Genomic DNA, 72,089 nt, shown 5'->3' with positions numbered 1-72,089 from the left:
ACACTCAATTTTTTTGGGATGAGATAGCTCAGAAATCTTTTGATGCACTCAAACACGTGTTGACCCGTGCACCGTTGTTGCATCCTCCTAACTACAACCAGGATTACTTCTTATATCTCGCCGCCTCCCATTCCACCATTGGAATGGTCTTAGTTCAGGAAGATGAATTCGGAACGGAACATGTGATATATTACCTTAGTCGAACGTTAAATCCAACTGAGCTAAAATACTCACATGTGGAGAAATTGGCATTGGCAGCCATTCAAGCTGTCCAACGTTTTCATCACTACATTTTACTAAGTAAAACTACGGTAATTTCAGATTGCAACCCTATGATCTACATTTTGACCAAACAATTGCTAGGGGGAAAGTACTCTAAATGGACCGTTATCCTGCAGGAGTTTGACTTGGAGTTTGAGAAATCTAAGTCTAAGAAATCTTTAGTTTTTGCAGAATTAATGTGTGACTTCCCGCGTGCTGACACGGAAACTGTGGCAGAGGAGCCCATTGCGGACGAATATTTGTTTCTAATAAGCACTTTAGATCCGTGGTATGGGGATATCATCACCTATCTCCAGACCCAATCCTTTCGGCCAGAAATTTCAAGGTCGGAACGTCGAAAAATTCGATTCCAGTCCCAACAATTCAAAATTATTGGAGATACTCTTTATCGCCGTGGGGTAGACTCTATTTTTCGACGTTTCTTAACTCATGAAGAGGCTGAGACGGTTCTAAATGACTGTCACTCTGGAGCATGTGGCGGTCATATGTCTGGGTATACCACAGCCCAAAAGATATTGCGCGCTGGCTATTTCTGGCCATCCTTGTTTAAAGATTGTATTACGGCGGTCCAAAACTGCCACAACTGCCATATTTTTGATCGTATGATGCGTGCTCCACCTGCTCCTCTCCACCCTATAATTGTCGTTGGTCCTTTTGCCAAATGGGGTATCGATTTTATTACATGTAACCCTCACTCGGCCGGGGGGCATGCGCATATCATCCTTGCAGTAGATTATTTTACTAAGTGGGCCGAGGCGATGCCTACATTCGAGGCAGACGGCAAGACAGCTGCAATTTTCATGTTCAATCATATAATTGCTAGGTTTGGTGTCCCACAAGCGATAATCACTGATCATGGGCGTCATTTTCGAAACGTTATGATGACCGAACTTAATGGCCAGCTTGGTTTACATCACGATAGTTCAACTCCTTATTATCCACAAGCAAATGGTCTGGTTGAATCCATCAACAAAGTTTTAGTTATCATGATCCGACGAATCATTGGGATTCATCGGTTGAATTGGCACAACATGCTATTTTCATCACTTTGGGCGTACCGAACTTCAGTAAAAACATCAACAAGGTTCACTCCTTTCCACCTAGTCTATGGTTTGGAAGCTGTGTTACCCATTGAGTGCGAAATCCCGTCACTGCAAATGGCCATCGAGTTACTTCCAGCTACTTCCGAAGAGGAAAAGCGTTTGTTATACTTAGCTCAATTAGATGAGAATCGACGTGATGCTGCATTGGTGATCGAGACTCACGCAAAACGTGTGAAAGCTCAGTATGATCGGAATGTGACCCCTCGAAAGTTTTCGAAAGGAGACCTAGCGTTATTGTATGATCAAGCTAATGATAAATTAGGTGCTGGGGAATTCGTTCCTATGTGGCATGGTCCCTATATTGTTAAGTGAAAGCTAGCAAAAGGGGCCTATGAATTGGTGGACTTTGATGGGGACTCTTTGGGTAAACCCAGAAATGGCCTTTACTTAAAGAGGTACTATGCTTGAAAGAATGAGGTATGGAGATTTTTAGTTAGGATAGTTTTTCTTTCTAGCTGGTGTGTTTTAGTTTAAAAACAAAAGTGTGCTTAGCTTAGAGAGTGTTTTTCCGTCATTTTTCCTGCTTATCTTGGTTTTACTCTTGATATTGCAGATGTCGATGCCTCTCCAAACATACATTGGGTTTGCTAATGGTGCTTGTCGTAATACACATAACATCTCTTCCGCAGCTTGGGTTATCTATCCGCCCTCTGACGAGTTAGTTTCTATGCATGGGGTAAGCCTCGGTCAAACAACAAACAACATTGCAGAGTACAGTGCAGTGATTGAGTTATTGTCTGAATCTATTTCATTTGGGATTCGGAGTTTGATAGTGAGGTTATATTCTGAACTCGTTGTGTTACAGCTTAATAGAGTGTATGCCATTAGAAATCCAGGGTTATTAAGATTATCTTTGAGAGTGTGTCTCTTGGAACGTGAGTTTGATTATATTGAATATCAGCATATTCCATGGTCTTTAAATACATTAGCAGATGCAATTGCTTCTCGAATGTTAAATAGACATTTGCAATAATCATACATGTAAATTTAAAACCATTCCATAATATGATTTACAAGATAAGCCGGTAATAGTGATATATATATATATAGGAGTGTGTCAAAAAAAACATCGTCTTCGATCATAGGTTGAAAAACAGCTTATGATCGGCAAAAATGATAAGTACAAAAACAAAAATGTCACATGTGCCCACAAAAGGCGATCATCCTATCACTGGTGATGATCTCTATAAGAAACCACTTCCCGGGCCACCTTGCAAAGGAACCTCCTAAAAGGTCCCAGGACTCCAATCACATAGCGCTGAAGTCGACGAGGAATGTCGTCTATAGTGGTCTTAGGAATATCCCCTGTCAAGCGCTCAAGATGACTCTCCAACTTGGCCAAAACCTTTGCTGATTCGTCTTGTGGGGCTGGCGTGGGTGTAACTGGTTGCCTCCTCTCGAAAGGCCGGAGAGTGGCTGGTCGCTGTGGACCCACATCTGCATTTGAAATTTTTACTATCAGTTTTGAGACGATGGAAAAAAAAAAAAAATTTAAATAGGAAAAGTTGAAACGGATTTTACCTGACTCGTCCCACTACTCTCCTGGTGGAAGAGCCATGTTTGGGTCACCACGGAAATCCATCCCAACGTAAGGGAAGTCCTGAATGGAAAAAACCTGACTTTCCAACCATTGGAAATACTCAGGTTTGAACCGAGCAACTTCTGTCCTCTCATCCGGGTGACGGGCCATGACTGCGACCCATCGCATCAGTTTGGGCTCTCGAGGAAGCCCAGCTCCAATAGTAATGTGCTGTGGGATCATCATAGGAACCCTTCCCAGGCCAAAACTCACGACCAAAGCCCCATAACCAAAGGTCTTTAGACGTCTGCTCTTGGCCCTGGTCAGTTGGCCTTTCACATTGCCCAACACAGCATTGCACCAGTTGAAGATGGTGCCTCGAAAGCAATCAACTGCCATACGCATCTGAGATCCAGTGGCAATATGTAATGCGACAGCTCTGCAAAGTCTGGTGACAGTAAACGCAATCACCATGAGCTCAGGACGGGATATGGTCTTTATGTCTATCCCTTTGTCTTTAGCATGGCTATTGCAGTACTCTAGCCGGAGGCTATCGACAGACTGGCCACTCGGCCTAGTCCCGAATAGAGTCAAGTCTTCGCCTCTCTTAGGCAAACCAGTCAAGAAATAAATTTCCTCTGGCTCGATTTCAAGCCGGTGCCCGCCAATGAAAAAACACTAGTCCTGTATGCTCCATCTGTCAACCAGCCACTGTAAGAAATCTACCTGAGCCCTCACGCCACGAATGGTCCAGAATTTGTACAGTTTACATGCTCTCAAAGCATCAAGTGAAGGATGATGATTCCATGTGGTAGTATCCACGTCCTCATGCTCTCGTTCACGCCAATCTAGCATGATATACTCTCTGCATCAAGTATAAAGATTAATTAGATTGCTAGAAAACATTTTGATTGGTCCATTTTTGAGAAATTTTGGGTTCAAAACCCTTGCGGCTGGGGTACGCACCCTCCGCGTTAGACACAGTGCGTGGGTTCATACCTTGTCAACATGGAAGGAGCGGACCCCGAGCTTTTTCCCAATGGAGAAAAGTCGGGGTCCGCGGGTCTGCAATGGTAAACCTGTGGACCCCCGCGCGCGGGGTTTGCGCCTAAAAACCCTCCCAAAAAATGAAATGAGGGACTAAATCAAAAAACTAAATAGTTGAAAATGAAGAGTAGGATGATGTGGATTACCTAGAGAAGACGGCGCTCAATTCCGACGGCTGGATTTTCCACAATCTTCACGGGAAGTTTTCTAAGCAAAAGCACTATTTTCTCACCCAAACTCGAACGGTAAAAATGAATTGACAAAGGCCCTTTTATAAGTTTTTTGAGTAAATAAATCGCAAATTTTTTTATGTTTCACTTTGAAAAGGTATTTTGCAACGCTTTTATCCATTTCAAATAGGTATGAGTAATGTTTCTGTTTTTGTGCAGAATAAAGGATTATTCAGGCGAAATCTATCATTTTCAACGAAAAAACAAGTAGAGTCATCTTTAAACCCTTTTCTGACTCCTAAAACATGAAAAGATTGCCGAGCGTTTCTTTTACACTCATTAAAACAGAATTAAAAGACGGTCCACTTACAGCTCTTTTCCGACCGTAAAAACATGAAAAGATTGTCGGATTTTTGTCGTTTCAAATTCGATATTGGTTATAAAACGACGTGTCATTGATCGCTTTTTTACTTTTTCGGATCGGTGACACTAATAACGAAAAGTACTCCTTGGTCATAAAATATCAAGCGGTTCTCTCAAGTATTATTTTATACTTTTTCGGGCTTGGGAGACACACATTTACGAAAAAGGTCAACCCTGGAGTCTTCTTAAGTTTTTTCAGACTCTCTAAAATTGAAAAACGGTGAGTTTCTCCTATACTGGACTCGTTAAAATTCCACAGTAAAGGACTTGTTCAATTACAAACAGGAATGAACCACTCCTTCTTAGGGTTCGAATTTAAACTAAGTTGGACTCATCCGAACGATGAGCTTATAATCAAGCAAATGTTATCCTCCTCAAGCTTGTCAAAAATAAAGAGGTACTTGCCAGAAATGGTGGGGGAAAAGAGAGGAAAATGAGCCTGTTTGTCATACTTTGTAACCACTCTTGAACACGACACTTTTATTCACCTGGGTTGGGAAATCCTTTGCCTAACAGTTGATCAAACCACATTGAAAGTCTTCAGCCAGGTTCTGGGTATTAACTTTGGGTCAATTGTCACCAAGCCATCTGTCGTGTCATTATGTGTTCAAGAGGTCACTGCCAGTAAGCCATTCATATGTAAAAATATATGTCATCCATCCTGACCATCCCTGAGTCAGTCCTTGCAACTAAATTTCTTCAACTTGATCTATGATTTCATGTGGTGGGCTTGCCTACGATGGATCCCTTTCTATCGACATCAGCTCATTATCTAGAAAGATGATCTAGAAATCGTCAGTACCTTGAGATCTGCATGCCTCAATGGCAGGTTTCTCGCCTTTGATGACAGTTTACATCATTGACTTTCGATCGAAGGATTCCGTGATATGTTTGAAATCAACGCATTTACTCACATCTCATGGATTGTACTGGGTACTTTGAGAGCCATTGACATCACTGGTGGTTCTCTCACACTTGTTAACAGTTTACATCATTGACTGGTAATCAAGTGGTTTCTACCATGTTCAACATCAACACATTTATTCGCATGGATAGAATCGTACTTTTTCGGGAAGTAGAAATGAAGACCCTGGATCTAGTTCTTACCATCCAGGCTGGGGGGAATTTTGTATTCATTGTATTGTGGACTATTTATAAACAGATGGCTGCATCCATACTGTGTTCACATAAGTCCATACTTGTGATGTTTTACAAGATCATTCCTATATCAGAGCAGTAGATAGTTTTCTAGTTAGTTTTGATCTAAGTATGGGAATGCCTACCTCAGCGATGATATGATGTCATATATATATCTTGCATTGAATGTTTTTACAGGTTCCGACCAAGCTCTCCACAAGATGATCCTCGAAATGATAAAGTACTTCACTCTTCCTATATGATAAATGAAATCCTCATCTACTACAGACTTCGCACTTCAGGGGGAAATCTGTTACACTAAAATATCGTCACCATGATTATTTGCAGTCAGTATGGGTCTATCATCACTTGTATTTTCCTCCTAAGCAAGTCTAAGACCTCAGCTCTTCAAATCAAGCTTTGGAAGTGGGAGAAATACATTAAAAATCAATGTAACTCTGGTTCTGCACTTTCTCTCATGGTCACCTGCGGTCCCGCACCTTCTGTGTACAAAAGCTGTGTACCTACTCACTCTGTCCCTAAAGGTGTAGGTGCGAACCCCTGTGAAAGTCAAAAGGCGCAAGTTTTATCTTAAAAAACTCACTTTGGATTAGTTATAGAGTTTTCTAGAAGGCATTTTGATGTGGATTGTTCGCTCTGAGGTGGTTCATGCATCCCAAAAGAAAAGGACCTAATCCCTTGACTAAAGGAGCTATCCCTTTGAAGGAGGGTCAGTATGGGTCTATCATCACTTGTACTATCCTCCTAAGCAAGTCTAAGACCTCAACTCTTCAAATCAAGCTTTGGAAGTGGGAGAAAGACATTAAAAATCAATGTAACTCTGGTTCCGCACTTTCTCTCATGGTCACCTACGGTCCCGCACCTTCTGTGTACAAAAGCTGCGTACCTACCCGCTCTGTCCCTAATGGTGTAGGTGCGGACCCCTGTGAAAGTCAAAAGGCGCAAGTTTTATCTTAAAAAACTCACTTTGGATTAATTCTAGAGTTTTCTAGAAGGAATTTTGACGTGGATTGTTCGCTCTGAGGTGGTTCATGCAGCCCAAAACAAAAGGACCTAATCCCTTGACTAAAGGAGCTATGCATTTGAAGGAGGGCTTTATCCCTTTGAAGGAGGACCTAGTAACTTTCCTCCATTGCACTATAAATACAGGCATTGGGGTGAGGACTGAGGTTAGAAGCTGAACATTTTTTGGGGTAAATGCTGGTGAAATTAAGACTCTTTGGTTGAGCTTGAGAGGAGAGATCACATACCTCTTGGTTCCATTGGAGAGTGAGTGAAACTTGTCAAAGTAGAGGAGACATCTTGTTGGACCCTGGGAGGAGCTTGTACAGAGTCAAGGCAAAGGTTGTAAAGTTCTTCTTCTTTTGAATTAATACAATCAAACTCATTTTTCTCAACAAGTATCTTATGTTATTTGTTTCATGGACTCCTTGACTTTCATGTTAAATATGTTTTATGCAATTGGTTTTTCAGGTGCTATTTAATTTGTTTGCCTTGTTTGTGTTTGCAGATTTGCGAGGAGGATCTCATTTGGATCAAAAGAGCGAGGGCATCCAGAAGCTTGTGTTGGACCAAAGGTAGGCCCTGAAAACACTTGTTTGCTATTTTTTGTTGAAGCATATTTAGAGAAGATAGTGTCTGGTTGGTTTGCTTGTCGTTAGGTCTTCTTTAGATTCTAGGAAGGTTTATCTTGTCCGCAAGATCGACTCATCTAATGCGACAGGATCCCTTGTGGCTAAGTGTTTTGTATCAAGACTATGGAAAATATTGGTACCTTGGGAGATGTACAATGAAAAGTCTTATGTTGAAAGGAAATGAAAATAAATTAAAAGATAGATGTTGATAAATTCAATGGGAAATGCTTCAAGCTATGTGATCTAAAATTGGAACACATTTTGGTGTAAAATGATCAGTGAATCACCATTGATGTAGGTACTGCACCATATAGGATTTCAACAAAAGATTGGATGGAGTTGGATTGGAAGGAAAAGTGTGTAATAATAATATGTATTTCAAATTCGATATTAGTGAGAGTTTTCGGTGAAGCTACAATGAAGGAGTTACAAAATGTGATAGGGGATTTGTATTAGTATAATTCGCTAGTGAATGAATTGTTCCTTTGGATGATTCTATATTATCTAAGGATGAAGGAAAGAGTCTTGGTAATAGAGAGTATAAATGACTTCAATATTTTTGTCATTCAACTATTATCTATTGATGTTAATAAATTTAGATGAAGATAACTATATTATTATTTTGTGTTCTCTACTAAAGTCATGTAGTTTTTTAGTTGTTGACATAGGTAGTATTACAAATACTTTATGTTTTGATGAAATAGTCTCAAAATTGTTATCGAAGGAGATGATATGGAAAATAAAAAATGTCAGAATTCATATTCTTGAAGTATAAGAGGATCACCCCCTTGCCCCAATGATAGAAGTGAGAATAATTCGTCAAGTTAGATATCTAAATCAAGAAGAAGATATCAATCTCAAAAATAATTCATAAAGGTATGATATGGATGTAGAGAAGAAGGGCATTACATGAAACATGATGGATCCATAACTATTGAGAAAGGACAACAATTTGATAATGATCCTAATATAGAAACAAAACCTCCTCTGATGAAGGAGGATATGTTTACATGGATTCTTCAAGAACACATCCAAAAGATGAGGCAGAAATGGTTGACTTAGGTGCATATTTTCATATTAACCCTCAAGGTAAGTCATTTTGCATGTGTGAAATATATGATGGTGGTGATGTTTTCATAGGTTATGAACCAATATATAGAATCATAGGATGAGGACAATTCAAATAAAAATTCACTTCGAGAAGGATTAAACTACCAGTTGTTGTTCTACACATTCCATGCTTGGCCAAAAAATTGATTTTTGTAAGAAAGATGACTAATGTAGGTGTAAAAGTAGTGTTTGAAAAGGAAACCCATAAGATATTCTGAAGATAAATGGTATTTCTAATGGGGAGTTTTTACGAGAACTCCAAATAACCTATTAAGAAGCACTATTAGCAATGGGTCCAATATTTCCACAGTTGTTAAGGGTAGTTCCAAAGATGGAAAAAACCCTATAGTCTCTAGAGATAATCCTATGATGTGACATGAAGGGTTGAAATATATCAGAGAGAAGGGCCATCAAGTAATGAATGATAAAGGCTTGGCTGTAGGCATGTCTAATTTATTTATGTATTATGTTTTCTATGAAAGCCACTTATATGGGAAGTACAATAAGGGGAGATTCTCCCTTGTTGACACGAGGGTAGAGGGAATATCATAGCTAGTGAAAAATAATATGTTTTAACTATTGACCAATGTGTTGTCATTAATGAAAAATCATGTCATTGGTTTCAAAGGAATTTGTGTGTTGTGTTGGTTGACTATTGATCTATATTCTAGTTTCCTATCATTGAAGACATTTGGTCTGCAAGAAACTTGTACAAAAGCACATGAAAAGTGCTTTGTTGGATAGTCCTCTTAGAGAGATTTACGGTTACATATATAACTTATCCTAACTTCTCTAGAGTCAAGAAAAATCGAAGGTTGAAGTGATGTAGTCTAGGCATGGTTTTGAAAAATCATGGTTCCAAATGGCCACTAGATATCTAACCATCGAGGGGCTCGAGCTAGGCATATTCCAGTTGATAGGCTAGATGGGTAAATAAATAGATTTATCCATGCCTCAAAGTCGTCTAAACATTTTGTTCCTTTGTGGGTGCCATCACTATTCATGTATTTGGAACAGGTGGATGGCAGATTAGTTGAATTCATCCAAACTTTGAGGATGCGAGAAAAGTGGTGAAATGGGGTGGAATCCAAGTGGTAGATGATGACATGGAAATATCAGGATATGACAAGTGGAATCTAGGTGCTAGTATGTGTACATGATGTGGATTAGTTGATTATATGGCAACATGAGAAGGGGACTCACAGTAGGTGAATTTTTCCTTTTGAGGTGCCCAAGTGGTCATTTTAAGAGTCACGTGTGGTAGCAATGTGGCACTGATGTTGCGTGACCAAGGATAAAGAGGTCATGTGGTAGGGCTTAGTTGGTTGGCATAGTTGACATGATACTTGAGTTCAATTATCTCATTATAAGAAACTTCCTAGGTCAAATTTCATGCTTCCCCATCATTAAAGCTTAGATAGGCAAGAGGTGTTTGTCAAGTGACAATAACTACCAATAGGAGCACAACCTAAGAAAAGGAAAATGAAGAATGGACAATATAACCTATTTTCATAGAATTACATTCAAATCAATATAAATAAGGGATTAATATTCCCATTATGTGGGTGCTACCAAACCTTGGGGATAAGTGTCTAAAGAAATTCATTGAATAAATTATCCATGGTTAATTTTCACCTTAGAAATCCTCATCGTGAGTTTTGGTAAAATTATAAAAGCATTCGTGTTAAAATTTTGATAATGAATACCACTACTAATGATATATCCTACATAAATCCATTATAATTTGTGCATGAAATGGGAGAGTTTTTTCGTTGTGGATTTTATTACTAGAGCCAAAGTATGTTGTCAGAATATGGTTGGATAGATTTAGGAGCAACCTCATGGGGCTGAAAGCAATTTCATTCTTAAACCAATGAGTGAGAATTAGGTTCACCCTTTGGGAGAGGGATGACAATAATGAAAGAGTGTGATTTCATAACAATAGTAATGAGAGTTGATTTTCTTGCCCTAGTTGTTAGGATCTTATGATTACTATAATAGCAAATAATGTCTAAAATTCAAATTAAAAAAAATAGAAGAAAATTACTTAAACTTATTGTTTTAGTTTTGTTAATCACTCCTTCACAATACATGCGGTGTTAGCTTAACCTTAGATGGATTTGCATGTGGGGTTGTGTAGCCTCCTACAAAAGGTAGTAGAAAAAACGAATATACAGAAAACCATCAAAGTAAACTGCAAGCTTGATGCAAAATGTTAATGCAAATTAGATTACCTCAATTGAGTTTGAAATAATATCCAAGCTAGATGAAAATTGTACTGATGATTTGCAGTAGGGCAAGATCCTATTTGAATTTAAATATTTGAGAGGGAAGCCATAGTTAAGAAGAAAGTATACTTGTAACTTCACTTATTTAAAGTTGGATAAATTGTATCAATTGTTAGGATCAGTAGTCGTTTTGTTACAGACATGTATATAGTGTTTTTAATCATTCATTTCCACATATGAAAATTAATTAATGCACTACACAAAAAGGGTAAATATTTGTATACAAGATCTATTCCCTGAAGAGAAAGTTGTAAAGGTGCTCACCAGAGGACCAACATAAGATGATTTGAGAGCCATAGAGCGAGACATAGATTCAGATCTTTGAGAACCAGAGGCGTAGCGTAGGATGGTTCAAGTGCCAAATTTGGCGCAGTGTAGGAGGGTTTGAGAGACAGAGGTGGTATAGGAGGGAATGAAATAATACTTGTTCAGGTTCATAATTAGTATGACATAAGAGGGTTAGAGAGCCAGAGTTGGAATAGAATAGGAGGGTTTGAGAGGCAGAGGCACAACGTAGGAGTGTTTGAGAGACAGAAGAATGACACATGAGGGTTCGACTAATATAACATGAGTCGGCGTGGCATAGGAGGGCTGGAAAGTCATAGTTGGAATGACATAAGAGGTTTTGAAAGCCAGAAGTGTGACGCTAGGGAGGTTGAATAATAGAGCAACAGTTGGTGTGATGTAGGAGGGTTTGGGAGCCGTAGGGAATGAAATATAATTTCAATAATATGTTTCATTTTCAATTTGTATTTAGTTTTTATTTTTTATTTTTTTTTACTTTTTATTTTTGTTTTTAATTATTATAATAATTAAATTTTGATAATAACTAAAATAATTATAATAATTATTTATATTAAATTTTTGTTAATTTCTATGTTTAATTTAGCGAATATGTAGTGTAATGAAGGGAGAAACTTGCCCAAAAAGTTTGGTTTTGTCGGCATGATTAGAATACTAACTAATGAGACTATTACAGTTATAGAATAGGTCCAATTTCCTCCCAATATAATGTTGTAATCCGAATGTGAATCCACATCCTATACTTCTACATTGATAGATTTGCCCCTCGAGTCAAATCGAAACAATGATATGACGCCCTTTGGTTGAAATGAATGGTTATCAAATTCTTACAACATGGTGCATGAGGAAACCAAAGAGGAAGAATAGAAATATTTCTAATAAGATGAACACATGACACAAATTGAGGCTCCTTCATTATCCACACAACACTAAATGCTTATTATATGTAGCTTAACTTGAATTTGAAACGACACTTGATGTGGAATCCTAGGTATTTCTTGGTCCAAGTCGAATGAAATGTATTGGAGATGTCAATTCCACTAATTGCATTAAACAATTCATTCTTTTATAAAAAGAAATTTTGGAGGACTTCTTCAAATACATGTAGGACACATGGAATAAGGTCAACATATGGCTTCTATAAGTGGAGAGGGAACTACTTTGTAAATTCAATTGATTATTTGTAATAGGAATATTTCCTCATTCAACATAATTGTAAGCTTGAGTTTACAATTTAGTGTATTTGTCACATAAATAAACAAATTCACTTGAGCTATAACTCCCATTTCCAGAGATTTCCACATTTCCCCCTTGTGGGGGTGGGGGATTAGCCACCACCAGTTCCTACTAGAATGGAGGAAACAAATTTGTTAGAATAGTAGGTTAATGCAATGTGAAACCTTGTTGAGCTAAGTACTTGTGCATTTCATCAATGGGTGGAAAGTGGTGGGTGATACAATCACCTTCATGTATTTTACCAATAAATTGGATCATCTTCTTATGAATAGTATCTGTAGTAACATTATCTTCCTTCTCGAACTCGAGGATGGCTTCTTGTGACATTTTCTTAACCTTCTTTCCTCCCATATTTAAAGATTGAATGTGAAGAAGAAAAACCTAGATCTACTGCATAAACCCTAGCCTTCCTTTGCACGTGTTAGAGAGAAATAGACCCAAAACAAGTCTCGTTTGTCCCTTTGATTCTTTGTTTCCTTCTTCATGTTCCTCCTTCACTTGTATGAGTGAGAGATGAATTTTCTTCAAGGATGTTGAATTTCCTCCTTTATATAGGCTTCTCAAGGTGGACGTGGCTCTTCAAATTAGGCCAAATTGCTAGCTACCAAGATAATTTGGTCTTGAAGGGTATTTTAACACTTTTAATGATAAAAACAATTTTCTTTACAAGTTACAATGTGCCCAATGGGGTCTCCAACTTATGACAATGACTCCTTTAACTTCTTGACCTAGGACCAACCCTAAAATAATTCAATGGGTGCTTGACCTATAAAATAAAAGATCTTGAGCATGAAATATGTTATGTCATAGAGGAAACACTGCTACAGGAAAACCTGTACAGTAGCCTCGAAACCCTTTGAGGTTGAAAGTTGGCCCTTAAACCTAGAGAGGGATCTCTCCCTAAATTGAAATACTCAAGGTCATTGTAGTATAATATTTGCAATTGAGTCCTATGACCAAATGTATTGAAAAATTATCAAAATTTAGTTGGGCTATGCGAAAATACTGCCATTGGGCATGGAGTTTAGCCCAATTAGGTTTTATACAGACACAATTTTGATGAGAAAAACAAAAAAGTAGGGTGGAAATAATTCCTTTGACACTTAAAGTGATTTAGAGGAGGATGAAGGAAATTAGTGTAAGGGTTAAGTGAACAACAATTATTATTTCCTAAGAAATAAAGAAACAAGAGCTAAAAATATGAATCTGAATATCATACACTCAGTTTTTCATACACGAGGAATTATAAAACAAAGGAAAATATAGGCAGGGAAATACAATGCAAGAATTTTTGGAAATGCTCATGAAGATTGTTTTCATTAATGGTCTACTCAAAAATAAATAAGGATGCTATATTTCAAATAAACACCAACCCTTTTTCCTTCTACGATTTTTGCTTATATAAGCATTACAATAACTGAAACATGTTTATAACTCAATTAATTACAATAATTGAAAAATAGAAGTAATAAATGAATTAGGTACATGCATATGAAAATATCTTTTTAAACATATCAAAAATCAAAATAACTTGTTGAAAACGGGGTTGAGAAAATGTATTATAGTTGTGTTTCTGTCATTGCAGATCAGCCTTGTCATCCTCTAAAAATCGAGATTTTGTTTTTCTATGTTCTTCTCAGTCATCCATGTTGTAATACACTAATAGCATCATTGCCATTCCTTTATCTTCCTAAACAGATATTTTTGCTGACATGTCGACTGTCAGCATCCTTTCCAAACTGCTTCTTTTAGAATGCGCTGACAATGGAAATTTGATCGCTTTCTCTGCCAAATTCGCTAACAATGGGAATTCCAGGTCTCATCTATGTTGTTCTATATTTAAACACTAATAGGTGCATGATCAATGATAGATCAACAAAATTATCTTTATCAGTGAATAACCAAAAACCCAAAATTGATTATCATCTTCCTAGCAAAGGGTATTGGGCACCTCGAAAAGAAGATCTACATTGTCCATTCTCTGTCTCTTGCTCTTTTTGGCTTGCATAGGGATTTTATTTTTAGTTTCCTTGGCCTTTTACCTTTTAAAACCTTTAGTTTTTCCTTTGTTTATTATCAGGTTCTTTAATGAGACATTTTCCACATCTATAACTTCCCTGGTGAGGTTAAGATTTTATTTTAATTTTATGTTTAGCTTCAATTTGTTTAAGGGCCTTACATGAGGTTGTTTACCCCCTTCGAACATTTTTGTTAGAGAATTATATATTACAAAGCAATTGAACATAAAATATTGCAGAAATATAAACATAGAAAATGCATAAAACAAGAAAGACATAGATATATGTGGTTCACCCAGTTTGGGCTACATCAATGGAGAAACAACCAGTCCTTCTTTTTATATTATCCAGGAAACTGAAGAGATACAACCTACAACAGATATGCTGTAACTCCCTATTCACTATCAATCTCCTCTCTCTTCCTCACTCACAATACAGATATACATAGACGCAATACAATTCCCTCATATATATCAAGGGGTTGCATTCTAGGGAAAAAAAAAAAACCCTAAATTAAACATAACTTCTACCATCAGATCTCCTCCTAATGAATGGCCCAGATTGACTATGAAATTACAACATTTTACAAGGAAATTTTAGATATGTTCTTAGCTTCGGGGGCGCTGCCCCCGATCCCCCGCCAGGGAGGCACTCTCAAAGGTCACAGCCACCCCCCTTGAACCCCCCTTGCAGTGAATATTTTATGGGAGGCATTGCCACCCCATTACAAAATGGGGTCCAATGCAGTGATACCTTTGAATACAAAAGATAATAAGGCTACACACCCAACAATCTCCCACTTGGAGATTGCTTATAGCAACTCCACCGCTGCTCCATTTGCTGGAAAATGACTCCACTTTCGACCTCACTATTTCTCATCTTCTTCACCATACTTGAAGACCAATTGAAACTGTGTAGATTCTCAGTTTCTCTCTGGTTACAACTTTTGTTAACATATCTACAGGATTTGGCTAGTGTGTATCTTTTCCAGCTTCAACTGTCCATCTTCCAATGCTAACCGTATGAAATGGTACTTGAGCTGTAGATGTTTAGTCTTGGAACGAAATGCAGTGTTCTTTGCAAGAGGTATGGCACTATGGTTGTCACTGTATAACTTGCCCAATTCTTTCTTCTTACCCAATTCATCGATAAACCTTTGTAACTAAATCATTTCTTTACTAGTCTCTGTAGCAACAACATACTCTACTTCTATTGTTGAGAGTGCAACAACACTTTCCAGTTTTGAGACCCAACTGATAGGCTTTCCACCTATAGTAAACACATATCCTGTTGTGCTTCTCCTGTTATCTCTGTCACCCACCATATCTGCATCAACATATCCCTGTAGAGCAATGTTTGAACTAGCAAAGCATAATGCTTGATTTGTGGTACCTCTCAAATACCTGAGAATCAACTTCACCGCCATCCAATGTTCTTTTCCTAGATTGTTCATGTACCTAATTACAACTCCCATTGCATGTGCAATATGAGGCCTTGTGCAGACCATTGCATACATTAAGCTTCCAACTGCTGATGCATATGGAAATTTAGACATATGAGCCATTTCTTCCTGAGTCTTGGGACACTCCTCCTTACTTAATTTGAAATAGCTAGCCAAAGGTATACTAACTAGTTTTGCATTCTACATATTAAACATTTTCAACACCTTTTCTATGTACTTACTTTGAGACAATGTTAATTTGCATTTATTCTTGTCTCTAGCTATTCTCATACCAAGGATTTGTTTTGCAACACCCAAATCATTCATTTCAAATGAGTTTGCTAATTTTCTTTTGAGCACATTTTTTTCCTGCATGTTAGAACCTGCAACAAGCATGTAATCTACATACAATAACAATATAATATAGCTGCCATCATTTTGCCTTTTGAGATAAATGCAATGATCAAAGTGACATCTAGTATAACCTTGTCCAGTCATAAACCTGTCAAATTTTAGATACCACTGCCTTGGAGCCTGTTTTAAGCCATACAAGCTCTTCTTCAACCTACACAGTAGTTTGTCCTTCCCTTTTACCTAATATCCTTGTGGCTATTACATATATATCTCTTCCTCCATATCCCTATGAAGAAAGGTTGTCTTTACATTTAACTACTTAAGATGCAAATCTTCAGCTGCTACTAGACTTGAAATAATTATGGTTGAAGTCATTTTAACAATAGGAAAAAATATCTCATCAAAGTATATACCCTTTTTATGTGCAAACCCTTTCACCACAAGTCTAGCTTTATAATTTTTTATACCTCCACCTTCTTCCTTCAACTTGTAAACCCACATATTATCCAATGTTGTTTTACCTGCAGGAAACCTGACCAAGTCCCAAGTGTGGTTATGTGCTAAGGAGTCCATCTCTTCTTTCATGGCTTGCTCCCACTTCTTCCTGGTTTCTACCTGCACTGCTTCTTCAGAACATTTTGGTTCACCAGAATCAATCAACAATACATAATATAATGAAGGAGAGTATCGTTCATGGGGTCTACTTATCTTGGTAGATCTTCTAACACCACTTTCAAGTGTTTGAGGTGCTTGTTTTTGTTGTGGTTCTTGTTCTGGCTGTTGATCATTATGATTTTCAGGCACCATCACTTTCCTGATGATCTCTTCAAGCACTATGTGTTATCTAGTTTCCTTTCCTATTTCTTTTCATGCAGCCGATCCTTATACAAAAAAATTTCATTGAATATGACATATTTTCTCCTAATAATTTTGTTTTTTTCATAATCATAAAAGTGATAACCAAAATCATTAACAACGTATCCAATAAAGGTACATTTATTTGATTTTTCCTCAAGCTTTGTTCTATTTTCTTTATTAATGTGGACAAAGGATTCACAACCAAAAGTCTTTAAAAAAGAGTAGTTTACCTTTTTACCTGTCCATGCCTCCTCTAGAATACCACCATCCAAGGAACTTGAAGGCCCTTTGTTTATTATATAAACAATAGTATCTACAACGTCTACCCAAAATTGCAAAGGCAAACCTGCATGCAATCTCATGCACCTTGCACGCTCCATGATTGTCCTGTTCATCCTTTCTGACACACCATTTTCTTGTGGTGTTCCTGGAAGTGTCTTCTCTCAGTGAATTCCATTCTCTGAACAGTACCTATGAAACTCTTTGCTGCAATATTCACCTCCATTGTTTGATCTGAGACACTTCAACTTTTTTCCTATCTCATTTTCAACCAAAGCTTTCCATTTCTTCAAAATATCAAATACATCAGATTTATTTCGAATACAATAAATCCAGGTTTTTCTGGTTGCATCATCAATAAAAGTAACATAATAACGAGATCCACCAAGAGATGATACCTGAGCAGGTCCCCATACATCTGTATGCACAAGCTCTAATTTTTCGCTCTTCTTTTCTTTCCCAAATCTAAGGAATCTGACTCTCTTCTGTCTAAACACAATTCTCACAGAATTTTAAATCAACATGCTTCAAGCCTGGCAACAAATTTCTTAAGTAAAGAATCTGCATCCCCTTCTCACTCATGTGCCTAAGAATATGATGCCACATTGCCGTATCCTCTCCTGTAGAGGCTAAAGCATTAACATAATTAGAAATACCATTGCATAAATACATTGTACCAACCTTTCCTCCTTTAGAAATTACCAGGGATCCTTTAGTGACCTTCCAAGTTTTATCTATGAAAGTAGTTACGCAACATTCACCTCCCAACTGCCCTGTTCAAATCATATTTTTCTTCAGATCTGGAACATGCCATACCTCCTTCAATAGCCACTGATTTCCATTTTGTTGTTTTATGGAAACTGTACCCATTCCAATGATTTTACAGGGTTTATCATTACCCAATCGAACTTGTCCAAAATCTCATTGAACATAATCATAAAAATGTTTCCTATTAGGTGTGGCATGGAATGAGGCCCCTGAATCTACCACCTAGGCATCAATAATATTTTCTAATGCAAGAATCAATGCATCTTGCAACACATCACTTGTTACATTCGCTTCATGATTAGTTTCTTGCTGCGCGTCTCCTTCTTTTCCCTTTCGAGACTTGCAGTCTTTCTTCATGTGTCCTTTATTTCTACATTTCCAACACACTATCCCTGATCTGGACTTGGATCTATCTTTTCTTAACTTACTGCGATATCCAGGGCTCTTTCCTCTTTCCATTTTTCTTCCCCTAGTCTTTGCAGTCAAAGCATTACCTTATGTCTCACCGGATCTTTTCCGTTCCATTTCCTTGCTAAGGATTGCGCTGAGAACATCATCAAACTTTAAAGTACTAGATCCAAAGATAGAGTGACTAATGGCCATAACTAAACCATTCCAAATTTCTGGCAATGAGCACAAAAATAACAGAGCCCTAACTTCACCATCAAAAGTTACCTCTACAGAACTTAACTGATTGGTAACTGTATTAAACTCATTTAAATGATCAGCAACAGATCCACCTTCTGACATATTCATATTAAATAGACACTTCATAAGAAATACCTTATTTGAGGCCGAGGGTTTTTCATATAGTTTGGCCAATGTCAACATTAAACCCTCTATTCTCGTTTCCTTTAAAATATTAAATGCTACCAACGTCGCTAGGTACAGTCGTATTGTTCCAAGTGCTTTTCTCTCAAGAATATCCCATTCTGTGTGTGTCATACTCATCATCTTCTTTGTCTTTCCGCTCAATGGCTGGTATAGATCTCTCTGGTACAAATAATCTTCCATCTAAATCTTCCACAACTGGTAGTTTGGCCGTCAAAATTTTTCGACCCTAAACCTACCATCTTCTGCCATTTCTCCCACTTGAACCAGGAACCCTTCTCGACTGTGAGTTTATCATCCAAAAAAAAATTTGGCTCTGATACCAGTTGTTAGAGAAATAGATATTACAGAGCAATGGAACACATAAAATATTACAGAAATATGAACACAGAAACTGCATAAAACAAAAGAGACATAGGTATATGTGGTTCACCCAGTTTGGGCTACATCCACGGAGAAATATCCAGTCCTTTTTTTATATTGTAAAGAAAACTGAAGAGATAAAACCTATAGCAGATCCTCTTTAACTCCCTCTTCGCTCTCAATCTCCTCTCTCTTCATCACTTAGAATATCAATATACATAGACACAATACAATTCCCTCATATATAGCGAGGGGTTGCCTTCTAGGGAAGAAAACCCTAAATTAAACAGAGCTTCTACCGTCAGATCTCCGCCTAATGAATGGCCCAGATTGACTATGTGTTGGCATTATGACACAGTTTTGGTGCTATGACACAGGTGTTTTCCTCGATGGCAACTCACTCAAATGACAAATCACTGTTCAAGCTCTCAAAATGAAAGAAAAAGAGATATACACAGTTTCCTCTTAACCAAGTCACGTATACACATGGGTTCGATGATCAAAAAGTGCGTATACATATGCACACACTTTCATGCAAAGAAAAGCGCTTACAAGTGGGAAAACTTATTTTTGGTCCATGGTATTTAGTCCTTGGTATTTGGACCTATGGTTTTGAACCATGGTATCTCGTCCGAAGTGTTGAACCCAGGTATTGGGTCCATGGTATTGATTCTCTATGGTTTTGGACCTTGGTATTAAGTAAGGCCTAAGGATATAAAGGGGAAGGATATCATTAGGCGAAGGAAAATTCACTCAAGCTTTGAATATCTTATGAAAAGCGAGATCTAGAGTACTGGTCATTGGGTAATGGTGCATAGCTAGATTTGAATCAAGGAGGAACCTGAGTGCTAGAAGGAGAAGTTCTATTGATGGGTCAAGATCTTAAGGCTTGAATTGTAGTATCTTTGTGTGATTTTGATCTGTTGTATTTGGCGCATGACTTGATCTATAAATTTGATAATCTGCATATAACTAATGTCTGAATAAGTGAAAAGGGTAAATTATCTTTTATAGATGTGTACGTAGGTTCAACACAGAAGAGGCACATATACACGTTGGTACATTAATTCAAAACAACATATACGTAGGTTGGCCTTAATACATTAGCGTATGCACATAGGTAATGCATATTGAAATATGTTTTAGCTACTTCTATTTATTGTTGCAGTGTTTTGGGTTGAGGATTGGTTCTGGTTACTGTCACTGTATTCTAGTTACAACTTTCTAAGAAGTGATTGGTTGATTCAGTATTGGTTTGTACAAAGGAGATTGGTTGATGCAGATATACCTGATGTTTGATTGATGGTATTCATGGATCCAGTCTGAAAATTCATGAAACGTGGTCCCTGGAAGAAAAGAGAAGGTTGTAGCCTTCTCTAGGTCAGCACCTATGTACTAGTACCTCAACTAGTAAAAGAACTAAGGGGGTTGTAGCTCCCTTCCAGGAGAAGCTGGAGAACGAGAGAAGGTTGTAGCCTTCTATAGGTAGCAGCCTACGTACTGGTATAGGACTGCACCAGTACAGAAACATTGTAAAAAGAGGTTTCTAATTAAAAGAAGATAAAGACAAATTGCAGCAGGTGGTTTTCAACCACATTGGGTTTCCACCTTATATCTTGTGTTCTTATGTGTGACTGCTTATTCTGTTTCACTGTTCCTGGTTATTGTTTATATGGTTTTATGTATATATTAATGATCAACATTTGAAGAATAATTTAAATTACAAGTCTGCTGGTTATACATTGGTTTCCTTAACTACAGTTGCGTACATATGTGGTTTTTACTAACTAAAGTAGCGTATACAAATTTGATTGTGAAATGAAAAATAATTGACTTGATAATACTGATTCACCCCCCTCTCAGTATTATTTCCAACAATTGGTATCAAAGCAGGTCCATCAGAAGAAGCTTGATCGCTTGAAGGAAGATCTATCATCATGAGCAACTATGAAAAGGAGGCATCTATCAGGCCACCAATATTTGATGCAAGCAACTTCATTTATTGGAAGGTAAGAATCACAACCTATCTTCGGTCTCTTGGTACAAAATTTGGGATATCGTGGAAACAGGATACACATTTCCATCAACAAATCCTACGGATACGACTGGTAAGAAGCAGTATGAAACAAATGCAAAGGCTATCAATACTCTATTAGTGAGTTTATCTCAATTAGAATTCATCAAGGTTATGCAGCTCAAAACCGCAAAAGAATTATGGGAAAAGATTGTTCTGAGCTATGAAGGAGACGATCAGGTAAAACGTGCAAAACTACAAACTCTTAGAATTCAATATGAAAATCTTAGAATGCACAATGATGAAAGTGTGGTTAATTATTTCTTATGTATAGATGAGATTGTTAATCAAATGAAAAACTTGGGTGAAGAAATAAAAGAAGTTACTTTGGTTGAAAAGGTTCTAAGATCTTTGTTTTCTAAGTTTGAATCAAAGGTTTCTACCATAGAAGAAAATCAGAATCTATAGAGAATTACCATGTCACAACTACACATAATCATAACTGCTTTTGAAATGAGAAAAGGGGGACCATCAGACATGAGAGAATCTACATTCAAAGCCTCAGGAAAATGAGAATACAATGTGTCAGGATATATGTCAGAAGGAGAGGAAGAATCAAACTTTGTCAAGAACCTTCAACGGGGTTTGTTGGTATCATCACAAGACCCTTTTTCCTTCCCAAAAACATGTCATTTATCCATACATTTTCATCATATGTCCCTCAAAATCCTTGAATATTGATTATTAATCGTTTTATAGTTATTAAATTGCATAGAAATTAATTTAGGGGTTTTATGTTCAAGAATTGGAAGTTTTTGATGACTTGGTTACAGGAAGTACCCACATCCTGTAATGAGCTTATTGTTTGACATGTGGCGCAGCAAATGAGCTAGAACGAAAGGCATGGGCGAAAAGCAGAATGTCCAAGCATGGACAAACACCTATCTCCCAGCCAAATCGAGCCTCCTATGTATGCGGTCAACTCAAGTCAAAGTAGGGCACTCTGACAGACAAAAGCAGAAACAGCATCATTCCATTTCCATTTTAGTCTTTTTGTTCTTTTTGAAACACTTGGCATGGAAACATTTTAAAAAGGCTTATGTGATAAAAGCGGCAACAGCCGAATGTACATTCATTGTATTGATGACATGGCTGTGCGTACGCATATGTAAATACAGTCAGGGTTATGTTTAGAGTTTAGTTGTTGAATTGTTGAATCGTATTTCTCAGAACAGAGTTTTAAGTTAATACACAGACCTATTCACAGTCACGACGTGTGCATACTTCTTGCGTTGATTTGATAGCTGATCAGTTATAACCAGTATACCCTTAGGCGCGGACGGGCCCTGCGTTCTTCGATTGGTATACTGTTCACTTGTTTTGTTACATTTCAGTTATCACATGTTCGCACAAGTACTTATATTGGATTTGATTTATATCGCATATGGTTTGCATCACAGTATGATTACATAGCCTTCGATTTATACAGTTCATGGTTTGCATAGCAGTTATATAGTTTTTGATTTCAATAGCCTTCGATTTTCATTGCATGTCTATGGTGTGCGCTTATGAATGGTTTATGGTTATGTTGAATGGTCAGCACTAGGATCTGGAAGGGAGTCTTGTAAGGGATTCGATCCCTGTGTGACTCATAGAGACATTATATCATAAACTCTGTTTTGCTTCACAGTTCATTTATGCTTTCTTTATATAGTTTGATAGTGTAAATATCTTTGCATGCTGTGTGTGTTTACCAAACAAGGGTTTTCTGAGTGATATCTCTGTAAGGAGGTTAAAATCATTGTTACAGTCATACACAGTACTTAGGTTCATGGTTTGATTTGATAGATGCATCTCATAACAAGCACTGTAATCAAGCATATCAGTAGGGTAATCTAGGTGTGTGAATGATAGGCTACATATTCCGGTCTTCCGTAAAGAAGCCTTGTATCCTACATCCTAATCACTTGGCCAGAGATTCTTTATGTCTATATATTTTAGACCACGCCTCTAAGCTTACGCACCTCGGTCGATATTAAATATAGAGTCTAGTCTAGTACCCTAGCTGGAACCACTACATTTTGGCGCCGTTGCCGGGGAGGCGTACGTAAAGGATTCAAACAAAAAGAAAAAAAATTCAATACACAAAAACAAACAAAAACACAGTTAGAAATCATGTTCATTTATGCCTAGACTTAGGGACAATCAAGGGAGATTTGTAAGAACCCCCCACCATCTCAAAACTAACCCATCATCATCAGGAGCAGACTCTCCAGGGAATACAACACCATCTGAGGAGGATATTCAAACAGTGGTAGAAAAATTTTATTCAGGACAACACATTACTCTTGCTGAGAGGGAAACTCTATTTGCATATAAATCACAGCAGCAACACTTTCCTAAATCTTCTACACAAGGGAAAAGTAGTACCATTACCAAGCAATCTTCCTTTCTCTCTTTTCCACCAAGAGACACCAAGAGACCAATTAGAATGGCTGAGGAGGGATCTGGATCAGTTCGCCATCAAGAGAAGGAGGAATCAACTTTTAAATTCCCTATACAAGAACCACAGGAGGATGAGGAGATCAAAATGAAAAATATACCCCCATCCGTGCTACCCAATTTCTATGGTATGGCTTCAGAGGATCCAGACTCGTTCTTATTCGAGTTCGACATTGTATGTCGAACTTATGGCTATACGGATGATGCTCATAGACTCAGATTATTTCTAGCCACATTAAAGGCAGTAGCCTTGAAATGGTTTATGGGGCTAGGTGAGCATGCCATAGTAGATTGGGATGGCATGAGGAGAATATTTCTGAGGAAATATCAGCCTTATTGCAGATCCAAGGACTCTAAAGATGAAATCTTTAGAATGAGTCAGCATGAGGATGAAACCTTAGAAGAATATCTAGAACGGTTTGTCTATAACTTGCAAAAATCTAAACACCGAACAATGCCTCCTGATCTAGTCTGCACAATATTCTTGAAAGGTATTCGGGAAGAATACATGGATGATCTCAACTTAATGGGAAAAGGTGACATCTCTGCCTTACCCTTTGAAGAAATAGCTGAACTGTGTGAAAAATATTCAAGAAGTAAAGCCAAAATGGGAAAGAGAACCTTGTCATCTAGGGTCATAAAAACTACCTCTGCCAGTGTTACCCGGGCTGAAATTGGTAATCTTTTAGAAGAGTTCAAAACAGATTTGTTGAGTACTCTAGGAAACCAAATTGATACCTTAAAAGCCAAAAAGAAACAGGAGGAAGAAGACAATATCATGGCGTTTTTCTGCCCCAAGTGTCGTAAGAAACATGCATTAAAAGACTGCCCCCTAGAGAATATCCAAGTATGTGCTTTCTGTACTGAGCATCATGACATGTTTAACTGTCCTAAAGTTAAAATTTTGCAGAACTGTAACATGGCAGCCAGCACAGAGATGGAGAACGTGTACTACATGGGTGCAAAGCGACCATGGCAGCTAAGGCAAGCACCCCAAGGTATGTTTCCTAATCAAAATATGCAATTTCCTATGAATGATCAGATGTATGCACAAAACTCATGGAATATACCTATGCCATGGCAGCATGGAAACCAAACACAAAATCAATGGAGACCATCTCAACAGTATTCCCAATCCTACCATCCATATCCTCAATCATACCCACCTTACCCACAGTCATATCAGCAGTACCAACAGCCATATCCATCACACTCACAGCCATATCAGCAGCACCCTCAGCAAGTTGTTTATCAGCCGCAACCCTCTCAACAGACCTTGCCTGCTCCTCCACAAATAAATGTACCACAACTTCAATTTCCAACTAACCCACAACCTCCCAGACCCACACAAATACCTGCTCAAACTGTCCCATATCCGAACAATAGAGCAGAGAGGCCAGCCTATAATGTAGAGGAAGGAACTTCCTACTCCACACTGCCTTTGCAAAACATTAATCTGAGGTCTGGTAGGGTGCTTCAGAAGGATTCTCCAATAACAGACCAGCAAAAAGAAAACTTAGAAAAAGAAAATGAAATGACAACTCAAACAAAACCAAGCAGTGAAACCAAGGACAAACAGATGCAATCACTGCAACCACCTTTTCCAGACCATTTGGTTCAAGTAAAACCACCACTGCCTCCACCGTAATTTGATGTCTTGGATGAACTTAAAAATGTCTACATAAAAATCCCTTTGCTGCAAGCTATAAAGGACATTCCTATCTACACCAAAGCCATCAAAGACATGTGTCTCAAGAAACCTGCTAGAAAGAGGATTGATCCTCATACCATTCATGTTTTAGGAAATTTAGCAGGCCTTATGACCAATACCATCTCCATGGAGAAGTATGTTGATCCGGGCATTCCAAAAGTGACCACCATCATTAACAACATACGGATTCCAAACACTTTGATAGATCTAGGAGACGCAATCAATGTCATGACCCTTGAAACTATGAGAACACTCCAGCTTATGAATTTGCAACATACCACGATTGTTCTTGAACTAGCTGATAGGTCCAAAGTCATTCCTGAGGGGATTTTGGAAGATATCATTGTCTCACTGGACTCTTGGGAGTATCTAGTGGATTTCCTAGTCCTTCAACCCAAATCCAATCTAGGAGGACATCCTATCATTCTAGGTAGACCATGGTTAGCAACTGCTGATGCATTTATTGAATGCCGATCAGGTAACATGATTATCTCTAGAGGGACCGAAAGGAAACAACTCACCCTCTATCCATCGGCACAATCACCTGCAGTAACACATAACTTGTGGCTTGATGATAAATTTAATGACAAAGAGGAAGTACAATCTGTTTTTAGCATTGACCAAATCTATGATTTCCACGAAGACAATAATGATTTGGTAGAACTATTTCTTTCTCAATCTGATGTATCTGAAAATTTGAGAAATGAACAATATAATGTTGCAGATGTACTTCTGGCTCAAAACTTTCAAGAAACATGCACTATCCACTCCTTGCAATCTACATTTCATGACATCTTTCCAGTTCAATCCATCACCAATACACAGAGTCAAGTCATAGAGATCAGTCCAGGGAAAACTTTGAACATAGGCAACCACCTAGACTCATCTCAACAAGACAAATTGATTAGGCTCTTGACGAAGTACCAAAAAACCTTCGCTTGGGATTACACTGACATGCATGGGATTCACCCCGACACATGCACTCACCACATCTACACAGATAGCACCATTAAACCGGTGAGGCAACCGCAAAGAAGAATGAACCCCATGCTCCAAGACATTGTCAGAGAAGAGTTGCAAAAACTTTTGAGACTCAACTTTATATATCCTATTTCTGACAGTCAGTGGGTATCCCCATTGGTTATTGTGGCCAAGAAAAATGGCAAGTGGCACATCTGTGTTGATTACAGACAGCTGAATAAAGCAACGCTCAAAGACTACTTCCCACTGCCATTCATTGATCAAGTGTTAGACACCCTAGCCGGCAAATCATCATTTTCCTTTCTTGACGGTTTCAATGGCTACAACTAGATCCAGATTGCCTCTGGAGACCAGGACAAAACCACCTTCACCTGTCCTTGGGGTACCTATGCCTACAATGTTTAGCCATTTGGACTTTGTAACGCTCCAGCTACATTTCAGCGAGCTTTGTTAGCTATTTTTGCTGATTTGATTCATCATTGTGTTGAAGTGTATATGGATGATTTTTCAGTATATGGCAATTCTTTTGAACATGCATTAGAAAATCTAGAGAGAGTTTTGAAAAGGTGTATTGAAGCTAACCTGTCCCTCAGCAACGAAAAGTGCTTCATGATGTTAAACGAAGGGATAGTGTTGGGCCATTATATCTCTTTTCAAGGCATCCAGGTGGACCCAGCCAAGATCCAGATTATTGCCGATTTGCCTATTCCACATAATCAGAGAGAGGTAAGAAGTTTTCTTGGCTATGCTAGTTATTACCGCAGATTCATTGAGCATTTTAGTAAGATAGCCTTACCTTTGTTTAAACTTTTAGCCAAAGATGTACTTTTCAATTGCACTGAGAACTGCCAACATGCATTTGAACAACTCAAAAAGAAACTATCTACCGCATCAGTCCTGAGAGGGCCTAATTGGAGTTTACCATTTCATATTTTTACCAATGCATCTGAAACTGCCATAGGTGCATCCTTAGGCCAAAAAGAAGAATCTTGTACATATGCAATTTATTTCATTAGTAAAAATCTCACACCTGCCGAGCTAATCTATACAGTTACAGAAAAGGAAACACTTGCCATCATTTATGCTGTGAATAAATTCCGCCATTACATAACTGGTTATGAAGTCTTTGTACATACTGATCATTCTGCCATTCAACATCTCATGAATAAACCAATAACTAGTGGCAGAGTTACCAGATGGTTACTATTGTTACAGGAATTTAACATCACAGTGTTAGATAGACCAGGCAACGAAAACTAGGTGGCAGATTTTCTGTCTAGACTGCAAAATCCAGGTGAGATTGTTCCTGTTGAGGATTCTTTTCCGGATGAGCACTTATTTGCAATTTCCATAGTAACTCCTTGGTTTGCTGATTTAGCTAATTACTTCTCTACAGGTAGAACACCTCCACATTTCACTGCAAAGGAGAGGAAAAGACTAATCAAACAAAGTGCTAGATATTCATGGCTTAATGGCGATCTCTTTTACACTGGTTTTGATATGATCATTAGGAGATGTGTACGAAATGATGAGGTAATTGACATTTTAAAATATTGCCATGATGAACCTTGTGGTGGGCATTTTGCAGCGAAGCAGACAGCCTTCAAAGTTCTTACTCTTGGATACTATTGGCCATCCATTTTCAAGGATGCCAAGAAGTATGTAAAGAGTTGTGACAGCTGCCAAAGAATGGGCAGACCAACAGCTACCGATCAGATGCCCCTTCAGCCCCAAGTTCACTTGGAACCATTTGATAAGTGGGCTCTGGACTTCATAGGACCTATCAACCCAGCCTCTAATGGTAAGAAGTGCATCCTAGTATGTACTGATTACGTCACCAAGTGGGCAGAAGCAAAAGCACTGGTAAGAGCAACCGAACACACAGTAGTCAATTTCCTTTTTGAGGAGATCTTTGTGAGGTACGAAGTGCCAAGAGAAATTGTCACTGATCAAGGTACTCAATTCACCTCAAAGCTCATGAAGGACATCACAGACAAGTACCAAATAAAGCATAGGAAAAGTACCCCCTACCATCCACAGGCCAATGGGTAGGTGGAATCAACCAACAAGACCTTGGAGGGGATCATTACCAAAACTGTTGCAATGAACCGGAAAAACTGGGAAGAAAAGCTCAAAGAAGCACTCTGGGCTTACCGGATTACTTGGAAAGATACCACCGGATTTACACCATACTAATTGGTGTATGGTAAGGATGTCATGCTTCCTATTGAATTCCAAATTCACACTTTTAAATTAGCTGCAGATTTACTAATTGATTTGGATCAAGCACAAAAAGAGAGAATCCAGCAGTTGAACCAGCTGGATGAGATGAAGCAGAACAAACCACCATCCTCATGCAACAGCACAGGAAGCAATGGAATGATTCACACATTAAGAAGAAGCACTTCAAGGAAGGTGACTGGGCTCTGCTTTTTGATTCAAAATTCAAGGATCATAAAGCTAAGTTCACCAGCCATTGGATGGGCCCCTATGAAATTGTTTAGGCTTATGACAATGGTTCAGTAAAGCTCCAAACTATTGATGGCGAAGGTCATTCCTTCACAGTCAACGGTCATCGCCTGAAGCTGTACAACAAGCCCATCAGCAAGCAGGATTTTCTCCATACACTATCTCAGCAAGAAGAGGTTGAGATACTGCAGCCCTCAGCTGCAGTATCACTTCCTTAGTTTCATTTCCTTTCAATTTCAAGATCAAAAAGAAAAAAAACAAAAAGAAAAAAAAAACAAAAAATAAAAAAAATAAAAAAAAAATAAATAAAACAAAAACTAAAAAATAATAATGGGTTAGATGTGAAAACCAGTATCTGGCACAATCTAACCCCGAATTCCTACCTGAAAACCAATTTATTGGTGGGTATGAATTTTGTTTCTCTTGTTCATTGTTTCATTCCTCAGTTGCATCATGACTTGTGGACAAGCCAACCTTTAAGTCGGGGAGAGAGGCATCTGTTTTGTTACTTTTATCTCTCCCTTGTAAATACTTCAGGTTTCTTATTCTATATTTCACTGTAAATTTCCAACAGCAGCTTGTTACCAGCAGTAATTCCAGACTTTAACAAATAAGCAGTTCTGTCATGATTTTATTTCAGAGGGACCTGGTTATAAATATTTTGCAGGGGGACCTATTCTGTTCAGACATCTATGCTATCAACACCAGTAGTCCAACACCAGCAGTCATGGGACCTGTTTAAGATTTTCAGAAGGGACCTGTTAAAGCAATTGACACCTATTAAGACATTCCAACCAGCAGTAATGGGACCTGTTTAAAACATTCCGTTGGGACCTGTTAAAACAAAGTTTTTGACACCAAAGGTTACTTCAACAGACTTCCACCAAGCTTCTACAAGGATTTGGGCACCAACACTTCAGCAAATGGAAAGCTCAGTGAACCTGTAACAATACAAAGAGCTGCATGAACACCTTCAGTTTTCTCAAAGGACCTGTTACATTCAGTTTTCTTAAGGGACCTGTACATTCAAATATTTCAAAGGGACCTATTATATCTTCAAAAATTTTTCTCAAAAGACCTCCCTCAGAGGACCTGTCAAAAAGAACAGTAAAAAAGAATTAACAACTCAGCATGTCAAATGATCAACAAAGGAGTAATGTATTTCTGTTCTTAAGCATTTAATTTCCTAGATTGGTTTTTAATGTAACTTTGGTGACTATAAGCTGTTGTAATTGATTTCAAGGATACCCATATACATCAATCCATCACCCTTATCCCACCAATTCTCATTATTCCCCTACATTAACCTATCCATATCCATTACCAACACATCTACCTTGTCATATACCCTACAGGCATACCAACATTCTCTATGTGACCGAATGCTAATTGAAGAGGGCACGTGGTGAGCTGTGTATTTTTAAATAGAAAGGATGAGATAGATGTGGAAGCGGCCTATATATATATTTCACTCCATACAGTCAAATCATAAAAAGCGGCCTATATATATATTTGACTCCACACACACAGCCGAATCATAACTTCGCCACCCAGCATTATAGCCCAGCACTATGGGTACGCTCTCAGCATTCTTGTGATAACATGCATGCAAGCGTACAACACTCTGTTTTTAAATGAATGATTATATGGTGAAGTGAGTACAGGGTTATTTCATCACCCTTTCCACCCTCGATTCCCATAACTTCCAAAGTGAGAATCAAAAGCAAGGAGCGCGAGGAGATTATTATCATTTGGGTGGAGTTGGTGAGAATCAAAAGCAAGGAGCGCGAGGAGATTATTATCATTTGGTTGGAGTTGGTGAGAATCAAAAGCAAGGAGCGCGAGGAGATTATTATCATTTGGTGGAGTTACAAAGTGAAAATCTGAAGCAAGGAGCGCCGAGGAGAATATCACCGTTTGGGGTCGGTTTACACAGTGAAACCAGTGAGCGCTGAAAAGGGACACCATCACCATTCTACTTCTAACTCCCATCACATTCATATCGACCGGCCAAACACCATATTGAAGACTCAAGGAAGCGATATATACCAGGTAACCAACTTGGCATTTCTGTGTTTAAATTTTAAAGAGTATAGACAGAGAAGGGTTCGAGGCACACCCTCTGCCATCACCATGACTAATAGGGTCGAACCCAGTACATTTGACAGCTCACAATACCATAAGGATTGCATTGAGATTCTTAGAGAAGCACAGTGGTTACCTTTTCTGGAAAAATTCCATGGGAGTAATGAGGAAATCACCAAACAATTTGCCTTCACCTTTAATGGAGAAAAGGCCCTAATAGGCACCTTCTCCTTCAGAATCTCAGAGGATACCATAGCTCAGGCAATTGGACTCAGTCCTGAGGGAGAGAAGTACTTTAAAACCAAACAATTTAAGGAGAAATCATGGACACAGTTCATGTCCAGATCTAGAGTTTCCTCAGTAAACTGGAAGAAGGGTGTTCCAAGAAGCTGGTTAGTTCATCCTTGGGATGAAATGGTTTACATTATTCAAAACTTCATAACCTATGAAGGTAGGTATAGTATTGTTTATCTATACCACATCAAGCTACTCCTCCATTTAAAGAAACAATGTGTAATCAGTGTGCCATATTTTCTGCTGCAAAGTTTAACAAAGATGGCCAAAACTATCCAGAAGCAAAAAGGGAATGAAGACAAAATCCTGTACCATTTTGGCGTAATTAAAATCCTCATTGAACATGAGTTGCAGAAGCGAGGGAAGCCATGGAAAGAATTCTTAGCTGTCAATCAAATCAGAGATGAGGAGGAAAAAGAGGAAGTGCAAGAACATTCAGGGTTTATGAAGGACATTGATGAGGAAATTCCAGTGTCCAAAGCCAGCAGAGCACCTCTACCTGTCGGCAGCATAAGGACCAGGAACATGCAAAAAGAGGATGCCAAGAGGGCTGAGAAAGACAAAATTTTTACCACCTACTCACGAAGAACAAGGAGGACACCAAAAACTCAGCTGCAAAAAGACCAGTTTGAATCTCATGCACCTGCACAAGTGGATGTTGAGAGTGGTGACCATTCACTACCAACACCAGAAGTTGACATGGAGGTAGAGAGCCATAACAAACAGGAGAAATGTTCACCACCTCCCACCAAAAGACAGAAGAAATTAGAAAAACAAATTGAAGAATTGAAGGAAGAGCTCATGGAAGCTAACATGTTGGAAAAAGTTATTAAAAGGGAAAATGAAATGCTCAGGGCGCAAAGCAGAGAAACACAGAAAACAAATGAAAAGCTAAAGGAAAGAATCAGTGAGTTGGAGACTGAGCAAACTGAGATTTCCAACTGGGCCATTAAGTGGTACAATCAGAAGAAGGCTCTTAAAGAAAAATATAAAAAGTTAAAGCAGGAGCTCAAGGGACAGAAAGATTACCAGGTGCAGAAGAATGTAGATACCTTGCTCAAGGTAGCAGAGATCCATGCAGGGACAGAATTCAAGGGGAGTACTTCTGGGATAGCATGAGAACATGCTAAGTCCTTAAGTCAGGGAGAGATGTTGGTATCATCCCAAGACCCTTTTTCCTTCCCAAAAACATGTCATTTATCCATACATTTTCGTCATATGTCCCTCAAAATCCTTGAATAATGATTATTAATCGTTTTATAGTTATTAAATTGCATAGAAATTAATTTAGGGGTTTTATGTTCAAGAATTGGAAGTTTTTGATGACTTGGTTACAGGAAGTACCCACATCCTGTAATGAGCTTATCGTTTGACATGTGGCGCAGCAAATGAGCTAGAACGAAAGGCATGGGCGAAAAGCAGAATGTCCAAGCATGGACAAACACCTATCTCCCAGCCAAATCGAGCCTCCTATGTATGTGGTCAACTCAAGTCAAAGCAGGGCACTCTGACAGACAAAAGCAGAAACAGCATCGTTCCATTTCCATTTTAGTCTTTTTGTTCTTTTTGAAACACTTGGCATGGAAACATTTTAAAAAGGCTTATGTGATAAAAGCGGCAACAGCCGAATGTACATTCATTGTATTGATGACATGGATGTGCGTACGCATATGTAAATACAGTCAGGGTTATGTTTAGAGTTTAGTTGTTGAATTGTTGAATCGTATTTCTCAGAATAGAGTTTTAAGTTAATACACAGACCTATTCACAGTCACGACGTGTGCATACTTCTTGCGTTGATTTGATAGCTGATCAGTTATAACCAGTATACCCTTAGGCGCGGACGGGCCCTGCGTTCTTCGATTGGTATACTGTTCACTTGTTTTGTTACATTTCAGTTATCACATGTTCGCACAAGTATTTATATTGGATTTGATTTATATCGCATATGGTTTGCATCACAGTACGATTACATAGCTTTCGATTTATACAGTTCATGGTTTGCATAGCAGTTACATAGTTTTTGATTTCAATAGCCTTCGATTTTCATTGCATGTCTATGGTGTGCGCTTATGAATGGTTTATGGTTATGTTGAATGGTCAGCACTAGGATCTGGAAGGGAGTCTTGTAAGGGATTCGATCCCTGTGTGACTCATAGAGACATTATATCATAAACTCTGTTTTGCTTCACAGTTCATTTATGCTTTCTTTATATAGTTTGATAGTGTAAATATCTTTGCATGCTGTGTGTGTTTACCAAACAAGGGTTTTCTGAGTGATATCTCTGTAAGGAGGTTAAAATCATTGTTACAGTCATACACAGTACTTAGGTTCATGGTTTGATTTGATAGATGCATCTCATGACAAGCACTGTAATCAAGCATATCAGTAAGGTAATCTAGGTGTGTGAATGATAGGCTACATATTCCAGTCTTCCGTAAAGAAGCCTTGTATCCTACATCCTAATCACTTGGCCAGAGATTCTTTATGTCTATATATTTTAGACCACGCCTCTAAGATTACGCACCTCGGTCGATATTAAATATAGAGTCTAGTCTAGTACCCTAGCTGGAACCACTACAGGGTTCTAAAAGATTCAGAGGTAAGCTACCTTTTAAATGCTTTGCTTGTGGAAGAGTCAGTCACTATGCAGCCAAGTGTCCTCATAAAGATAAGCTTGACAAAGGTAAGGAACCAGTTAGATGGAAGATAAAATAGAATATAAGTAAGAAGAGCTATTATACAGATGAAGACAATGATGGATTTTCAAATAGTGATGAAGATGAACAATGTAACGATTATAGACTTTTGATGGCTTTTGAAGATGATGCTTTCTTGGATACTATAGATGAAGAAGGGTTTTGTGAAGAAATTTATAAACTTAATTTTTTTTTACAAGAAAAGAATATGATTATAGATACTCTGACATTCCAACTTGCTAAAAGGAAAAAACATAATGAAAATTTAGAATGTGAAATTGTGGGACTTAGAAAAGATATTGAGAAAACAAAAGCTCTTAATCTTAGATTTGCTAAAGGGTTTGAAATTTTAGATGAGCTTATCAAAGTGGAGCATTCTCCTCTAATCAAGACAGGTCTTGGATATACTGAAGAAGCATCTCAAGCACATAGGCCATCCACCACCAAAAGTTATCTTGATGCAGCAAGGAGAAGTGAGCAGGTTGACAATCGACAACAAAGGCATAATGAAGATCACCAGGTAAATCAGGGACAATTTACTTCAAGAATGAACAGAGATAACCAATTAAATCGGGGGCAATCTACTTCAAGGATGAACAGAAGCTACAACCAACCGCAGGTAAATCAGTCTCAATTTTCCTCAAGAATGGATGTCAATGGAAACTACAATCATTTGGTCGGTAGGTTTGATAATCGCGGGAATTTCTTCGATGGCCAATGTTTCTCTTGTCATAACTTTGGACACAAAGTTGCTCAATGTGTTGCCTACAAGACTATCATGACTAGAGAAGCTCAAAAATAATGGAGTATGACTGGGATCATGAAAAGGACCTACAATAACTTTTATGCTCTTGAAAATGAAACAAAATGTTCTATTTGTAACAACTTCGGTCATGAAGATTCAGAATGCAGGAGTAGGTTTCAGCAAGCTTCATTGAGTCCCAAAACATGGAGAAAGAAAGAACCACAACCAAAAAAATGTGGTATAGCCTTATATGTGGAAGGGTAGGAAAATCAGTGGTACATCGACAGTGGATGCTCGAATCATATGACACGTGATAAAGAAAAACTTCAGTCATATATTGCCTTAGAAAAAGAAAAGAAGGTCTCATTTGGAAATGACACCCCTGCATTCATAAAAGGTAAAGGTTTTGTTCTTTTGAAAGAAAAGGTCAAAGCTGGAAATGTTACGTATGTTTATGGCTTAAAGTATAGTCTATTGAGTGTCGGTCGAATGTGTGATCAAGGAAATGAGGTAATATTTCAATCAAATGGATGTATTGTTCGTGAGCTTGATACAGGAGAAACAGTGATCAAAAGCATAAGAACTCCAAATAATTTATACATACTCCTCAAGGGAGGACAACAACAATGCTATCTAAGCAAGAATGATGAACACTGGCTATGGCACAAAAGATTGGGGCATCTAAGCTTCTCTCAGATAAGGAAAGCATCCAAATATCAAGCAGTTCGTGATCTCCCTGACATTAGAATTCTAGACAATACAATATGCAAATCATGTCAGTTTGGTAAGCAAACCAGAATTAATTTCCCTCAGAAGGAAGGATCAACTAGTAGGCGACTTGAACTTGTCCATACTGATGTATGTGATCCATCTAGGAAAAGGTCACCTCGAGGAGAAGAATACTTCATATTGTTCATTGACGACTTTTCCAGGATGTGTTGGATAGGACTTATGAAGCATAAAGACGAAGCCTTCAAAAAGTTCAAAGCATTCATAGCCTTGGTTAGAAATGAATCAGATCGCAGAATCGAATGCCTCAGGTCTGATCGAGGAGGCGAATTTACCTCGGATGAATTTTTCAATTTTTGTGAAGAACATGGAATAAGAAGGGAATTCTCTACTGCAAGGACTCCTCAGCAAAATGGAGTAGTGTAAAGGATGAATAGAATGGTTCAACAAATGGCTCGTGCTATGCTTGATGAGTTTGGAACTCCTGCAACCTTCTGGGGTGAAGCTACATTTGTTGCAATTACTATTCTCAACAAGAAAAACATCCGGGTGAACAACACTCAAACTCCTCATGAACTTTGGTATGGTAAGACTCCCACAGTAAAATACTTCAAAATTTTTGGAAGCAAATGTTAAATCAAAAGGACTGATGAAAACCTTGGCAAGTTTGAACCTATAGCAGATGAAGGCATTCTCCTTGGTTACTCTCCCAACAACAAAGGATATAAGTGCTACAATAAAAGACTTAGAAGAATTGTTGAAAGTATTGATGTAGTGGTTGAGAAAGAAGGAAACATTCCTAAGCAGGTAAAATCCAAAGATTTTGAAGATGATGAGGACTATCCTTCAACATCAAATCAGACTTATGATGAAGAAGAAACCCGTGAGGCACCAGAAGAATAGATAAGGATAGAAGAGAAGACTCCATCAAGGTACATTCAGAAGAATCATCCAGAAACTAAAATTGGGGCACAAAGAGGTAGGTGTACAAACAAGAAGAACTATCTCAGAAGCTTCAAGCTATCTAGCATTGCTCTCCTCCACTGAACCATGAAATGTAAGTGAAGCATGCAAATATGAATGCTGGGTCAAGGCCATGAAAGAATAACTTGATCAGATTGAAAAGAATAACACTTGGGAGTTAGTTCCTAGACCAAATGATAAGAATGCCATAGGGACAAAATGGATATTCAAAAACAAGATAAACGAAAATGGAGATGTTATTAGAAACAAGGCCAAACTTGCTTGTAAAGGGTATGCTCAACAAGAAGGTATAGACTTTGAAGAAACTTTTACACCAGTTGCCAGACTTGAAGCAATAAGATTGTTTCTTGCTCTTTCTAGCTTTCAGAAGTTCAAAGTATATCAAATGGACATGAAATCTACCTTTCTGAATGGAGACTTGGAAGAAGAAGCGTATATTGAGCAACCAGATGGGTTTATCCTTGGAAATGATCCAAATCTTGTATGCAGACTCAAAAAGGCTCTCTATGGTCTTAAACAGGCTCCAAGGGATTGGTATTATCATTTGGATAAGTACCTCTATCAACATACAAACCAAGTACCTCAAGCAGATCTTGAAGAAATATGGGATGGAGGATTCGAAACCAATATGTACCCCTATGGTAACAGGATGCAACCTCAGCGCAAATGATGAATCAGTAGCAGTATATCAACCAACCTATAGATCCATGATTAGTAGTCTACTCTATCTAATAGGTACCTGACCAGACATCATGCATGCAGTGGGAATAGTTGGAAGATTTTAGGCAAATCCAAAGGAAACTCATCTTCAGGTAGTTAAGGGATTTTTCAAGTATCTTTAAGGAACTCAAAACTATGGCTTATGGTATCCTAGAGATACAGATCTCGCACTTCATGCATATACAGATGTAGATTGGGCAGGAAGCATGGATGACAAAAAAATCACTAGTGGTGGTGCATTCTTTATGGGTTCCAGATTAGTATCTTGGTTCAGCAAGAAAACAAAGTTCAATTGCATTATCTACAACTGAAGCAGAATATGTGGCTACTGCATGTTGCTGCACACAAATCCTTTGGATGATGAAAAGATTGCAAGACATTCAAATCACTTGTACTCCACCTATCTCCATTTTTTGTGATAATACAAGTGCAATCAGTATTTCAAAGAATCCAGTCATGCATTCGAAGACCAAGCACATACATATCAAATATCATTTTCTCCTGGAACAAGTGCTTGAACAAAAGGTCAAATTGGAGTGTGTCCCCTCCAAAGAACAAGTTGATGATATACTCACCAAACCACTACCCAGTGAGACATTTGAATACCTTAGACAGAAGTTGGGAGTAGTTGATGCATCATCTTGCTGTTGAAACTTATCTATTTTAGAAAATAGTGGTTGTACGCGAGATTCTTGAAGCGTATCTATGTACATATGCAGGTTTCTGTGGATACAGTCACATATATATTGGTTTGAAGGAAATCAATGGGCCAGACTCAGGGTGAAAAGAGTCTGATATGGGTCTGATAGAGACCATTTGGAACAGGTTCAGGGGGAGCATATACTTCCAATAATGCATTGTTGGCATTATCTTAGAATATCTCGGTTCAATTTCACATTTGTTTTTGGTTTCAGGTGGAACAAGTGATGAGGAAGAACATGGTTGCTCCTATGAATGATGATTGATAGATGCTGCTAATGATACTTGTTGATGACTATCATAGTCTTGTTGTAGATATTTCGTCTCGATGTCATGTATTTCTTTTCTTGTCAAGGTAATGTAACGACCTACTTTGGTTTCCCCACTATGCTTGGGATGGATGATGTAATGTTCTTGTTTTATCTTGTGTAAACTTTTGGTGTATCCCCACTTGGTTGGGTGGATGAGTCAATATAGGTGTATCCACACTTGGTTGGGAGATGCATGTATGTATGAGGATTTTGTGTTAGGAAGGTCATTTATGATGGATAAAGTCATGTATCTTCTTATAGAACATCTTCTTGCAGACCTTGCCTACCGTCAGGGGGAGCATGGATAGCTCAGCAGAGTGGAGATTTCAACATAAACTCAGGGGGAGCATTACGCTTTGCGCTTGATGACAAAGGGGGAGAATGATTTTGAGTGACTTGGGATTGCCATCAAGTCCAAAGGGGGAGATTGTTGGCATTATGACACAGGTTTGGCGCTATGACACAGGTGTTGTCCTCGATGGCAACTCACTCAAATGGCATATCACTGTTCAGGCTCTCATCATGAAAGAAAAAGAGATTTACGCAGTTTCCTCTTAACCAAGTCGCATATACACGCGGGTTCGATGATCAAAAAGTGCGTATACGTATGCACACACTTTCATGCAAAGAAAAGCACGTACGTGTGGGAAAACTTATTTTTGGTCCATGGTATTTAGTCCTTGGTATTTGGACCTATGGTTTTGGACCATGGCATTTCATCCGAAGTGTTGAACCCAGGAATTGGGTCCATGGTATTGATTCTCTATGGTTTTGGACCTTGATATTGAGTAAGGCCTACGGCTATAAAAGGGGAAGGAGATCATTAGGAAAAGGAAAATTCACTCAACCATTGAATATCTTATGAAGAGCAAGATCTAGAACAATGGTCATTGGGTAATGGTGCATAGCCGGATCTGAATCAAGGAGGAACCTGAGCGCTAGAAGAACGAGAAATTCTATCGATGGGTCAAGATCTTAAGGCTTGAAAGGTAGTATCTTTATGTGATTTTGATCTATTGTATTTGGCGCATGACTTGATCTATAAATTTTATAATCTGGGTATAACTAATGTCTGAATAAGTGAAAAGGGTAAATTATCTTTTATAGATTTGTACGTAGGTTCAACACAGAAGAGGTGCGTATGCACGCTGCTACATTAATTCAAAACAACGTATACGCAGGTTGGCCTTAATACATCAACGTATGCATGCAGGTTATGCATATTGAAGTAGCGTATGTCTCATGAAATATGTTTTAGCTACTTCTGTTTATTGTTGAAGTGTTCTAGGTTTAGGATTGTTTCTGGTTACTGTCACTGTATTTTGGTTATAGCTTTCTGAGAAGTGATTGGTTGATTCAGTATTGGTTTGTACAAAGGAGATTGGTTGATGCAGATAAACTTGATGTTTGATTGAGGTTATTCATGGATCTAGTCTGAAAATTTATGAAACGTGGTCTGTGGAAGAAAAGAGAAGGTTGTAGCCTTCTAAAGGTCAGCACCTACATACTAGTACGTCAACTAGTACAAGAGCTAAGGGGGTTGTAGCTCCCTTCTAGGAGAAGCTAGAGAATGAGAGAAGGTTGTAGCCTTCTGTAGGTAGCAACCTATGTACTGGTATAGGAGTGTATTAGTACAAAAACATTGTAAAAAGAAGTTTCTAATTAAAAGAAGATAGAGACGAATTGCAACAGGTGGTTTTCACCCACATTGGGTTTCCACCTTATATCTTGTGTTCTTATGTGTGACTGCCTGTTCTGTTTCACTGTTCTTGGTTACTGTTTATATGGTTTGATGCATATATTAATGATCAACATCTGAAGAATAATTTAAATTACAAGTCTATCGGTTATACACTGGTTTCCTTAACTACAGTTGCGTACATACACGTTTTTGCTAATTTTAGTAGCGTATACAAATATGATTGTGAAATGAAAAATAATTGACCTGATAATACTGATTCACCCCCCTCTCAGTATTATTTCCAACACTACGATGACCCCTACAGCCCCCTTGCAGCAAATATTTTACGGGTTGTGTTGCTACCCCATTACGAACTGGGGTCCAATGCAGTGATGCCTTTGAATATAGAAGATAACTAGGCACCACACCCAACAATTTGAAACATGGAGGTCTCTTCTTCATAATGGGCTTCAATTTCAAATTATTTTCCTTTGGTCTTCTCTGGTTGATGAGTTTCTATAGGGGAACTCTCAATGGGTGGCTTCTTAGTATGAGGGGAATTCATAGAAGCGACAGATTTTAAGGTAGAGAGTTTTGAGCAGTAGTTTGTGTCTTCTTAAGTTTGTCACTTCTTTTAGCATTAAATTTAGGAATTATAGGATCAGAGGATGAGGGAATGTCCTTCTCTTTTCGGCTTTAGGTTTCAGTGGGAGTGTACTGAGAGGAAATTTATTCCTGAGTTTTTTGACCCTATTTAGTACCCTTTTTCCTCCCTCATTTTTCCTTATGGGGTCGAGGTTGAAATCCTCCCCAAAATAGGAATTTGCTCCAAGTTCTGCTAGATTTTACCAACTGATTCTCAATCAACAACTTAATTTATGTTTTGCGATAAAAAAATTAGGGTATGGGTTTATCTTGGTTCAGAAATGAGCATCCACATGCTTGAGACTCTGTAATAAATAAAAATGGGCATTCATTCTTAATTTTCCTGCTAGATGAGCTAAGAAATGAAAATGGTATAGATTTACCCAGTTAAGATTCCCTTCACACGTAAAGAATGACTGAGTAATGTGTAGCATACCATTCCATTTTGCCTCCAGCGAGGATCTCTACACCCTTACGTTCCAGTTTCTTTCCTTAAACTAGGATTTTGGGAGAAATGGTACATCAATCCTAGCTAAAACGTGACTTTTGAAAACCTTTTCCCCATCCATAAGCAAGGTTGTAACTTCTACGATTAGTTCCTTTGCGACTAGGAACAAAAGCCCTCCTACCTTCACACATTATCCATCAAACCCTTGGGTGAATACACAAGCCACAAAGTCATGGTAATCAGTCCATCGGTGGAAACATTCCTTCCAATCGGCCTCTAGAATTATTGTTGAATATCTCGATAAATCTCTAGAAGTTCAGGACCTTTGGGTTCATTTTTGTTAAGCTTCCATCTCTTCCCCATTATGCCTATGGTTTGTTGATTATTCATATGAGAGACCTGGATCAAATGTTTTATCTTCGCCGATTACTTTGTAACAACCAACTCTCCAGCGCTAAACTAACACAACTTTGCAAATGACAATGGTGAAAATAATATGCGGTAATAAAATGAGATTTTCAAGGAGAAGATTTGATTGAAAGGTGAAATGATATTTTTGACCCTTCAATAATTAAAAAATCACACCATAGCTCTTTGGTGGCAGAAAAAATCACTTTAAATACATACCTTTCAGCTCCAGATAATTGGTGACGCGACTGAGTAGTGATTATTCTGTCGTTGATGTGGAATGTGTCAGAGTGATTTTAAACATAAAATTTGAATTTTACTTTTGGTGTTGATATTCTTGTTATTAGCTAAGACCTGATAATGTTGACACTCTCATTGTCATTGTATTCCTATTAATAACTTTCTAAACTTAATAAGCATTGAGAGTCCCATTATCAACATTTCTCCTATTTATATCATATTGTTTCGCTAAGACTGAAATTGTCAGTGTTTTCTTAAAAATATTTAAACTCAAAAATAAAATGTGATAACAGTTGGCTCCACAAGGATGTTGTCAATCATTGATGGCAGCAAGAACCCCACAAACCATAGGCCATCTTTCTAAAATATGTTATTTTTACACACTATAGGATTTTTAAAATAAAAACATAATTTCTATTAAAAATTTTGTTCTTTGATAAATATCATTAGACTCTTAGTGCCTTTTGCCCATGCTTCAAGTTATTCAGAATGTTCATCCACACTTGCAAGTACTTTAAAAAATAAGGATATTGACAATGGAGTTTGAAGCATTCTTTATTCAACAAATGTAATGTTTCAGGAAACATCCATTGATAGGACCTCATGGCAACAACACTCCTTCAACATCTTCTCAAATGAAACTATTCTTACCACAAAAATTTGTGATTCTATATGGACATTTCCATATGTTTTCAAACTTCCCATGCTTAACCTTATCCTCAACGTGAGCATCCAATTTCAAAAGTAGGTCTAGGTATGTAAAATCATTTCCTTTTGTCTTTTTATCAAAAAACTTCTTGATATGATTTTGAACTTCTTGAGACATTTTATACACTTTCTATCTATCCTATAGTACCTTTATTAACCGATTTATCCTTCTTTGTACATGATTTGGTTCTTTGCAAAATTCATATAAATATATCGTAACACGGACTCCAATTGAAACTGAGAATGTTTCATCAACACCATATACTAACTGAAAATGTGCAGCACCTATTGACTTTTTAGTATTTATCTTGACTTCCCACAATTAAAACTTAAGTTTTGTATGCAAAGCCTTCTTGTTTTCTTCTAAGAAATTCTTGATAATTTTTATAACACTTTTATTTAAGGACTTAACCAATCCATTACTTTGAGGGTAATAGGTTATGGAATGACGATGTTTAATATGGTACTCATCACAAAATTTTGTTAGTGTTTTAGATTTGAAACACTATGCATTATCAATAATAATTAGTTTTGCACTACCAAACCTAGAAATAATGTTTTCTTGAAATTCAATAACAACAAGATCAATATTATGCCTCCTTAGAAGTTCCCCAATTCATTTCGTAAAGTAATATGTTCCTGTTAAGGTCCATATATCTTGTTGTAAGGATGTTGGATGAATATCACCAATGATGTCAAGGCCCTAATGTTGAAATGGTGCTTCTACAGAAATGGGTTTAAAAGGTAGAAAGATCAGTTTGGCTTTGCCTTCAAACAACTGTCATTTATGGAAAGATGCAACGTCCTTCCTAACGTCAGAAAAAACGGTAGGCCAGTAGAGTCTTTTTGTCAAAATATTATCAATAGTAGCCTTCTAGTAATGATTTCCTCCACAGGCTCCTTCATGAAATTGTTTGATCATTTCTTTTTCTTCATCTTCTAATAGGAAATTCAATAAGATTCCTTGAGGGTCCTTCCAAAATAGAAAACCATGCAGAAGACAATATTTGACATATTTGAGACTTAAACAATGAGCCAAGCTTTATTTGTTCCCAGCGGTACTTGTGTATTCTACAATATGTAAATGACAGTAGTATATAATGCACAATGTTTGAAGCAATCATCCACTTTAACCACTGACTCCTCCTCTAGCAAATTTGATAATTCCAAAATTGAATTCACATGAAAAGTATCAAGATTTGTTTTATTCATTAGCCTAGATAAACCATATCCTTTGATTAATCTGGTAGGCTTAATTTCTAGATCAAGTTCTAACATCTTACCAACCCAGTTCCCCCCTCCTTCCATCATTATTAGGTTGGATCATAATACTTTTTATTGCTCCATCTGGTACATAGGAAATCACATGAGAATGAAGTATAAAGACCCTAAAATACTTAAGTGATTTAATCAATGTATATGTATTTTTTCCATTATGTTGTATTTTAGTTCATCATCTCTTAATTCCCTACTAAAAAATGAGATGGGTTGTTCTTTTCCTTCCCCATTCTTCTGAAGTAAAACACCGGAGAGAGTGTGCTCAAAAGCAAATGGAAAAATTACAAAATATTTAGAGAAATATGGACTTGTGAGTAAAGAAGTTTGTTCTAAATCCTTTTCTATATCACTAGAGGATGCCTTAGCTTGTTCAGTCCATTCAATCTCATTTCGTTTCTTAAGGATGTTTGACATTACCTTCAAAATTTCTACAAATTTTGGGATAAATCTTTGTAGAAAATTTACCTTCCCTGGAAATGACTACAATTCCTTCCTATTTCTTGGCTATTCCATATTTTGTACTGTTTTCATTTGGATTGGATCTATTTTAATGCCCTCCTTTGATACGATGTGACCCAACAACTTCCCCTCCATAGCAAAATGGGATTTTTTCTAGTTTAAAGAAGCTTTGAACTTCTTGCACTTAGTGAAGGCTATCTTCAAATATTTTAAATGAGAAAACTCAGATTTTAAAAATATAGTTATATCATCGACATAAACTATAACAAACTTATATATTTCATTAGCAAAAATGATATTCATTTCTCTCTAGAAGGTGTCTCCGACATTCATGAGTCTGAAAGGCATTTTTTAATACATAAATGTACCCAATGGAATGGTGAAAGCAATCTTGTCCTGATCTTTTGGATTAACTAGGATCTGATCATATCCAAAAAATTGATCCAACATGGAAATCCTTTCTGAGCCAACCATTTTTTGCAGAATGTGATCCATTTTTGGTGAAGGATAATTATCATTCAACAACACTTTATTTAAATTTCTGAAATCTACACAGTGAAATTTTCCTGCTCTTTCTATTGACTAGTACCACGTTTTCTATCTAATTTTAAAATCTTAGTGGGATGGTGATTTTTGGAACTAACAGTCTCTTCACCTCTTTTTTAATAAACGGAAACAAATTTCGATTGATCCTCCTTAAATTTTGTTTAAAGGGCTTCTCATTTTCCTTGAGTCATATAGTATGCTGGATAGTAGTTCTTTCATAGTCCTTTAAGTCCTCATATCTCCAAGAAAATACATCTGGAAACTCCATTAACAATTCTACATACTTCATCTTCTGATCTAGTTTGAAAGTGTTAGATTTTTTTACCATATTTTTATTATATTTAGTTCCCAAATTGTTGTCTTCCATCTCCCCATCACTTGGCAGGATTGTAGGCTTAAATTCCACATCATTTGAATCAAACAATCACTCTAAAGGATCTAATCCTCTAGAGATTATATTATTACTTAACTGAATTATGTCTTTTCCAACAACAATATTCAAAAGGATTTTTGTTTCAATATCTTTCTTTGAGGTCTCATCTTCATCTTTGTCAATTGGAGTGCTAAGAAATTCCTCAGTTCTTTCAAGAAATATTCTAATTTGTTGATCATCTTCAAACACATACCAGTGGCTAGTACTATCCGGAATAGATGGCCTATGTCTCACATTGATATCACATTTTTCATTAGGATAGATAGGAATTCTAAATGCACTAGGAGTTTTTGTTAAAGAATTTTCAATTCCTTTTTCTTCTCTAGGAACGAGAGAGATTTCATGCTCAGAGAAACAATTTGAAAATAAATCCCATACCTCATTCTAGTAGGCTCTCAATCTCGATTTTTTGGTTTAATGAGTTACTTTGACTTGGTTTACAATTATATTTGAATATATAAAGATATGAATTTTCTTCGCTTTCTTCTCTCTTAACAGGCTCAACTCAATATTCATATCTTCATATTCTACCACATTGTTTGTACTGCCAAAATACAATTTGTATGAATGCAACTTAATAGTATAGTTTGGAAGAACAATCCAAATTCCTGCTCGAGAATCCTTCTCACAAGTGGATCCATCAAAATACAAATTCCAAACTTGGTATGAAAATGTTTGAACTTGCTTTTTCTAAACATGACCTCAAGATATTATGATTATTCTCCATCAACAAAGAAATCATTAAAGATAATTTGTGATTCTACCTCTGTATCTATTACATAAATGGGATGATTACCTGGTTCAGTTCTACTTCTGACCATATAGGCCATTTGGACTTCCCTATATAATATTTTTAACTCAACAAACAATGAAATTGATGCATAAGTCATTTTCATCTGCAATGTTCCTCCTAGTCTTGCTTCCCAAGACTACGACAATAGCATGACAAACATAGAAGAAATATCTGCTATGACTATGTCCATCATTACACTCTTAGCAAACATATGTGCCAAAGTTACAACTATATCCTTGATGAACCCTAAATATTTTACTTTTCTAGAATAATATGAGAATATGTCATTGTAAGGTTTGATAATATGAGGTTCTAGATGGTCCATGATTGGTTTTGGCATCAGGTTATGCGATGCTCTAGAGTCTAGCATAGTGTTGCAAATAGTCATATCATCTATGTTAGGAATTACATAGAATGGGGGAACATCATCATTTATGCTAGTGACATGTGGAACAAAAACAAATTTAGGAACACCATCATCTAGATGTAGGGATCCTTATGAGTTTATATTAACATGATCACTGTTTGAACTCTTAAACATTGTAAAGTTTCCTTTTCTATATTTTTCATTTCCTAAAATTTCAGCAAAGGGAATGGAAACTTTCAACTTACTTATTTCACTTTCTAGATTGAAAACTGACTGTGTTTTTTTCCAATTCTTTAATATCCTTTAGATTCTTCTTCCTTTCTTGGACTGTCCTTCTTAGGTTCCTTTGGTCTCTTCAATATTTCCTTCATTGAATTAGCTTCTTGGTCAGTTGCTATATTTTGTGTTGAATCCTTAATAGGAATACTCTGACACCTAAGATTGTACTGCCTTCGAAAATTTTCTATTGCATTGTTATAACCTATTGATAAACTACTGAATCATAAATGTTAATTTTGTCCTTTTCTCCTAACCATTGAATAGAAAGTTCATTCTCCTCCTTGGTAGCAAACAATTGCATTTATTTATCATCAAAACATCCAATTTGATGATCCTCTCCCTAAGTGACCTCCTCATCAAAAAATCACTCTAGAAAAGGAGGCTCAACAACAACTTGCTAATATTTAGCACCCTTTTTTCCTCTTTGAAAATTCTCAGTTCCCGAGGCCACCTGAAGTCTGGATTTCTCACCTGAGGTTGACTTTCAACCCTGGAAGGAGTTAGCTTATGAACCAAACTTTCCATCATCTTCAAAATCACATCAAATTTCAGATCAGGTGAAGAAGATGATTCTTCTTTTAACACTAATCTCTTCTTAGTTTTCATTTTTTCCTTCTTGGCCAACAAATTGGCTTCTACTCTAATTGCATTACTCTACATTTCTTGTAAGGTGACAAGATTTCTTTCCTGGAGTTAATAAGTCATTTCAGCATCAAAAACTCCAATATAATGTAACAAGGCTAATCCAAGAGGAAGCTTTATCTTAGCTGGAATTGAGTTGTAGACTTTGTTAAATCTGGTAGTGAATTGTTGAACCGAATCCCTTGAATTCCTTTTTAAAGATTCATATTCAACTAAAATGTGTAGGGGACTTTTCTTGGCCTTCCACCTAGTGACAAATATCTATTCAAACTGTTGGAAAGTATTGATAGTTGTTTTAGGTAAGGATTTGAGGCATTTCTATACCTCTCTTGATAGACTTTGTGCAGAAGGTCTCAATTTGATGTCGTCAATGTCAACCTCCTCTAAACTTATAAATTCATTAAGCTTGTCTACATGTTGTTGAGTTGTCTAAAGCCTAGTGCCATCAAACAAGATCAAACATTGTCCATAATTCAAAGGGAGGTTAGGTATCAGACCTTGAAGGTTCAAAGGTGCATATCTAGTAGCCATATGGTTGGGACATGAAATTAAACTGACGTGAGGTTTGGAAAACAAATGTCAAAGGCAGAGAGACTGTTATGACAACAGTTGATAAAATTGGTTTTTAGACACCAACAAAGGACAAAGGGCTAGTTGAAGAAAATAAATATGGGATGAAATAAGGAAAAGTTGAATACATAGCCACAACTACCTGGAGTTCCTAAACATTTTGTTCTAGTTTATGAAAATGAGACCAAATCTAGAAATCATGTTGTAATAAATCTAATTCTGGGATGGAATAACCAAGGGTAAAGGTATTTAGATTTGTTAGATCAAGGACCACCTCTAAAAAATTACTTTAAAACTTAGATCTGAGTAAATTACTTTCAAATTTAATATCTAACAACAAATCCTCTAGAGCTTCAACCTTTGCAAGTAGAGAATAAGACATTTCTATGTAGATCGTACCTGATTCCCTTGGATTTTTCTTCCTAAAAAACTTTTCCGAGCTTGAAAAAATCTAGGGTGGACTTGGATCAAGGTTCCTCCAAGTATAAATGCCTTTGTGATCCAAAACTTTGTGAATAAGAACACTGAAGATTATAGTGTGGAGTCGTGAAATCAAACACCTTACAACCACACTTATATATAAATATTTTTTTTCCCTCAGAGATATGATCTTAAAAAGATAAAATCATTTGGGGAAAATATGCCTTTCGTTCCTCAACAATGGCACCAAATTTTATCTCTTAGAAAAGTCCCAACAATGAAAAAACCTCTAAGGTAACCTTAAACCTTTTTGAGGTTGAAAGATGGCCCTTCAACCTCGATAGGGATATCTCCCTAAATTAAACTACTCAAGGTCATTGTAGTGGAAGGTTTGCAATTGATTCCTTTGGCCAGATTTATTGAAATATGATCGAAATTTGGTTGGGCCATGTGAAAATACTACCATTGGCCATGGCGTCTAACCCAATCAGCTTTTATACAAACACCGTTTTGATGAAAAAAACACAAAAGAAGGGTAGCATATACTTGGTGAACTAACATACTTTCTTTGTCTTCAAGTTCAACAAACTAAGAATGGTATCTTTCTTTCTCAAACCAAGTGTCTCAAACAAATTTTGAAGAAATATGGAATGGAAGATACCCAATGGTAATAGTATGCAATCTTAGTCAAAATGATGATTATCCTTCAATCAATCAACCAGAATAAAGATCTATGATTGTTAACTTTCTCTACCTTACAGGTACAAGACCAGACATTATGCATGTAGTTGGAATTATTGGACGATTTCAAGCAAATCCCAAGGAAACACATCTTAAAGTAGTTAAGAGAATATTCAAGTATCTACAACAAACTCAATATTTTTTTATGGTACCCAAAAAACACATATTTCACACTTCATGCTTACACAAACGTATATTGGACAGTTACTATTGATGATTGCAAGAGCACTAGAGGAGGAGCATTTTATTTGAGACCCCACCTGGTTTTATAGTTCAAAAACAAACAAATATCCATTGCTTTATCTACCGTTGAGGTAGAATATGTTGCTACTGCATCTTGTTGTACTCAACCTCTATGGATGATCCAAACATTGCAAGGCATTTAGGTCACGTGTCCTCAAATTGTACCCATTTGCTATGACAATATTAGAGCCATAGTTATCTCTAACAATCCTATAATGCACTCAAAAACCAAGCACATTATAATTAAATATCATTTTATGATATTCAAAGGAGAAATTTGTTGATATATTTACAAAGGCACTTTCACGTGACTCATTTTAAAGAATTAGACATAAATTATGAATGAATCTTGCTTCATCACTCTAGTAATTATTCTGACATGGATGTCATGGTGGGGGGAGCTATGACTATAAATTACTACATTTTAATTTATGTATGTGGATTATGTGAAGGACAATTGTGTATGTACATGGTTTCTGAATTAGACATAAGCATATACATCTCAATGATTGATAAAATGGCACAGATACAAGGGGAGCCTCCTATATGAATTCACCATTTCATGTTTTATGTTTCTAACATTTATTTGCTATAGTTTGCTAGTTCAAGGGGATAAACTATTACAACCATAATGCCCCTTGTTGGCATTATGGTTTCATAAGCATCATTTTTTGCATATTTTTTCTAGTGTTTGGACATTTATATTATTACTACTGAATATTTGTATATTGTTGTTCTGTCACTAGTTATCAATGATGCATGGGTTCCAACTAATAAAGTTTATATATTGACATGCTTGATGAGGAGGATGGGTTTGCTATGATTTGTATTGATGACTGGAAGCATTTCATACTTAGTACCATGTTGATGATGCTGAACAGCTTGATTCTCCATTTCCCTAACTTACTTCTTGGTGAGGAGGATGTTCATGTTGCTTCTATGATGATTCTATCAACTATTCATGTTGCATATTCCTCTATGGAGGTTTCCAGTGACTATCATTATCTTGCTACCTTATGGTTGAGGTATCTTCATGGTTGGATGTAAATGTCATATATGTATCTTGAAGTAAAGGTCATGTAAAGACCCATGCCATAGTCATTGTGATATTCATTCATGTATGGGATATTGAGCTCAAGTCATGCTTTGTATGTAATCCCGTTATTTTGGGAAATTAATGTAATGTTGGGTTAAATATGTAACACTATTGGTTTTGGTTGTTGATGTAATAATGAGACATTGTTAATAAGAATGGTAATGTTTGAGTCATACAGTCTTGTACTCTATTGAATATCTTTAGAACGTTAAACATATGGTCATGGGGAACATGATCAACATAAAGTTATCATATTTTATAGATCAGACATACAGTGACCCTCTCTACATAGGAGAAAGAGAATAAACCCTTTTCCCCTAATGTCAAAGGGGTATAGAAGGTTGGTGTTTGGAGAAGAATGCTTGGGGAATCTTGGTAAAAGGCCTTGGTATTTGTAGATGTGTTTTAAAAATGGTGACTAGACACCAAAGTGGTCTCCATCAAGTCCAAGGGGGGATATTGCTAGAATTATCACTAGCGTGTTGTCCTTGATGGAAACCAACTTGATAAAGATGTCAACATTGTGATAAAAGGATGTTTATGTAGACTAGAATAGATGTTACATAGGTGATGAATATAAAAATGTTAGTTCAGAGATAGAGAATGATAAAATAAAAGTTTGAGAAAGTATTCATGGATTTAGAGAAGCAAGGTCACATACATAGGCAATTAGTATGAAGAAAAGTCAAGTACATAATCCTTACAATGGTAATATGAATAATAGGGATCATTACTATTGTATTGGCCCATAGTAATGGAAGCATAAATGTTTATTTGATATTGTCAAAGAATACCAATGACATTACCAAGGGAATGGCTGAAGGTATTAGCTAGGGCTAAAGCTATATAAGGATATGAATATCAAAGTGTTATGTCTACAAGTATTGGGTTGTTTATGAATGATTTGATCTTAAAGAAATGTGAACTAGGGAGTAAGGAGAAGACTCAGATCTAAAACATGTTGACTTATATCCTTGGTTGATTTAGTTTTTGCAAATGTCTAAGTAGCTAATATTGGTAAAACTATGCTACTCTGATCTAAATGATTTATTCAGAAGTCTATAGTATTGGCAACAAAGGTTGTGGAAAGTGAAATTGTGTTTGCAGCAAAAAATTTTCATATCTGTATGTGGGTATATTTGTAAATAGTCACCTACATACAAGGATTCATATTTTTAGGTTCACATATATATTTTGTGAAATAATTTTTAGTATGTGCAGATTTGTATGTCTGTGTAGTGTGTGCTAGGTGCATACATACACTCATATTCTTTGTGGAAGTCATGTATAAAAACTAGGGTTTGATATGATGATTATGATGTTCGGTTTAATAGAAATTTCCTTTCAATTATGTCCCTATCACGATAATCTATGTTTGGTAGTGGAAATTGAGATTACTTGGTTGAATTGATCAGTTTTAATGATACAAAAGTTTGACTAGGCGTATGATCTATGATCTATAATTAGTTTAGAAATATTTGATTGGTTCATTGATCTATAACTGGTGAAGTGTTCTATTCATTGTTCAATGATTAATGATTTAATGTTAAGTATTATGAGATTTTTACGTAGGTCTTATGCAGATAAATCGTGTATATATGCAAGTCTTATTCAATACAGTCATGTACACAATTTGCTGTTTGTTATTTCTAGTTGGGTTCTGCATTGAGCGATTTGATGCCTCAAAATGTTAGCTAATTTTCAGTGTGAGAGTGTCTCAGATGCAATGCTTCAGTTTGTTTGGTTTTATGGTTGATATGCGTCCATTTTGAAAACTTGATGAAAGGTGGCCTACAGGTTGTGTGATGATTGTTTGATAGGTGGATCCAGTTTGAAATAATCTGAAAATTGGTACACAAGGAGCTGAGGGTTGCAACATTCAGTAAGGGGGTGGGGACTCCCTTCTAGTAGGATCCATTAGATAATTTCAGGGCATTGTATCTACATTTCAGTGGTTGTTGAAGAGCGAGAGAAGGTTGTATCCTTGGGGATGTGGGTTTCTACATACTAATAAGAGTCTGCATCAGTACAATTGTAATATTTTTTTATATATCACAAGTAATATAGAGACAGTAGCAGTGGGTTTTTTCTCCCACATTGTGTTTCTTCCTAAAATCTAGGTGTTCTATGTCGATTACTCATTTCCTTTGATTTCCCGTGTTCTTTACTACATACTGAAAAGTAATTAATCTTTTGTTGTATTGATAAAAGATAATCATTTGTTAGAAAAAAGTAGTAAATTGAATATATGTTGGTTTAATTCTCTAAAGTAGTGTACACATGAAGGTTTGTTTAGTAACAATAGCATACATATTACAAAATATATAATTTGGAAGTTTGCATTTAAAATAAATATTGCATCACCCTCCCTTCCCTCTTACTAAATTTCCCACAAATTTTATCAAAAATGTCACTGTTTATGGCACTTTATTAATATCATTCATTCTCCAAAAATTACATGACCCTTGAAATGACCTATAAAGGCTCAAGTAGTATAGGACCACATTAACAAAAAAAAAAAAAAAAAAAACTAGATTGTATCAAACTATTTAAGGAAAACTTGGTTGTAGCAGAAAATATGATGAGACAACATGTAGACGAACATCACAATGGAAGTGAATTTGAAGTGGGGTACTAGGTATTTTTGAGACTACGACCATATCAATAAATTTTCCTCTATAATCAAAGAAAGAAAAATAATTATCATCGAGGTATTATGACCCCTATAATGTGTTGTAGAGGATTGGAAATATGACATACAAATTGGAGTTACCTCCATATTCAAATGTACATCTAGTATTCCATGTTTCTTTATTAAATAATATAATTTGTAACAAGGTCTCAGTATATACTATTTTGATAGGTTCTACTGAAGAAGTGAAAATCATACTAGAACCAGGAAAATTTCTAGAACTAAAGACTAAGCAACTAAGATACCAAGAAACTATTGAGTACTTCATCAAATCGAAGAAACTACTAGTGGAAGAGGAAACATGAGAAGATGAGTTTTTCATGATGAATCACATGTAGATAGTCAAGTGTTGATGAGAAAATTTGTTTAAAGGGTGAGGAAATTTTAAGCCTTATATAATCCCCATGTTATCCCTAAAATCTCTTATTAATTGATATATTTTTAGTGATTACATTTATATAGATATATTGTAATATAGGTTAGAAAATTTCATGATCCCTTATATAATTGTACTCCTTATCTCCTATGTGTGTGCGCTATAGAGACCTAGGTTTCACATCATCAAATATTCTCTTATAAATTATATTATTGTAAAAGGAGTCTGCCCCCTTGAAGATGACTACAATTATTTGTTTCTTATCATTTTTAAGGCACAAGGTTCATATCAGTTATACATATATTAGTGTATTAAGAAATGTAAAGAGTAAGAGGATATGTCATGTGTTTTGTATGCTAGTGTAGTGGTATATTAATTTCTATAATGGGCTGTAATAAACTAGACATTGCACATGCACTAAGAGTATTGAGTAGGCATATGTTAAAAGGAGGAAAGGAGCATTTAGCAGTAGTCAGTATGGGTTTTCAGGTATTTGGATGGAGTTAATATTTATGTATTATGTGACTATGGAACAATTTCAATGGATATAGTGTTAGATATACATGCCTTTGTTGCTGTAGACTAGGTTGGAAATCTAGATCATAGAATATCTACAAGTGGGTGTGGGTGTATCCCATTTGGAGTAGGAATAAATTGGATGAACAAAAGATAAGTTGAAGTGGAACTCTCAACTATATAGGTTTAATACATGGCAACCACTCATGTGAGGAAGTAATTAATATCATTGGAAATGTTTGTTGGAAATAATATTGAGAGGGGGGGTGGGGTGAATCAATCTTAGCAAGTCAACAATATTTCATTTCCATAATCAGATTCATACACGCTACTTTATTTAATGGATCTTGCATGTATACGCAACTATACTTAAGGAAACTAGCGTATATCCTACAAACTTATGATTCAGTTAATTTATCATATGTTGATCTTTACTCGGTGCATCAGAACCATATAAACAGTAATCAGGTGTAGTAAAACATAACAAACAATCACACACACATGAACACAAGATATAAGGTGGAAAACCAATGTGGGTGAAAACCACCTACTGCAATCGTCTCTATCTTCTTTTTAATAAGAAACTTATTTTTACAATTTTCTTACTAGTGCAGTCTTATACTAGTATGCAGGCTTCTACCTACAAAAGGCTACAACCTTGTTTTGTTCTCCAACTTCTCCTGGAAGGGAGCTACAACACCCCTAGCTCTTGTATTAGCTGATATGTTTACTAGTACATAGGTGGCAGCCTATAGAAAGCTACAACCTTCTCTTTTCTTCCAGGGACCACGTTTCATAAATTTTCAGACTGGATCAATCAATAACATCATGAAAACATCAAATACATCCGCAACAATCAATCTCCTTTGCACCAACCACAACTGTATCAAACAGTCACTTTTCAGAATGTTGTAACCAGAATATAGTAACAGTAATGAGAACCTAAGCTAGAACCCAGAACACTGCAACAATAGACAGAAGAAGCTAAATCATATTTTATGTGGTGTACGCTACTTCATTGTGTTGAACCTACGTATATACATTGTTTTCTCAAGGCGAACCTGCGTACAAATATGCAAATCAAATTTAAGATGTATACACTATTTTGATATGCAGAACCGGCGCGTATACGCGCATTTGCTAAAGTGAACCTACGTACAGATCTGTAAATGATGATTTAAACTTTACAACAACTCCAGACATCAGTTATACCCACATCATCATAGTTACAGATTACAACATGCACCAGTTATTCTCATAAAAGATCAAAACCACACAAAGATACCTCTCTTCAAGCCTTAAGATCTTGACCCATTATTAAATCTTATCCTTCATCAAGTGCTAAGGTTCATCCTTTAGTTATATCTAGTTGTGCACCATAACCTAATAACCTGTATTTTAGATCTTTCTCTTCATTAGATATTCAATTCATGAGTTTCCTTTGCCTAATGATCTTCTCCTCCTTTTATAGTCTTAGGCCTTACTCAATACCATGGACCAAAACCACTTAGAACCAATACCTTGGACCAACTACCTGGGGTCAACACTCCAGACAGGATACCTTGGACCAATAACATGGATCAAAATACCATGGACCAAATACCATAGACCAAAACTAAGTTTTCCAACATGTACGTGCCTTTCATTCTGTGAAGGTGCACACGGCTTGGTCAATGAGGAACCTGCGTATACCTCTCTTTCTTCATTCTGATAGTCTAAACTGTGATTTGTCATCGGAGTGAGTTTCCATCAAGGACAACAACTATGTCATAGTGCCAAATCTATGTCATAATGCCAACAATATCTCCCTTTGGACTTGATGGCAACCCCAAGTCACTCTCCCCATTTGTCATCAAGGGCAAAGGATTATGCTCCCCCTGAGAACATGTTGAATACTTTGATATGTTGAAGTGTGCTGATTGAGCTCCATGCTTGAGTCCATGTTCCCCCTGAATATAAGCAAGATCTGCAAAAAGATGACTCTATACATACATCATAAATGACCTTCCTATCACCAATCACTCATACATACATCCATCTCCCAACCAAGTGGGGATATACCAAGTTTGACTCATCCACCCAACCAAGTGGGTATATACCAAAGTTTATACATGTCAAAACAAGAGCATTACATCATCCATCCATGCATAGTGGGGAAAAAAAATAGGTCATTTCATGACCTTCAAATTAAAAGATTTACATGAGATAGAGACCAAATATCAGAAGAAAGACTATGATAGTTATCATCAACTATCATCAATAGTTTTTGTCAATCACCATCCAGACCAACAACCATGATATCCCCCTGAGCCTCTTCCACCTGAATCAAAAACAATTGTGAATTTGTACCAAGATCTTATAAGATAATGTCAACAATGCATTATTAGAAGTATATGCTCCCCCTGAACCTGTGCCAGATGATCACTGTCAAACCCATATCAGACTCCTTTCATCCTAAGTCTAGACCATTGTTTCTCTTCAAACCAACATATACGTGAATGTATCCACATAAACCTACGTATTTACATGCATAGGTTTCATGAAACTAGCATATAACCACTTTTCTCTAAAACAGATAAGTTTCAACAGCAAGATGATGCATCAACTATTCCCAGCTTTTGTCTGAGATATTCAAATGTCTCTTTGGGTAGTGTTTTGGTGAATATATCGACAACATGTTCTTTGGAGGGAAATACTCCAATTTGACCTTTTGTTCAAGCACTTGTTCACATAGAAAATGATATTTGATGGGTGTGTGCTTGGCCTTGGAATGCATGATTGGATTCTTTGAAATACTAATTGCACTTGTATTATCACATAGAATGGAGATGGGTGGAGTACAAGTGATCTGAATGTCTTGCAATGTTTGCATCATCCAAAGGAGTTGTGTGAAGCAAGATGTAGTAGCCACATATTCTGCTTTAGCAGTAGATAATGCAATTGAAATTTGTTTCTTGCTAAACCAAGACACTAATCTGGAACCCATATAGAATGCACCACCACTAGTGCTTTTTTATCATCAATGCTTCCTGCCCATTCTGCATCTGTATATGCATGAAGTGTAAGATCTGTATCTCTAAGATACCATAAACCAAAATTTTGTGTTCCTTGAAGATATTTGAAAATCCTTTTGACTGCCTGAAGGTGTGATTCCTTTGGATTGGCTTGGAATCTTTCGACTATTCCCACTGCATGCATGATGTCTTGTCAGGTACCTGTTAGATAAAGTAGACTGCCAATCATGGATCTGTAGGTTGGTTGATGTAATTCTCCTGATTCATCATTTGAGCTGAGACTGCATCTTGTTACCATAGGGGTACATACTGGTTTAGAATCTTCCATGATGTATTTTTTCAAGATCTGCTTAAGATAATTGGTTTATGGTAGAAAAATACCATCTTTCTTTTGTTGAACTTGTAGACTAAGAAAATATGTGAGCTCACCAAGCAAGGACATTTCAAATTCTTGCTACATTACCAAAGCAAATTTTTGACTCATAGCTTCTTCATTGCTACCAAAAATGATATCATCAACAAACACAAAAAGTATTAGCAATTTATTATTGTCAATCTTTGTATATAGATTGCTATCAGCTGATCCTTTTGAAAAACCTTGTTGATGGAGGTATTTTTCAAGATGGTAAAACTAGGCCCTTGGAGCTTGTTTTAGACCATAGAGAGCCTTTCTAAGTCTGCATACAAGTTTTAGATCATTTCCAAGGATGAATCCTTTTGGTTACTCAATATATACTTCTTCTTCTTCTAAGTCCCCATTAAGAAAGGCAGATTTTACATCCATTTCGTATACTTTGAATTTATGAAAACTAGAAAGAGAAAGGAACATTCTTATGGCTTCAAGTCTAGCAATAGGTGAAAAAGTTTCTTCAAAATCTATGCCTTCTTGTTGAGCATATCCTTTACAAACAAGTTTGGCCTTGTTTCTAATAACTTCACCATTTTTATTCAGCTTGTTTTTGAATATCCATTTGGTTCTTATGATATTATTATCATGAGGTCTAGGAACTAATTCCCAAGTATTATTCTTTTCAATTTGCTCAAGTTCTTCATTCATGGCCTTGACCCAACATTCTTCTTTGATGCTTCATTTACATTTTGAGTTTCGATGGAGGAAAGCAATGATAGATAGCTTCAAGCTTCTGTAATAGTTCTTCTTTTCTGCACACGTGCCTCTTTATGTCCCAAAATTTGATTCTCTGGATGATTTTTCTAAACATACCTGGATGGAGTCTTTTCTTCTGCCATTATCTGTTCTTCTGGTGCTTCATTGGTTTCTTCTTCAGAATTAGTCTTATTTGAATTGGAAGGATAATCCTCATCTTCTCCACAATATTTGGTTTTTACTTGCTTTGTATTTTTGCATGCTTCATCAACCACAACATCAATACTTTCAATAATTTTCCCAAGTCTTTTATTATAACACTTATATCCTTTACTTCGAGAAGAATAACGAAGAAGAATGCCTTCATCTGCTCTGGGTTCAAACTTGCCATGTTTTTCATCAGTCCTTTTGATGTAATATTTGATTCCAAAAACTTTGAAGTATTTTACAGTAGGAGTCTTACCATACCAAAGTTCATGTGGACTTTGAGTGATGTTTACCCGAACATTTTCTTTGTTGAGAGTAGTGACGACAGCGAATGCAACTTCGCCCAAGAAGGTTGTAGGAGTTCCAGACTCATCTAGCATAGCACGAGCCATTTGTTGAACAATTTTGTTCATCGTTTCTACCACTCAATTTTGCTAAGGAGTCCTTGCAGTGGAGAATTTCCTTTCTATTTCAAGTGCTTCACAAAATTCAAAGAATTCATCTCAGGTAAATTCCCCTCCTTGATTAGATATGAGATATTTGATTTTGCAAGCTGATTCATTTTCAACCAGGGCTTTTAAGGCTTTGAATTGTTCAAATGCTTCATCATTATGCTTTAGAAGCCCTATCCAACAAATTCTTAAAAATCATCAATGAACAATATAAAGTATTCCTCTCCACGAGGTGACTTTTTCCTTGATGGACAACATAAATCAGTATGAACAAGTTCAAGAGGCTTACTAGCTAATCCTTCCTTTTCAAGGAATTGCGACCAAGTTTGCTTACCAAATTGACATTATTTGAATATTGTATATTGTAGAATGCTAATATCAGGAAGATCACGAACAACCTGGAATTTTCTTGCTTTTCTTATTTGAGAGAAGCTTAGATGCCCCAATCTTCTGTGCGATAGCTAGTGTTCATCATTTTTTCTTAAATAGCACTATTGTTGTCCTCCCTTGAGTATATATAAGTTGATTGGAGTTCTTATATATCTAATCACGGTTTCTCCTGTATCAAGTTCATGAACAACACATCCATTTGATCAAAATACTACTTCATTTCCTTGATCACACATTTGACTGACACTCAATAGGTTATGCTTTAGACCATCAACATACATAACATTCCCAACTTTACTTTTTCTTTTAAAAGAATAGAACCTCTACCTTTTATGACAATAGGAGTGTGATTCCCAAATGAGACCTGCTTTTCCTTTTCTAAGGCATTATATGACTGAAGTTTTTCTTTATCACCTATCATGTGTTTCAAGAATCCATTGTCGATGTACCACTGATTTTCTTGTCCTTCTGTATACAGGTGTATACCACATCTTTCTATTTGTGGTTATTTCCTTCTCTATATTTTTGGATTGAATGAAGTTTGCTCCTTCTAAGATGTTTGCCGAAATTTACTCCTTCATTCAGATTCTTCGTGATCAAAGTTATTGCACATAGGGCCTTCTATTTCATTTTCAAGAAGAGAAAAGTTATTGTAGGTATGTCTAATGATCCCCGTCACATTCATTTGATTTTTTTCTTCTATAGTCATGATGGTATTGTAAACAACACATTGGGTAGATTTGTGTCCAAATTTTTGACATGAAAAACATTGGCCATTAAAGAAGTTCTTGCGATTATCGAACCTACTGACCTAGTGGTTGTAGTTGCTATTGATATTCATTCTTGAAGTAGATTGACTATGATTTACCTGAGGTTTGTAGCTTCTTTTCATCCTTGAAGTAAATTGAGCTTGATATACCTGGTGATATACTTTATACCATTGTTGTCGATTGTCAAACTGTTCACTGCTTTTTATTGCATCAAGATAGGTTGTAGTGGAGGTTGACGGATTCTATGCTTGGGATGCTTCTTCAATATATCCAAGAGTTGTCTTTATAAGACGAGAGTGCTACACTTTGATAATTTCATTTGAGGTTTCTAATCCTTTAGTAAATCTAAGGGTTGTAACTTTGGTTTTCTCAATATCCTCTCTTAGACCCACAATTTCACATTTTAGTTTCTCATTGTGTTTTTCTCTTTCAGCAAGTTGGAATGTTAGAATATCTATAATCATATTCATTTCTTCTAAACAGATTTTAAGTTTAGATATTTCTTCATAAAGGTCATCTTCATCTAAAGCATCCAAGAAATCATCATCTTCAAAAGCCATTAGAAGCCTATAGTCATTACTATTTTTATCTTCATCACTATTTGATAAACCACCGCTATCTTCATCAGTATAGTATATCTTCTTGCTTACACTTTGTTTTCTATTCCATTTTGCTGATTCCTTACCTTTACCAAGCTTATCTTTATGAGGACATTTGGCAGCATAATGACCGACTCTTCCACAAGCAAAACATTTGAAATGTACTTTACCTCTGAATCTCCCAGAACCTCGTTGAAGGTTCTTGACAATGCTTGATTCTTCTTCTCCTTCTGAAATATGTCCTGATTCATTGAGTTCTTCTCTCCCGAAAGCTTTCAATGCAGCTTCCCTCATATATGATGGACCTCCTTTTCTCATTTCAAAAGCAGTTAAGATTTCATGTAGCTGTGTCATAGTAATAGTCCGAAGATCCTCCTTTTCTTCTATGGTAGATACTTTTGATTCAAACTTAGTAGACAAGGATCTCAAAACCTTTTCAACTAAGGTAACTTGTTTTATCTCTTCACTCAAGTTCTTCATGCAATTAACAAACTCATATATAAGTAAGAAGTAACTAGTGATACTTTCATCATTGTGCAATTTGAGAATTTCATATTGAATTCTGAGAGATTGCAATTTCGCACGTTTTATCTGATTGTGTCCTTCATAGCTTAGAATGATCTTGTCCCATATTTATTTGGCAGTTTTGAGCTGCATAACTTTGACAAATTCTGATTGTGATAGAATCCCCAATAATTTATTGACAGCCTTGGCATTGGTTTCATATTGCTTTTTACCTGCCGTATTTGTAGGAATTACTGATGGAAATGTATATCCTCCTTCCATGATTTCCCAGACATATGTTCCAATAGATTCAAGATAGGCTGTAATTCTTACCTTCCAATAAACAAAGTTTCTCCCATCAAAGATTGGTGGTCTAATGGATCCATCTCTTTCATAGTTACTCATGATGATAGATCTTCCTTCAAGCAATCAAACTTCTTCTACAGGACCTGCTCTGATACCAATTGTTGGAAATAATACTTTGGGGGGGGGGGGGTGAATCAGTATTAACAAGTCAATAATATTTCATTTCCATAAGAAGATTCATACATGCTACTTCAGTTAATGGAACTTGCGTGTATACGCAACTGTATTCAAGGTAACTAGTGTATATCCTGTAAACTTATGATTCAGTTAGTTTATCATATGTTGATCTTTACTTGGTGCATCAGAACCATATAAATAGTAATCAAGTGCACTAAAATAGAACAGACAATCACACAAACATGAACACAAGATATAAGGTGGAAACCCAATGTGGGTGAAAAACACCTGCTGCAATCATCTCTATCTTCTTTTTAATAAGAAACTTCTTTTTACAATTTTTGTACTAGTGTAGTCTTATACCAATACATAGGCTTCTACCTGTAGAAGGCTACAACATTCTCTCATTCTCCAGCTTCTCCTGGAAGGAAGCTACAACCCCCTAGTTCCTGTATTAGCTGATATGTTTACTAGTACATAGGTGCTGGCCTACAGAAAGCTACAACCTTCTCTTTTCTTCCAGGGACCACGTTTCATAAATTTTCAGACTGGATCCATCAATAACATCATTCAAACATCAAATACATCTGCATCAATCAATCTCCTTTGCAGCAACCACAACTGAACCAACCAATCACTTTTTAGAATGTTGTAACCAGAATACAGTAAGAGTAACCAGAACCCAAGCCAGAACCCAAAACACTACAACAACAAACAGAAGTAGCTAAAGCACATTTTATGAGGTATACGCTACTTCATTGTGTTGAACCTATGTACATGCATTGTTTTCTCAAGGAAAACCTCTGTACAGATCTGCAAATCAAATTTAAGATGTATATGGTGTTTTGATATGCAGAACCAATGTGTATAGACACATTTTCTGAAGTGAACCTGCATATATATCTTTCAATTATGATTTAAACTTTACAACAATTCTAGACATTAGTTATACCCGGATCATCATATTTACAGATTACAACATGCGCCAGTTATTCAGATAAAATATCAAAACCACACAAAGATACTTCTCTTCAAGCGTTAAGATCTTGACCCATTAGATCTTATCCTTCATGAAGCGCTAAGGTTCATCCTTGATTTAGATCCAACTACACACCATAACCCAATAACCTGTATTTTAGATCTTGCTCTTCATTAGATATTCAATTCATGAGTGCCTTTGCCTAATGATCTCCTCCTCCTTTTATAGTCTTAGGACTTACTCAATACCATGGAACAAAACCACTTACAACCAATACCTTGGACCAACTACCTGGGGTCAACACTTTAGACACGATACCTTGGACCAATACCATGGATCAAAATACCATGGACCAAATACCACAGACCAAAACTAAGTTTTCCAACATGTGTGTGCCTTTCATTCCATGAAGGTGCATGTGTATTCTATATGCGCCTTTTGGTATGTGACCCCACATGTACACGTGGCTTGGTCAATGAGGAACAAATGTATACCTCTCTTTCTTGATTCTGAGAGTATAAATTGTGATATGTCATCTGATTCAGATCCAGCTGTGCACCATAACCCAATAACCTGTATTTTAGATCTTGCTCTTCATTAGATATTCAATTCATGAGTGCCTTTTCCTAATGATCTTCTCCTCCTCTTATAGTCTTAGGCCTTACTCAATACCATGGACCAAAACCACTTAGAACCAATACCTTGGACCAACTACCTGGGGTCAACACTTCAGACAGGATACCTTGGACCAATACCATGGATCAAAATACCATGGACCAAATACCACAGACCAAAACTAAGTTTCCCAACATGTATGTGCCTTTCATTCCATGAAGGTGCATGTGTATGCTATACATGCCTTTTGGTCTGTGACCCCACATGTTCACGTGGCTTGGTCAATGAGGAACCAGTGTATACCTCTCTTTCTTCATTCTGAGAGTCGAAATTCTGATATGTCATCTGATTTAGATCGAGCTGTGCACCATAACCCAATAACCTGTATTTTAGATCTTGCTCTTCATTAGATATTTAATTCACGAGTGCATTTGCCTAATGATCTTCTCCTCCTTTTATAGCCTTAGGCCTTACTCAATACCATGGACCAAAACCACTTAGAACCAATACCTTAGACCAACTACCGAGGGTCAACACTTCAGAGAAGATACCTTGGACCAATACCATGGATCAAAATACCATGGACCAAATACCACAAACCAAAACTAAGTTTTCCAACATGTATGCGCGTTTCATTCCATGAAGGTGCGTGTGTACGCTATACGTGCCTTCTGGTCTGTGACCCCACGTGTACACGTGGTTTGGTCAATGAGGAACCAGTGTATACCTCTCTTTCTTCATTCTGAGAGTCTAAATTGTGATATTCTCTATGTCATAGTGCCAAATCTATGTCATAATGCCAACACTGTTTTCTTTGGTTATTAGGTTTGGACATGAACTTGCAAGAATAGATTGTGATAGTTGAAGTACAATATTCCTAGTGAAGAACATGCCTTATAATGAACCTCAGGAAAACCATAGTGGTGTTTATATCATTTTATGAGAAACATGATTGGAAAAAATGTGCTAATGTTGATGATGGACACCTTTTAGAGTGTTTTAGATTCACTACCAATTATATGAAAACTGAGACTTTCTGTTAATGTAGAGAAACAATGCACATTGAGGTGATCAATTGTTAATCATGTACTCCCATGACCCACTGAATGTGAAGAAAAAAACTGATTTTCCTTTGGATATATGTTATATTCTTTCAAAAACAACATCCATGCACGATTTATATTTGTTGGGGACAAGGAGTAGTCTTCTCCATCTATGTAGGGTTGCAAGAGGTATGAAGCCTAGCAAAAATATTTTGTGGTGGTTTTTTGCATTTCTTTTGGGACGTTTTTGCATAAAGATTTTGCATTTGATGGTTTTTTGGTGAATGGTTGTTCATCCTATAGATTTTTATTTCTGATTGAGGAACTATAACTATATTATATTCGAGGTTTAACTGATTAGGGTTACGAATTCTAGAAGATATACATATTTTATTGCAACATTGTAAAGATATAAGGTACAAAAAGTTTGATTTGGTCTTTCTAGTTTAGAATTCTAGCATGAAGTCTCTATGTTAAATGTGTGTTAGTTTGTGCCATTAAATGTTTTCCTTTTACATTAAGAATATGTTTGAAATAGTTAACTATAAAGGTTTAAAACAAATAGGAATAATCACTATCTTATGAACTCTTGAAGTCCTAAGAGTATACCGTTGATTGAATCTTTTCCTTGAAGTTTCTCAAGTGTTAGCAACAAAAACTATAGATTTTCGACAATACCTACAAGAAATTTCTAGCATCCATATATATGAAAATAATTCATCATATTTTCAAAGGTAATGAAGAAGTATGGGGGAAAGTTTTAGAAATTAATGCATTTGTTTATTAAGGGTGTACTACCTTGGAGAATGGTATGTGTGCAAATATTAAAGAATACATTGTTACTTGCACTACTATTCAAGCCATCATTGAATAAAAGATGAAACTATTTAATAATGCATATTTGAAGCATTTTGAGGATGCTAGAGAAGAATATTTTGAAGAAACTAAGGATTTCATAATCCTAAATATTAATAGCTATAGGGAAGAGAAGCACCAAATAAATTTCAAACATATTTATGATGAAATTTAATATTGATCTTCCCATCACCAATTTGGATCATCAACAATGGCCAATGTACAATGATGACATTTTCCAAAATAACAAAGCCGTAAATACCTTTTCTCATATTCATAATGCTATATTCTTTTGGGGAAAATATAGTATTGGTATTGATAAAATTATTAAAGATTATATTTTGTGAATAAAAGAAACTCTTAGATACTAGTGGAATTTTGGGGTTCAAAGGAATAAGTAGCATAGATATTAGGGCTAACAATACCATGAAAAATGAAAGTAAAGAAGTTACTACATCGACTTATTGTGATCTAGAATATAAACACAAGGGAGATTTATATTTTTTACCCTTCTTGATTTGGATATTTTCATACAAATTAATTCAAAGAGAAGTCCTATCTCCATGGAATTTCAAAATGAATGTCATTATGACATGAGAAAAGACACATGGGAGATTTTAAGTGTTGAAATTTATCTTAGAAAACTTGTTGAATCTTACTAGTTCCTTATATGCAAATTATAAAATGTTTGGTAATATTTTTGTAAAAGTATTCAAATTTCTAATTTATTTCATATTACTCTCCACACAATTTTATCCACTTTTAAGGTAAAATAATTTTATACTATAAAATTTGGGTGAATCATTTTTAGAGAAAATGGAAACTTGGCAAATATCTCCTTCAGAAAAAAAAACATGGAAAATTAGCCCAAGTATGAATATTAGCCCCTAAAGTTTTTCGTGCTCATTATCTCTTTATTACATACTGTAATTCATTTAAAGGATAAAACCTTTAGGCAAGGTTTTTGTTCCTCCTCTATTCCTAGGACAAAAAATAAGTACAATGAAATTGGTGGCATACACCTTGATCTATATTAACTTTTTGGGAATATCACTAGAAATTCATAATTATTGTCTTTGATGGATATCCAAACTTTGATGATGAAACATGCATAATAGGATTTCATATGATTCTCCATCTTGGTGACTGTGAGCTTAAAATTAAACTAGTTAGATGAGGAATATACAACATTTTGTTATCATTGATCATAGGCTGGAGAAATTGTAACCAATAGATGATAACATGCTTGTTGTAAGTCTACATAATCATCTTGTATATTCATTGCTTTCCTCAATATTGGGATAAAAGATGAGCATATTCAGAAGGATGAATGAATAATTAGAGGATATGATTTCCATGAAAAATAAAGAGATAAAGCGTGGATTTTCATTATATATTTTGAAGGTGACATGATTAAATATTTCTTTGTGACAATAATACTATATAATGAACATAGGAATCATGATAACTTTTCAGAATGTAAGAACTTAAGGGGACAACAAGTAAGAAATGTAATTTCAAAGTGGCACCAGCAAAATAGTTCACAAGGCTCCTTTCATATTTCGCGGTTATACACTTCATATTTGAGAGAAACATGTATAACTATATTTAGCATATAATATTAATGAAATTCAAATATGATGCAGGAAAGTCATGCCATTTTTCAATTTTTTGATGCAAATATTCTCAATAGTGAAAATATCACAAGTGAATGTGGACACCATGACTTTTGGTATGATACATTTTTCTTTAATGATGGAATTTCAAACATGTATCTATTTTCCTTCTCAATCCTTGAACCAAAATCTCATGGACAACCTCAACAGTTCACAAACAATAGAAGAAAGAAAAGTTTGGTTGATAGATTCCTTCTAATCCCAATAGTGGAAGGGGAGCTAGCTAGAAAATAGTAGGAATTTGGAATTTCACTTATTTTTATGGAAGTAAAGAATATATGAAAGGGTAATTATACTAAGGAAATTTTGTAGTGGTAGAATTGGATAAAAAACTTCTTTTTTGTAATGTGACTCAAAGTATGTTAAAGAAAATAATTTGGGTTCTCATATGCCTCCAATAGGGACACATATCCCCAACTTGGAAATATAGGTTAACTAAAATTTGTGGGTATCTCAAAGTGAGCAACTAGTGAATCGTTGGATTCTACTAGAGTGACATTTTTTGATCAACATAAGGGGCCATATCTTCTATTTGTAAAATTTAGATAAGAAAGGATGACATAATAGGCTTCCATGGTGATATAAAATGAAACTTATGGTCGCATATTAATGGACATATGATTTGGAATAATTCCATATATAATGTGCTCATCCTTAAAATAAAATTGTAGCAAATGATTACCAAGTTTCAAAATTCCTCAAATCTATATGGGGAAGAATTGAACTATGTCTACCATGGAATGATAAACTTTGAATTGTTACCATTACTTTATTCCTACAAAAGGGATTCAACCCTATCAACACTTATTCATATGTATAAATTATTGTAAAACCCTATGACTATGATGTGATAAAAAGGGGTGACCATAACAATCCTTGCACTAGTTTTTCCACAAAAAATTACTATGATGATAAGGGTCAATATAACCTTATAAATCACACAAGAGGGACTACAAAACAAACTCATAATAGTATATCAACACGTCAAAGAAGGATCATTAAGTTTTGAGTAATTATTTATATAATCGTGTAGCATTACGTATAATTTATACTTGGGGTTGACTTGATATGTAGAAAGTCGAACTCACGTATGCTACATTTTAGAACTAATTTAAAATGCATACATAGAGGTATAATTAGACTTTACAAATTGAATACTAAATTATGGGAATATATTGTATTGAAATTCCATATTTACTATTATGGATTTTCACATTTATTTGTAAGAGACTTGGAGGAATCCTTTTGCATTTTTTGAGGAGTTGGAGCTAAGTATCCTCACATGTGGTGTCTTACTCACATGTATAATGAAGAAAAAATTCCCTTAGGGGAATGTTTCTAGGATGGGGTGTTGGATATTGGAATCTATTAAAGGAATTATTCCATCATTGAAGGCCCAATAGACATTTTGTAGGAAGGCTTGGGGATTACATGCACATTAAGTGGAGGATATTTTCCCCCATGTAACCCTCTCCTAACCAATTCAAAAATGACACTTGGACTCCTTATACATGCATCCAAATGGTCTTAGACAATGATTGATACAAAATTGGAATGTTGGTTGGATAATGTTCATGGTTGAAGGGCCTTTTGGATTCTAGGTCATTCATTGAAAGTCCATTCTTTTCCGTTGATTTATGGAGGAGGGTCATCTTTCAGGGATCATTCTCATTTCCATTCATACATGTGGCCTACTTGTCATTGTTTTTCATATTTTAAATTTAAATTAATTAATTAGTGAAGAGCGTCTTCCCCTCATTAGGCTAAAATAGATGTTTTTGTCTAAGGAGATAATATTTTCTTATGATGGAAGTTAAGCATATCCTCCATAAATAGAGGTTAGCATTCTCTCAATTTTATGTAGAGAGATTAGGGGAGAGATACCTTAGCAAGTCTGAAATTTTTGAAACTTTCTCTTATTTTTAATTTTGACTATGGGTGGATGGGTTGAACAACCTTTTGGGTGGTACAAATTACTGTGAATGGTTTTATTTTCTTGATGAATATCGTTAAATATTAAATATAAATATTTTTTCTATTTTAATATAATTATTTTCAAGGACAATTATTCATGAAATTTGATCATACGGACTATTCAATGTGATTTATTTTATTCCAATCTCATTTCTTGTTGGTAGACAAGGGTTATTAAGTATTCACCATGTTTTTGTTGGTATTTTTATGTCTTTATTATCCTTGAGACATTGTTCCATGAATTCCTTCTGTGTGACCTTGATTAATTTCCCTCCCCTACATATCCTTGAAAACCATAAGGAACTTGACCCAAGCCTCTAGGGTACTCTAGTTCATATTTTCTATTCCTTGAGACTAAATATTCTTCAATCCTCTTGGAATCTCTTACTACTATTGTTATGCAACCAGCTCAAGGAATAGAAGAAAAGATAGATCAATGGCTTCAAAAATAGCCTCTTCGAGGGGGAAACCTCCTTTACATTACACAAATGAATGATTATTGGATGATACAAATGACAAGACCTCCTTTCTATGTATAGGATTCTAAAGGGTCACAATATAATCAAAGCTACATAATGATAATAATGTAAGGGAACAACAATAACAATAATGGGCTTCTATGAAACACAATAATAATAATATGGGGACAACATGGGAACAACAATAGTAATAAGGGGCTACAATGAAAATAATAATAAGGGAATACACTAGTATTATAGGGACTTAACATGCCCCTCTCCAGAAAAGTATTGTCCTCAATGCTTGAGTAGTTTTGGATGCTTCTGTATAAAATTTTCATCCTCCCATGTGGAATCTTCAGTACGTAATTTCTTCCACTTCATGAGATACTCTGAAATTGATCGATTTCATGGCTGTCAAGTTCTTGTTTCTGTGTTGCTTTAGGTTCCAATATGATTTTTCCTTCGTTTTCAAGTTCTGGCAATATTGTTTGAGCTGGGAGCTTCTCACCTATAACATTATTTAAGCATGAAACATGGAAAACTGGGTGCACTCGGGAAGATGAAGGAAGTTCCAATTTGTATGCCATAGTACCAATATTTTGCAACACCTAGTACAGACCATAATACTCTGGTGAATTTTTTTTATCCTTCTTAGCTTGCTTGAGGGGCATTTGCTTGTATGGTTGTAGTTGTAGAAATATCTAGTCACCTACATCAAAACTTCTTTCACTGCGATGTTGATCTTTCTGTTGTTTCATTCTATTCTATGCCAAAGTGAGATTATCTTTTAAGAGTTGGAGAACTTTTTTTGATGCTCGATGTGATCTTCCATTGCTTGAACCATAGAATTTTCTCTTACATATGATGTGATGGATGGTGGATGATATCCATAAAATGCCATAAATGGGGTCATTTTCGCTGCAGTTTGGAAGGAATTGTTATACCACCATTTAGCGAGAGGCAACCATTTGACCCATTTTGTATGTTTATCAGATACAAATCAACAAAGATATCCTTCAAAAATTTTGTTCACTATCACGGTTTTCCCATCAGATTGAGGATGATAAGATGAGCTATGAGCTAACTGAGTACCCAGACAAGAAAATAATTATGTCCAAAAATTTCCAGTGAAAATATGATCTCTGTCACTTACAATAATATTTGGATTTCCATGTAGCTTTTGAATTGTCTTCATAACTACAATAGAAATTGTATTGGTTTTAAATGGATGAGATATTGCACAAAAGTGTGTGTACTTGGTAAGTATATCAACTACCACCATGATGACACTCTTTCCTTCAGACTTGGGTAAACCTGTGATAAAATCCATTGAAACATCCTCCCAACATTTACTTGGAATGGATAAATTTTGTAATAGACTTAGGGTCTTAATTGTCTCAACTTTATTTTATTTGAAAACTAAACATTTCACCACAAACTTTTGAATATCATATTTAAGGCCATCCCAAAAAATTCCTTCTTAACCTTGTTGTAAGTTCTTAAAAATCCTGAATGCCCTCCTAAGGGAGAGGTGTGCAATTCTAGAAGAACATTTTGTTTGATTTGGGAATTATTACAGAGGTATAAGCGATCTATGTACCGTAACAAATCATTTTTCTAGCTAAATGTGTCAGATGTACTGGGATCTTGCTGCAACTTTTGAATGAGCTAGCACACTTGTTCATCATTCTTCCATTCATCCCTTGCTTTGTTTATCCAATCTTGTTGGATAATAGAAATGGCACAAAGAAATTCTTCCATATCCTCATCCATTCTTGAGAGTGCATCTACCACGACATTTTGCTTCCCTTTTTTGTAGATGATTTCAAAGTCATAACCCAGCATCTTTGTGACCCATTTTTGTTTCTCCTCCAAAGATAATCTTTCTTCTAAAATGTATTTAAGACTATCATGATATATTTTTACCTTGAAGTGTCTTCCCATTAGGTAAGGTCACCATTTCTTAAGTGAATGTAGCATTGTCTACATTTCCTTCTCATAAATAGCTTTATGTAAATACTTTCCTTTGATTGGATGACTTTTGAAAGAAATGGGTCTTTCTTCTTGCATTAAAAAAACACCAATTCCATTTCCTAAGCCATCACATTTGACAATAAAGGTTTTTGTGAAGTCTGGTGTAGCTAAGACTGGTACTTGGCACATTTCCTCGTTAAGATGTTTAAAGGTCTTTGTTACTTTTGGAGTCCAAGAAAATGCATCTTTCTTCAATAATGTTGTTAGAGGTGCTAATATTCTCCCATAATTCTTAACAAACTTGTGATAATACCCAGTCAACGCGAGAAATCCTCACAGATTCTTTATGGATGTGGGTATTTTCCATTCCTTAATGGCTTTAGTTTTTCTAGGGTATACTTTAGCGCCTTCATGAGATACAATGTGACCCAAATATTCCAACTCTTGTACTCTAAAGAAACATTTGGAGTTTTTTGCATATAATTGTTTCTCCTCCAATCATTTGAGCACTCCGTTAACATGTTGAACATGATCATTACAAGACATGTTGTAGATTAGTATATCATCAAAAAATACTAACACAATTTTTCTAAGGGGTTGAAAATGGAATTTATCAAACCTTCAAATGTATAAGGTGCATTGGAAAGGCCAAAATGCATGAACAAAATATCATAATTACCCTCATGAGTTCTAAATTTTGTTTTCATAATGTCTTCATTCTTCATTCTGATTTGATGATATCTTGAATGAAGGTCCAACTTGGTGAAGTAAATTGCTCCATGTAATTCATCCAATAATTCATCATTGACAGGAATGGGAAATTTATCTTTAATAGTGAGTTTGTTAAAGTCCCTATAATCTAAACATATGCAACATGATCCATCCTTCTTATGCACAAATACTACTGGAGCAGAGAAAGAACATTGATTAGGTTGAATAATACCAACCTCTAACATTTCTGCAACCATACATTCAATTTCACTCTTTTGGGCATAGGGATATCTGTAGGGCCTAATGTTTGTAGGAACACTTACTCGAATAAAATTAATAGATGATTTCGATTTGGGAGCCTCTAGTGAACATAATTGTGCAATTACGCCTTGTTGTTATTTCTTTAGAAGATTTGTCATGCTGATAGATATGTTTATATTTCCTGGTTTCCCTGTGATACTCCTCAATTCAACATCCTTTCCTTCCGAAAAAAAATTCAAGAAAGGTTCTTGAAAATTAAAAGCTATCGTACCCAAAGGTTGTAGCCATTGCACTCCTAGTACAACA

Source organism: Pinus tabuliformis, chromosome 3_2 (genome assembly GCF_031772625.1).
Source record: "Pinus tabuliformis cultivar Carrire ecotype Pingquan chromosome 3_2, CPIR1, whole genome shotgun sequence".
NCBI classification, from domain to species: Eukaryota; Viridiplantae; Streptophyta; class Pinopsida; order Pinales; family Pinaceae; genus Pinus; species Pinus tabuliformis.
This window is presented reverse-complemented; position numbering follows the sequence as displayed.